The sequence below is a fragment of the Mchenga conophoros genome, linkage group LG19, assembly GCF_057382185.1.
Source record: "Mchenga conophoros isolate Kocher_MC1m ecotype Shallow Benthic linkage group LG19, M_conophoros_male_GT1.1, whole genome shotgun sequence".
NCBI classification, from domain to species: domain Eukaryota; kingdom Metazoa; phylum Chordata; class Actinopteri; order Cichliformes; family Cichlidae; genus Mchenga; species Mchenga conophoros.
The window spans coordinates 25,238,978-25,293,258 of NC_140544.1; the positions used below are offsets into that span (position 1 = coordinate 25,238,978).

A 54,281-nucleotide genomic window follows, 5' to 3' on the forward strand; every position below is an offset into this window, starting at 1 on the left:
TATATATTATATTAATTCTTTAATACAGCAGCATATCATTGTCAGGTAGAAAAACTGAGATGATTGTTGAAATCACTTTTTTTTTTCTTTTGCTAACATATATTCTTATGCAGGGATTAAATGTGTAGTCACACTTCTTTACATTGACAGAAATGGGAATTTCATTCATCTGAAGTGGGCTGTATGTATCCTGTGATGTAAAAGGAGTTTGATATCCCTGGTCTATGGTACATTATATGAGACATCTTTAGTTCAGTCCTGCACCTGAAAGCCTGGCAGCTCGACTGAACGTGTTGAGGCTTGTACTCTGGAGGTGCAAAAAACTGGCACTATGCAGCTCAAGCTGGAAAAGGAATAGGAATTACAACTCCTCTAGGATTCAGCCAGTGTTACCCATGATTTCCAAAATAACTGAGACTCGGTCTTTTTATGGTAATCATCATAAAAAGAGTGACTTACTGAGTAAGACGGGGCTATTTCAAAGCAACCTACAGCTGCAGGAAAAGAAATGCTGGCTTTCACAAAGCAAGGCGTAGCTGTTTAAGAGAAAGATGTGTGTGCTGACTTTGCATTCCACAGCAGCCTGCGGTTTCCCTCCCCTTTGTACCTGACCAATTTTGCCTCATTTGTCTCCCTGCTCATTTTGCATACCATCAGGTGCGGTTCTCTCCACTCCGTTTAAACCAGGATTCTCTCTTGCACACGCACACACACACACACACAAGCGCACCACGCACGCACAAAATGGGTGTACCGCTATGAAATCAAAACTTGCTGAGCTTGTTGGACAAAGAACATAAAACGAGATTAACATACACGTTTGCATTTTTACACAGGTTCCAACACGGAGACGCTTTACAAACAGGTCGGTTTTTATTTTTATTGGAATACATATGGTCTGCTGTACAGCTTCAAGAGACCTACATGCAGAGTGCGCCAGCCACAGAAAGGTTAAAACATGCACAATGTATTAAGTTTAAATTGAAAAGAAAAAAAAAAAGCCTCCCCACACAGTACGCCTGGCATTGCTGACACAGAGAAGCAGTAATCAATCATAAAACAATTTTGATCTGATTTTAATTACATATACGTCTGTGTTTGACACCTCTGTCTGTCAGTCTCCTTGTTCTGCACACACATTTATATACACTCATCTATTAATAAAACCCAAATAAACAAACAAATAAACGCCTCATTTGTACAGTTCAGAAATTCTTAGATGTGGATGAATCAGCGTTAAGAGAGAGAGAACATCCAGTTAAACAAAAATGTATTATTTTAATTTGTTATCCGATTGTTCCTGTTAAGATTGTGTGTTTTCAATATATACACATGTCTGGGGACCTGCACCCTTCTTTCTTTGGCAGCACTTTCAAACATACAGCACAGAAGATGTACAAACCCTGAATTTATGAGCGAGAGGCTGGAGCAGTGAATGGTCCCCGATTTAAAAAGAAAACACGAAACCAAAAAAGAGAAAAGGGGTCGACACGTGTTGAACCGCTCAACATCGGAGACCTGCTCAGCTCTGATAAAACGCACGTGACTCTCACTCTTCAAAGACCATCGCTCGACGCTGGCTTCTCTCTTTCTCTTTTTCCTCATCCACGGTGCGTCATCATGTCTCCAAGTTGTGAGAAACGTCTTGCATTAAAACTACCAAGCACAAAATACATGAAGAAGAACTCTCCAGGAGTGTGACAAAGAAAAAGGAGATACATTACCTCGAAAAACAAAAAAGTCTTTAAGTCAAGATGGACAAATACTTTATATATTTCAGTAATAAGGCCCACTTTACAAAATTAGTTTTTCCTTAAATAAAATCTATCCAATATAGATTCCAAAATAAGACATCTTTTGTTTAACAAAGAGAAAAAAAATACATAAGAAGAGAGATGACAGAGAAAAGACAAACCTCACTTATATTTCCCCTTTATTTCAGAACCTTAAGAGACACCGTGTCCTCCTGGGGAAACTTTTGCACCATCTCTGTAAACTGTAAATACTGTGGAATGATTTTGGCACATTGTTAAAAGGCTGAGACGCAAACATGATTTTTCACTGAGTGCATGCCAATTTCCTTTACCTGCTGAGATGATTCTTGAAAAGAAACAGATAATAAACCCTACATAACCAGCTGTGGTACATTCAGCAAACAGCTACGGACAATTTTGGGGGCACAGAAGAGAAAACGTTTTAACAATGGGGGACTTGAAGGGGGCATTAGTTGTTTAAGTGCTGGTTAAGTGCAGATTACAGCCTGTGACACCCCAATGACACCATAACCCTGGCTTCACAATGGAGGCATTTGAGGACAAGGGCCTGCTAACATTCCTCCAATCTCCACTAAGTACATTCTAGTCTACTTTTATAAAAGGAAAAACAAAATAACGGATGTTTATAGATATACCAACACATCTTCAGACGATTTCTCTTAACTCTTTAGCTGGTATCCTAGCAGGAAAGCAGAAGCAGCCTCTTTTTGTTTTTAAACAGCAGCTATTACACCATTGCTGTAATTCAGTCCACATTCAACCATCAATCACAAATCAGAGGAGACATCAGGAAAAGAAAACAGCCCCGGAATCCTTAAAACCTGTGAAATTATCACTGCAGCTCCCCCAAAAACCAATTAGTACATTCCACCATATTAACACTGCACCAACTTTCACCGAAGCATTGAGTAAGACCTGTCGCCTGTGAGCAGTTGCATTTTGCACAATCACATAAGCGCACACAGATGCCACGGGTGGTCTTCATGCTGGGACAGTCCAGCTGAGTCTCACTGGATGGAGTGGATGTTCGATCAGGTTTAGCAGTAGCGTTTGGGAACATTGGGGCCTTAGAAGGAAGAAAGGTGGATCGCATAGTTTCAACTTTGGCCTTTACCCAGCCCGGCTTGCTTTGAACCCGACCTTGAGGAGGAGAAACCTGCCACGCATCGTAAAACCTACAGTTTCTGACAGCTGGAACACCCCCACCCCGAACTCAAACACTCTTTAGGGAAAGAAAGGACGAGAAAGATTCAAAAGAAACAACTCACAGATGGAGAAATGCTTCACAGTGGTGCTGCTTAGGGATCGGTGGTGGAGCATCACGTTGGATTGGAGGGAAACAGTAACAAGAACTTTATGGCCCACGAGGCAGGATAATGGGCTGTGGCTCAGGTGCTTGCATCACCATCCTGACCCACAAACGCCCTCCAGCCAACTCAGGGCTCTGCAGACGCCACTTGAGCTTTAAATGAGAACCCTCGCTGACATATCAACAACAGCAACAAACGCACTAAGAGAAGAGCACGTGTATATGTGGGAGAAACTGAAACTCGATACCCCCCCCTGGATGTTTTAATTATCATCATGTGCACGTCACTGCCAAGCTGGCCATTTTTGACGCTCCTGTATTTAGAAGCCCTGAAATCAAGATGTAGAGACAGGATTAGACCCAGACCTGACCTTTCACCTTTCAGCTACTCAGGGAACTGCCCATCATTTTCTGGTGACAGGCCTATGGCCTTCAATAAAACGAGCCTCTGCACCAGTAGCACACATCACTGCTGTTTAGGGAAAAGGTTTTCCTTTTAGGAAGTGAGAATCTAAGGAAAATACAGAGAAACAGAGGGAGGAGGAAGGGACACTTGATTTTTAGCAAAATCCTAAAAGGAAAGTTAAAATTGGTCGAAAAGATGAGAGACTGGGGACGAGAGGGCATTCTCTCTTGGTAAATGAGAAGTAGAAGAATAACAGAGGGAGCACAGGAGGACTACATGATCATCATGTCTTGGCTTGTGCACTGAGAGCTCTAAACAGTGCGTCTGGTCCGTTTTTGCGCCATCATAAAGCCGGCGGAGGCGGCTAGTCACAAAGCAAGCCTTTCAGAGGCGGAGCTGCACCCTGTGACTCTGACAGTCAAATCCACACAGCGGCGTGACTCGTGTCCTTTAACAGTTTCAGGGAGGATTTCCCCTAAAAATAATTTTACAATGTCAACCAAAACTATTCTCAAATAAAAGAAAAATGCAATTAAATGCAAACGGAACAAATCAAAACCTTACATGTTTGTATTGCATGTTATTTATGTTTACTGCAAGTGTAAGGAAATTGTGCGATGGTCTGAATTTGTTGGGACAGTTTACCTCTTATACCGCACCTCAAGGCACAGACGAACATGCTGTAGATATTACTGCAAGAAGGTAAACATAATGGAAAGACAGACTGGTGAAAATGTGCACTCCTAAAGGTAAACTTTTAGTTTTAACCTAGCAAACTTCTCACTTACACAGTCATCACCTCTTTTTGTACACGATGACGGCTGAAATGGTTACAGATATTGCAGTGGGGGTGGGGGGGACAGTTTAATTGCATATAATCTCCTGCTTGCATAAACTGTAAAGTGACAAAGTGGCAACAGACAGAGGTCCTGCCATTAGGCAGATCTTTTCACAATAAAAGAACCTGCACATATGTGGAGACTAATAAATATTACAGCTTGATGGTGGCTGGTAGAATACAGGAGACCAAAAAAAAAAAAAACAAACAAACAAAAAAAATAAGTGAACCAGATCATCCCCAGCAGGGTCCGACAACACAGCATTAAAATCCACAACAGCAGAGGAGCCAGATGGAGAGCAGGCTTTTAAAAAGTCCCAAGTTCTTTCACAGATCCAGAACTTGGTCCAGAGTTGTCACAGTTATGGTTCTGTTTTTCTCTCTTTCCCCCCCCTCGTCTACAGTTTAACAGATGCGAGAGACAAAGAATGCAGTCGTGTTGGATCGGAGCATTAAGCCATCGAGCAATTGGTCATTCTCAGCTGCATTCCTCCTGAGCAACATTCATAAATTTTGTTCTAGGATTAAAAGTTTACATAGCCTGTCATTCTGCAGTCAATCTTCTGCAACGGTCTCAAGATCCTGCCGGTGCCTGTTGATAGACTTTATGGAGAAACTTGAATACGTCAGCAGGGTTTCTGATGACCTCAGCAAAAAACCAAACAAAAAAAAAACACCTCATTTTATTACTGGCCGGTGGCTAAATTGAATTCTACTGCACAGTCTCCGCCGTAGTGGCCCCTGGCAATGAGTGATTGCTCCAACATACCAACCCACCAGGTGTTGTTTATCGTCGTAACAAAATAATACACCTCTATAGAAATAAGAAAGAGAGACACTAGCACGATTCGCACGGCGAACCAAGTCACGTACAAGCAGGACTGTCACTTCCTGGTTAGAAGTCCAACGCCCTTGGGTCGTTCCTATGACTGGTGTGTACACATTACTTATGGCATCACTAAAAAATGTCCCACCCTGCCAGGCCATGGTTGCTGGTAATCGAAAGTCCAAAGTTCAGTTCAAACAGAAACTCCATTTTTGCTATGGCTCTTTCAAAACACATGGATGAGGACAGTTGCAACAGCTGTAAAATACTGAACCATGGAAACTGTGTCATGGTTTGAGGTTATAAACAATGCCACCCCCCATCCTCTTGTTTTTTATTTATTTATTTTTTCTTCTTGCATGTGCATTCCATTTCATTGCGTGCAGTCCACTTTCTTTTTTCAAATGACACGGTTGAGAAGAAAGCGAAAGGATGATGCAGAACAGGAAGCGAATTACAAAAGAATCAAAATAACAGAAAAACATAAACAAGGTCCTGGCCTGTGAAGACAAAAGAAAAAAGAAAAATGTGTCTGTGTGTACGTCTGTATTTGTATTTGTGTGTGTGTGTGTGCGTGCACCTAAAAATCCAGCCAACCGGCAACCCTTTAAGCATGCTGAGTCACAATCTTTCAAGTGTTCTTCATTTATTACTTAGAAACATGCAAATCTTCATTCAGCATCTAAGACCTCAAATTAAATCCAGTTTGAGGTTACCGCGTGCTGGAAAGTCGGGATATGGGCTGAAATTAAACCGAACGTTAAAAATGTGGATGTGTTTGCTTCTTGTTTTGTGGATACGTTTGCATGGCTTGTGTTTGGTGAAGGGGGGACGGGATGGGATTGGATGAAGGTTTTCAGAAGGAAAAACGAGTCTGAAACAAAACCGAGGGGAATTCGCTTCCTGTTTTTGGTCACATTTAAAGTAGCGATCGTTTGGTTTTATAGAGAATCCTACGGGAAAATCCAGCCCTGTGAGAGAGAAAGATGCGCTGCTGTTGACTGAGGATCGGGTTCGTCTTTTCAGTGATGAAGAAAAGTTGAAGTTCTGAAGCACAAGTGACATTTCCAGCTACTCTGAGGTTACTGTAACAAACTCTCTTGAGTCTATTTTCCTCCAACTCTGGCGCACAGGAAAATCTCCAGCCCTGCGCAGCGTGCCAGCCTCTCCCTTGTCAAGTTTCAGGATTACACTATAATACATCCAACAGAAGAAGCAGAAGATAATACACTGGCCGGTGAGGAAACCTCCAAAAACACTGTACAGGCGCTGACCTTCCATGCACGGCTTTTTCTGGAACAGTTTTGAATAGGAAGAAGCGTCCATGTCTCAGCGTACACTCATCATCAGGTCGGTGGTTTGTTGTTCAGTGTGGCTGCAAAACTGTTGTCTGCTGGAGGTGGTGGTGATCTATGTAGCCGTCATTTGATGGGAAACTAGCGCTTGGCCCTTATTTTGCAGTTGAGAGCTTAATGGAGTGCTGTTATGGGAGGGGAAAAAATGAATAGAAAAGAGACACATTTAATCCTTCATTTTTAAAAAAATGTTATCGTAACTATTCATCTTTGTTAGAAACATGACTGGTCTGTAATTTCCTTATAATTTCGTGGAAAGTTTGCCAGAAAGAACAAGATAATTTGCAAGCAATTATTGGGGAAAAATATTGAGACCGAGCTCATTGGTACACTTCCAATTTAAATCACAATTTTTAATTTCCAGTCTTTTAGTCTTTTACGGCAAATCAGCTGTACATGTAAAATGTGAATATCATTAGTATGATGGAGGAATGAGGTCTCCAATCCTAAATGAAGTTACTGTATGCTTATCCGGGTTCAAAGTGAGCTTTTCTCTCAATTTTCCATAATTTATCCCTAATTATGCTGGTCTTTCCAGAGGAAGTCACCAAAAAAAGCATATTTAAACTTGAGAATTTTGCTGCAGCACAGTTTGTAAACTGCCTTGTGCAAAGATTTCATCACTGTCGCTATGACGATAATATATAAATAGAAGGAGAAAGCCCCTTTATAGATGAGACGCTGTTCCAAAAGGGGTAATTAATAATTGTATATTTTAATTAACTATCAGGAGTTAAAAGAAAAGAAAATCCAGCCACCTCCTACCTGCCCCACTTGCTTCAATCCTGCTCCTCACTTGGTCTAATGTTGCTCTGACTGACGCTGGCTCCACGGTCTGCCTCCTGCTCCGCTCCTCCCCTCAGCTCTGGCTCCTAAGCCTTGCCCCCGACTGGACCAGGGCTCCCCTCCTCTAGAGGCTCCAGGTGTCCTGCTTATCCGATCGTAAGAGGTCCCCAGATCACTACTGGGTATCTGTCGTCTCCAAGAGGCTGGGCTGTGACTCGGGTTTGGACTGGGGTCCAAGTTATCAGAAGCCTGGAAGAAAGAAATTACATTTAAAAACTGGCTGTTGTATTAACTGGCATCCGAAATAAGCGCTTTTCCAAGTTTAAGAGGAATAATTTGGATTTCTTTGCTGAAATTTAATGCCAAACTCTGGAGTTTGTCTATAGGAGCTCTGGGCATTTTGTGGGGCCTTGCTCGGACCTTTGTCTTATGCGGGCATTGACTACATGCCGTTAATGTTAACTGGTGTGCGACAAGTAAAGTCTGCCATGTGGATTTCTGCCAGGGGAAAAATCCCCAACCAAAAACCCCAAACATACCCCAAGCTGAGAGATTTATAATTTGGCGGGCTCACTAGAAAACAAACCCCAAGTTTCTAGTTTGTGGTGGATACAATGGCACGTCCTCTCTCATAACCTCAGTAACCCTTCTCTAAGAAAGCGAGAGTTGGATGACGATGCAGTTCTTAAAGCACACAGAAACAGCACCCCACTCCTGTAATTTCAGTTTTTAAAAAAGCACCATAATTAGTGACATTTGGTGGGCTGGAGTTGGCTTCTGGTGCAGTTTTAGAAAGCATTCTTGCTAATTGGCTTTAATGGAGCCCTGCTGGTCTGCCTTTCACAGTCTCCTGGGGGAGACAGGAAATCAGTCACCAGTGAAGGCTGCCAAAGTGGGTGTGCTCAGTGTGGTCACTTCCTGCTTCAGTCACTGTGGGAGGAAACCGTCAAGTGGCATATTCTCCTTCTATGGTAAGTTAATGCTCCAAGACTGGGAGTTTTCACGAACTTTCCTCGAAATGGATGTAGAGTTCCTCCTACACCCAACGGGAGGTTTGTACCGTACAACACATGGCAGTGGAATTAAAATAATGCTTGGTTAAATAAAACCTGCAACAAAACCCCCCAAATACACACACATTGCACAAAAGTGCTGCTCTTTGACCAGCTTTTATATGTCAAATGAACAAGCCACATACTCTAAGATATTAAGAAAATTAGTTTGACTTTTGAGAAATAGTCTAAAGTTTCACATATCTATGAAAAATATGAAGCCAGACTAACAAAAAAAAAAAAAAAAAAAGGTTGAAACAGGTTTTTCTGGAGTCTTTGTCCACATCAAATTACACTTTTTGTACAGACTAAACCAGGAAATGTTGCAGTATTTTTGTGAGTTTTACGTTTTCAGGATTATTTATTTATTTCACCTTTTTCCACCCAGTAAATCCCTCGAGATTTAATCAAATTTTCAAGGGAGAACTGGCCAGGAATGTCCTTTTAACAAAGCCAGCATAGCTGTTTAACCTGCTTCAGCTTTTATCTGGGGCACTGACATGAGAATGGCTTCTCTCCGCGCTTCCAACTGAAGGAGCATCTTGGCCAAAATACTGAAATATGACTAAGTGTGTCTGAGGATGAATTTTGCTCTTTGATGAACTTATGGCCAACAGATTTGTGAAATAAATACAATAGTGCATTCGAGTTCTTCCAGATCAGCTTTTTCTGTTTGTGGTTTCTTGTTTGCTGATGACTTGTTTCACAAGAGGTGGAACTTCCGACAATCTCACTGGTAATGATTTTAAAAATCAGGAGGACAGTTAACAGTGGATCAACTCTTGACTCCACACTTTACTGCCAGTATAATATGTTCTGGTGCCTCGCTCCTTGGCCAAACGTAAATTCACAGCTCATTCGAGTGCAGGCTGAAGTTTCCTACTGCTACAATGGGATGGAAGTACTACAAAGACATTCTGCTCTTGCAGTCTAAGGTGTGGAGTGACTGCCACAGAAAACAAGCAACCCCTATTTAAATGCCGGCCTGTTAGGCAATTCAAATCAAGTGTGCTTGGAATGCAATGCAAGCGGCTGTGTATGTGTGAACGTGTGTTGTGGAGCTGTGGCACACACACAGCTTTCCTTGCTTTTTTTTTTTTTTTTTTTCTTCTCTTAATATTGGATGTTGTTGTGCAGCATGCAGGACCGACTGTCAAATGTGGAACACCACATAGATGAGAAACCATGAACAAAACTTTATTTTTCAAAAAACATCAAGACATACATCATTACTAAATTACTAAAATTCTAAGAACTAAGGTGTTCCCTCTATGCCCGAACTAAACTTAAAACAAGAACTTGTGTCCTAATTAGCAATTGACAAAGCTTAAATCTTCATAGAAACTTCTTTCTTATGAGCAAAGAGGGAGACGCAGACTGCGGAAAATGCACCGGCAGTCTCGGCACAAGTTCGCGGGCGGAGGGTGGACGAAGAGGGAGTACAAGGTTTTGAAGTGGTGGCTGATGACTTTTACGCTGAAAATTATTACAGCATCAGAAAAAGACTCCTCACCCCTCGTTTCATTCCATCCATTCAACGGCTGCTGATTGCTCGCCACATCAAAATGGACGACGTCAAAGTCTGCACGGTGGTGGAAACTCTCTTGCACTAACTAAAATTGGTAAAGAACTTTTTCTTTTTCTTTTTCTTTTTTTTTGCCTGTCCCGTTTGGCTCTTTTGCCATCAGAATTGTTGTCTAAAGGCAAAGAAAGATGCCCAACAGATTTACTTTACCAAATTGACCATCCCAGCCTTGCCGTAATGGTCCATTTGATTCACCTTTTATTGTTTATTTTATTTTCACTTACTGAATACGGGACAGACTTGACTCAGCTTTCCTTGCTAGCATGCTTATTGTTAGCAGCAATGCTAACCATCAAGCCATCTGCTCATACTTGTAGTACAAAGGGTAACTGATGCCACTGCACAAATTTGAACATCGTAGAAGCTCTAAAAGGATAAAAGATTGAATGAGTCTCGATAAATGCCATCACTACAAGCCAAAGCAGTTGATAGTTTAGTCACGCTGCTAAAGTGTTGGTTCAGATAAACTAGATATGACCATGACCTTTCACTGGAGGAAAAGATGTCTGTCTGTCTCTATTATAAATAACCTCTAGATAATTTATACATGAGGTTCAAAAGTGAAAGCTAATCAATAAGCTATCAATCTGCCCAGGGTGCTGAGGGTACTTATAGGAATTGGGAGTGTTTTCTCCTCCTTAATGCCTATCGACCAATATGTCCTCACTGGTCCACAGAAAGCTGATTTTCAGTCTGCTCTCCTTCCATCACCAGGGCATGAAAGATAGTCACAACAATCTGATGTTTAAATCTCTAGAAGAAAAACTAGATTTATTTTAAATGTTCTTCATTCATCATTTTAAGGTTCAAAGACAATTTTACAAGGAGCAAACATGTCAAACAAAAACAAACGTTGATGAATCAAGAGGAACACAGATGCCCACCCAGCTGAATAACAACTGATGGGGTGTCAGTTAATGATGTTGAGAGCGGCTCCGTCTGCAACCTTGTAATAACACAACCCTCTTTTATCAACCCCTGACACTGCAAACACAGACTAATCCCAACCTTCCACTGTCCTAAGTACAGCTGTATTTATCCAAGCCTCTTGGGAACGGACGCAGTTCAGACCGCTGAAATATTCTACAAATCCAAACCAAAGATGATCGGCTTTGCTCCAAGACACGCATCAAAGCCCAGTTTTGTTTTTGAAGAAACTTATTTTTTATTGCACTGGGGTAATTTCTGCACATAATTGCTATCCAAATCGAGTGACCAGTTCATGCATGAAATGTCATGATGAACAAGGTTCTACCGCACAGTGGATTTGGGAAATTCCTACAATAAAATTAAAAAGTGCACGAGTGACAAAAAAATGAACAGGGGGACGGTGGTTTAACAGTTCACAGCCGATCTTAAACAACGAAGACAGGACTTGTTCGATGGTTCCGGGTTCCCGGACCACAAAGCATCAGTGATGTGGGACAGGAGGCTTATCTTAAGTAGTTGTGGTTGTGAAATTGCAGAGCTAAGGTCGAGGCCGAGTGGCACTGAGTGGGCACTGCATAATGGGAGCATTAAAAAAAAAAAACAAAACTCAAGGTTATTTTGTTAATGCCAGGGTTTTATGATAAAGAAAAAGAGCAAGGCCCTTCACACTTTTTCTACCAGTCTGCTAAATATCAGTGATGAAAGGGGGCATTTGGGGGTTGGGGCTCAGTGTTGGGTAGATTTCATTAAGCCCATTGATGATAATGACTAGGGAGGAGTCCTGCAGGCAATTATAGCTCCAAGGCCATGTTAGCTGTACTGAAAGACCCAAAACCCCAGATTTCCCCTGACACGTTACTGAACATGCATGACAGCGATCCATGACGATGTATTTATAAATCGCAGCATCACTACATACAAAATACATGTGAAATATTCACACTCCATTTTTTATGATCTCACATACATGATATCACAATATAATCACAATGGCCCACATAGCCTCACATATTACATTGTGCTAACAGTGGAAAAGTCTGCCACACCTAAATTGAAATTTTTTAAATTAAGCTCTTATAAACAGTGACAACATACTATGTACAAAACAAAGTCATAAAATAAAGTCGCAGACCTTAACAGACACCTTTGCTTATTACATGGTGTCTTCCAGAATAGCAAACTGAGTCTCTCACTGATGTGGTAGAACATTCACATAGGAGAAAGCTATTTTCTTCTCCTTGAGGTTTTTCTAACCTACTTTTCCCCCTGTTGAGGTCTTTTTCATTTCCATCCTTACTACTTTCTGTCCCACCCTTTTCTCTTTGTGCTTACTGGGGCAGCAGGAGTGGGGCCTGCAGAACTGCTGTGCTAAGCTTGAAGTCACGGAGCCTGGCGTCAGGGAAAAATACCAGCTGAGCTCTAATGCAAAGTGGACACACCAGGAGCTAAGGCCTGCAGCTGCACTTTGTGTGGAGTCTTTATCTTCATGCTAAAACTATTTGCAGAGAACAATACTCTAAGCGCAATACCAACTTTATTGAGTATCACCAATTCATTTTTTTAAATTTACAAATGCTTGAGAAATGTACCAAGAAAACAGACTCAAGGAACATTAAGCATATTTCAAAGCAGAACAAAAATGAAAATAAAGTTGCATCCAATAGCCACGTGTTTTATATCATATCTGATAAAAACAAAAGCCTATAAAACTGAATCTACTACAGGAAAGTGTTAACAACCTGAAGTCAGTTTTCCTTACCGGTGGCTGCTGTGAATATGATCGGCTCCAGGACTGAGAGGTAACGGGTGCATGGGGTATGGCCCTTCCCAACCCTCCTGTTTCCATAGGGGGAGACTGAGAGATCTTACGCATGTACACCTGGGACAAAGAGAAAATTCCCTCTATTATTTTTTTCCTTTGTGTGTGAAATTACTTTGATATACACTTATTAACTTTCCCCACCTCAGCAGGGGACGGCTTGGCTCCCTTCTGTGCTGCAGCATTTCCGCCGCCTCCGTTTCCACTGTTTACAGAGTCCTCTGTGTCAAAGGTGGTTGCCCTGTAAGCCCTCCACGTTGTTGCAGTTTCGGTTTCATCTTCAGACCCGCCATCTGTCATTGCTCTCGTACTCCTTCCTCGACTTCCCTCGTCCACAGACATGGCGCTTTTGTTCCTCCAGGGGCTTCTCACGGTCACATTCTTCATATCTGGCAAACTGTCTTCGTGTGACGGTTGGCTTTGCCGTTGGCTTCTCCAGCTGGTGACGGTGGTCGTGCTGCTGCTGCTCTCAAATCCTGATTCTGTGTCGTTGAAGTCTGAAGAAGTGACGTCCGGGGACTGGAGGCTAAAGTTGCTGCGCTGGCAGCACAGGTGGCTGGTGGTGGTCTCCACCCTGGAAGAGTTGTGGAGTTTAGACCTTGATGATGAATCACTGTGGCTGTGTGGCCCACAGTCCTGGTCCTGGCATGGCCGCAAAGTGATCTCACTCTTGGGTATGGAGATCTCATATGGGACGGAAATACTGCCATGATGATCAGTGTTTGGGCCTGGCAATATATATAAAATGATACATTTATACAGATGCAACAAGTTGACAGTAAGTTGACATGTGCTTTAAAATATCAGTTTTTGGGGGGTGCAAAATTAATCTCGGTCCAACAGTTTGGCTCAGGACAAAAACAAATAACATCCTATCAGCTTAAGTTTGTGCTTAATGCTTGTTAGCAAATATTACCATGTCACTAGGCTCTCTTTTCTTTCCCCTCATCTGTAACCAGTCAAGGCAGGTGGCTGCCTATCCCTGAGCCACAAGGCTCAGGGGGTGGGGGGGATTGTTGGGATTTTCTGAGTTGAACTGAATAAAGATGATCATCTCAGGGAACACAATTTCATTCTGCAGAGAGACAGATGGTTCTGCCGCCAACATGACTAGGGGTTAATTACATTAAAACACCCAATCCTATAGAAGACAAAAGCACATTTACAGACTGCTACAAAAAAACCTTTACTGAGGTTTAATGTTGGGGAAGCAGATGCTGATGACTGATAGGTGTTCACCATGCACCACTTTCTGGACATATAATAATGGGGCTTGTAGCAGGTTTAATTACCCTAACAGCCTGTCCAAAAGGTGTGCTACAGTTTTGTGAGTGCTGCAAGTTGTGAGCACTAATTAGAAGGTTTCACGTGACAACAAATAAAAATGTTGTCTTTACTGTACTATTTAGAATTAGTATCTAGATCCTGTCCTGAAAAATGCAGTATAAGTTTAACTAGATCATTCTAAATTGTTGACACGTACCTATAACGATGTTACTGGTAGATGTGTGGCGTCCTTTAATAGGTGCAGGTTCACTGGACACACTGCTGCTGCGACTGCTGGTTCTGGAAGAGCTTGGATCATTTGGGTAGATGGTTATACTACTGGTGATTTTATTAGTAGTAGTCACTATTGGTTTGGTCGAGATCTTGGGTTTCCCATTTGTAGGCAAGGGTTCTGAAATCATTACTTCCTTTCTGTCAATTTCCACAATAGCAGGCTTGATCACAGCTCTTGACCTCAGTGCCTCTCTAGGACTGCATACTCGTTGGATTTCAATCCCTGCTGGAGTATGCATGGATCCCTGGTGACCTCCCTCAGCTCCCTGTGACCGGCTGTGCAGCTCCTCATCAAAAGAGCTCCTGGAGGAGGAACCCTCTGAATGAGAGTCCTGGACTTGAGGGTATCTAGAATACCTGGAGGTTACAGTCCTACTGCTTACAGCTGTGCTAGTTGCCTCAGCTGCTTCAGCTGTAGGGTCCAGCTCAGATGGCCTTGATCCAGTAGATTCTGTTTCTGAGGCAGAAGAATGACCCTCTGACCCGTGGTCATTGGGCAGCAAGGGATTGATGTGAGATTTGCAGGCTGTGTATGAGCCATTGGCTTTGGATATAGTAGAAATAGAAGAAGATACAGATTCCTGAATCTGGTCTGTTGATTCCTGCTCGGACACAGGCACCGTTTCCTTCTCTAGAGCAGAGATGCTGTTCATGGTACTGGAGGTACTGTCAGGCACGACATCAGAGCTGTTAGATTCACTGTCACTACCTACGTACAGTTTTGAGAACTTTTCTCTGCTCTTCTTGATGTCATCCGTATGCTTGTGAGCTGTCCTTAGTGGCTTCTGGTCATTAGCTGCTGGAGGGTATCGACTAAGGACGGACACCTTCTTGGTATCACTAGAAGTTGTATTCACAGAGCTGTATGTGGCTCCTCTTGGCTTTTCCTCAGCTCCTCGCACTGTATCTCGTATTCCATTATCAGATGAATTTGTGGTAGTTGTAGTTCTGGGTGTCCTTCTCTTTTGGGCAGGACTCAGGGCTCTTCTCACTGACTTGGGAGAACCCTTCTCAGAGTTGCTGAAATCTTTGTTCCAAGATTTATGCTGAGGAGATAAATCTCTGTTCCTATGTTTTGGGGAACTTGGCTCTGGGACAGTTGCTGCACTTCTATATTTAGGCTTTTCTTGTCTAAACCCTTCCTTCAGGATAGTCTCTTCATTTTCAACTTTGCCATTTTCAATGACCTTAGCAGTGCTGCTTCCATTGCCGTGTTTATCCAAGTTACCAATTCCATTTCCTCTGATTCCGCCTTTTCCACACAGTTGCATCCTGAGGTGTTCCACCTGCTCATTTAACTTTCGAACTCGGTCCCTTTCTATCTGGAACTTTTCGTGAAGCTCACCATTTTTTGACTCAGAGTTCTTCAAATCCTCTTCCACAATCTCCAACTGCTTAAGGCGGTTCTTCAGTCGTTCTACCTCCTGTGTCAACTCCTTTACTTTGTTGTCCTCCTGCGAGCCTTCAAGACCGCTGTTTTTCTCATTCTCAGACAGCTTTGAGTAGTCATGGCTCTTCTTCTGTCCAGCCAGCTTACTTGTTAAGAGTGCTGTGGATGTTAGCTCATCTTCAATTCTTGAGCTCATGAAATCTGCTCTGCCAGAATCCGTTGACATGCCAAAGCGATTCTTCTGGTGCGCCAGCTTTTCTTCCAATTTCAGAATGGTCTTCTCATCCTCTCTTTGTTTCTCTAGCAGCCTCTTACGCTCATTCACAAAGGTTTGGGTGAATCCCTTGAGCTTTTCAAGCTCCATAGCCAAGGCCTGCTCCGTTCTCTCCAGCTTTGTCTCAGACCCCTCCACCTCTTTCAAACGGGCTTTTAGTGTCTCCAACTCAGATGAGAGCTTCTTGGTTAAGTTCTTCTCCTCATTGAGGCTAAGGCAAAGCTGGCTGCAGTCAGACTTGCTTTTCCCAAAAGCTTCTTCCAGTTTCTCGAGTTCAGCCATCCGTCGCTGAAGACGTTCTATTTCTGCCTTTAGCTCTTTCGTAAGGTTTTCCTCCTCTTCCAGTTTCTCTCTTACTGTGCGGCAAAGATCCTCAGCTTTACGTACCTCCTCATCTTTCCCCTGGATCTTCAAGAGACGTTTTCTCAGGGCTTCCACATCACCAAGCAGGGACGAGTTACTTCCCTCTGCCTGGATAATCTTGTCCTGCAGAGGAGAGAGTACAACAGTTCTTTTCATGTACTGCGTTTCTTTTTCACTTCAGTCATTCTTTTGAGATGCACAAACACACACAACCCTCCACACACTGTCACAACAACTTACCTGTAGGTCAAGAAGCTCATCCTCAGACTTCTGTAGCTTGTTTGTTGCTTCTTCCAGTTCATCAAGTCTTCGGCCAAGACTCTGCAGCTTGTGCTTCAGGTGGCGATGGGTCATGTCTTTATGATCTGACATGGTTCCAGATTTCTTTCTATTGTATCGACCAAGTTTCTATGTTGTCCAGATTATCTGATGAAAATCTCTTGGGGAGTCCACATCTGTGCCGTTGTGCTACCAAGTTCTTTAGGCTGTCAAGGAAAAGCTCCTTTTTCTTGTTAGGCTGTTCTGATTCGTTTTGCCACCGTCTCTTTAAGACTTCAAAATTCCCTCAGTGGTTTTCAGCAGACAAATCTCATCTGTAGGAGGCACAGAGAGAACACTTAGTCATCTCTAATTTCACAATGACAACCATTTGTATTCTCAAAAGTAACACAGTAAGTACAGGAAGTAAGTCAGAGAACATAGAAATTAGCTCACTGAACCCTGTGCCACACGCACATGGAGACCATATAAGGACAGGCCACACACAAGTCATGTATTACACACTTACACACACACACACACACACACACACACACACACACACACACACACACACACACTTACAGGTCGATATAACAACTGTGCAACATAATGAGAAATTGTTTTTTTCTGAATAACCATAAAGTCAGCTGATCTTTTCATATTTGAAAAATTGTGTCAAAAATACACTTCCTTACTTTGATAATCAAACATAATCCATAACTATGCCTCCCTTCCCTTTTGCCACTAAACTACCATACAGTTCATCTTGCCCATAATTTAAAGGATGTGAGTGGATGACAAGGTTTTTAGTACATCTCCACATGCTCCCACACCCACACAAACAATGCTGAGTCCCTGCTCTTGATCCTACCGTATATCGATTCTTGCCTGCTTGCTTTTGCTGACAGTGGCATATCTCAATAACACCAGCGTCCTCCACTACATTACCGGTCTGTCTCAACACTACACCATTCATAGTCCATTCAGACAGTAACGATTAAAAAGAGAACACTATGACAAGGAGGTTTTGATTATCTCCAACATAAGTGCAGATTAGACAATTAAAAAATAATGTAATTCTTGCCAATAGGGATATTTACATCACTTTGCCTTTCTGTTGTTAGTACAAAGATGTAAAAATAGAGTGGGAGTCCTAACTGCAAGCTCAGCATGGCTCAGTGCGATGAGAACACAGAATATTAGCACATTACAGTCTGACTGTAGGCAGAGTCTTGGTTAATCTAACTGTCAACACACTTAAGTCAATCATGACTCAAGCAGTGAGTTCTCCTGCTTGTGCTTCTAGACCCTATTACGTCCCTTCCCCCCAATGATTCTGACCAGGGCAAAAAGAAAAAAGAAAATCGACCTAAGGGCAGGGCACAACATCATCATTTATTAATCCCCTGACAATCAGCAGTCTCTCTTCCTTACCCCACATTCAGCTCAGGCAGCCCGTCTGAAGCTACACACCACTACATAAAAAGACTACTGCAGTTTGCTTTTGAAGCAGATAACTTTTACTGCTGCAAAACATCAACCGGTGCAGTAAATTCACCAAACATATTTCACCTCTTTGAACCACGTATGTGGATGGTATACAGTATGGTAAAACATGTCGTAGTGGTTTGCGCCAAGACAGAATAATATATTTTCTATAGTTTCAGATGGTGTAAAAAACCCAAACCGCTCAGCCCGCAGTTCATAAAATGTCTTGTTGAACATAAACTAAAGCAGTAAGCTTTGAAAGTCAGTATAGCAAAAATTACTTAATGACAAAGCACAATGTGGACTCAAAGGCTTTGGCTGTAGGGTTTTAATTATTTTTCACTTTCATGAGGTCTAGTGGTTTGGTAATCTTCTCTCTGGAGTGTAAGACACTGAGGAAATAAAGAACATGGGCTTAGTATGAAGGAAGACAAATGGAAGAATTTGGAGCGAAAACTGCTTGCCTAGCTGTCTATTTGAATGCCAAAACACCTTACTCTATAAGTCACTTTTGATGCACTGACATTACTCAGCTGTGGCTTGTTAAGTGAGCTGTAGACCAATTTATCTCTCTTGTCTAGAGCTAGTCGCTCTATTCCAAAGCTGTCCCGACTGATCCCCTTCCAGCAGAGTAAAATTACAGAGAAATTCCCATCGATCTATTAAAAACAGAGCAGACACTCTGACAAAAATATTTAGGTTCAAGACAACTCTGTAGACTTCAGCACAAAGCAGGAAAGATAAACCTAGCTAAAAACAAGAAGTCCAGTAAATGACACTCTGCGCCTCAGGCTCTAGACAGCAAAACTAGGTAGATATGACCAGTTTGGTGATCCTATGATCATGACCAACAATCCAACACATTTATTTTTTTTTTTTAAAAAATAATTTTATCTTTAACTTTATCTTTAACATAATCCCAAATCCTGACTTAGTGTCCAAATCTGGTCCCGAAAAGCAGCTCCTGTCCTGCTTAATAAATGTGTTTTGTTAGATCCAGACACTCCTGTCTTGGCAGGCTGCCTAGCTCTCCTCTCATTCACTCTTTATTTCGTTGCCAGTTCTCTACCTCCCTCTCTCCCTCATGTCTCCCCTTCATCTCTCTCTAACACGCACACCAGCACGGCCAACAGAACGCTTTCAAGGGGTGGCAGTGCGTGCAAAGTGACTCTGGCAAGGGCCTGCTTCTGCCAAACCAATCAACATACATGATTCACTTATGGCAGGCCTGGGGCCTCATTATCCATGTTCAGGACAAGACAAGAGGGAAAGAAAAGGCTAGTGGGTGAAAGGCGGAGAGCAGAAACAAGATGAGGAAGAGAGGGGAAGCCAAAAATGAGCACTAAAGAAATTACTGTATGAATGAATGAAAAAGAAGAATCCAAGCAGTATTTAGTTAAAGACCATGCATTCCTTCTTTTGCAATCCAAGATCCAGATCAGATAAGCACTTTTAAAACTCCATTTATGTCTCTATATTCCTTTGTTTTTCCACAACTGGCTACTCATAAGTCAGTAGGATATTCTGTACAGCCAAGAACATGAAAACATGCTAAAGGGAGGATAAAGAGGGAAGGAAGTAGGGCAGGAGTGGGGCTGCTGAGGTATTCTGAACTCAGCTCCAAGTTTCATTCCCCTGTTCTGTGCTTTGTTTGACAATTATGGAAAACCTAGATGGGGGCAGGAGCTTTGAGGCAGTGAAACTGACCCATTTTATGTAGACACATTCCTAATGATGGACTAACCAGGGCACTGGCAGTCCCTCATGCTACCTTGTCTGCTCCTATCCGGGACACTGACAAGCTGTCCTTGGCCATTTCTTTCTTTTCGCAGAAGTGTATTCCTAAGTTGAACACTGTTTATAAATTACGGCCCAGCCACAGAGAGTATATTTAAAAGCCCGTCTGCTCAGATGATCAGGTCAATCGGAACAATTGGTAACCAGATATTTCAGTCATTGGTTTCTGAACACATTCCTCCCATTCATTTTCTTCTGCAATGGTTGCATTGTTCTGACTACATGATAAACCTGGGTAACTCCTGCAACTATCTGACCCAATTCTGATATAGGACTGTATATGAGGAGAGCGCTCAACCAGTCGCTATATGATGCCGGCCTCTTCCACTTCCCTGAAACGTGGACAGGATGTCCACTACTTGACCTTCATGCTCTATTTTGCTGTTGTTACAAAAATGAGGGCACGGAAACTGTTGATTGCAACACGAGTTCAGCGAGTACCGTAAACGCCATCTGAATAAGTCACTGAGGTTCTTTAGAAATAAAGGGAAGTCAGAGAGTTAGCGTTAAAACGGACAAGAATGAATGGAAGGTGGTTCCGGTGAAATGGGGATAGCTGTTGGGAAAGCAAGGAATAATAAACCAGGAACATGTGAAGGTAAAAACCCAAGGTCACAGTGTTACTGATACCAAGGCATGACTGAATTACCAATCAATTCAAGCAGGCAGTTACCTTCAGCCCTCAGGGTATATGGGATTCAAGTGAAACACCGTAAACATAGACCTACAAGCTGATCAATTCCCTTTCTTAATGCCAGCATGTTTTCTGACAGCTCTGAAGCTACACAGGACATTTTTTCCCCATTCTGAAAACTGGTCAGGTTTTAACAAAGTAAACTGACAAAGAATTTGACCAGGAAGTGAAATGGTCAAGGCATTGTTATCAATACACATGAATTAACAACACACAATGCACGCACAACTGTAGCAGAGACCATTCTTTTTTAAAGCCAATACAGGCTTTAAACCTGTGCCTTCAATGGGCAAGAAACGTCATAACTGTAAGTTGCAGAATTAAATGTGCCAATTTCTGCAATCAAATGGCAAGAAGTTGAACAGCTTCTTCTATCTTAACAATTCAGCCACCTGCAGGGAATACAGCTAAAAAAAAAAAAAAAGCATAATTTTTATATTACACAAGGGGAACAAAGGGAAAAATTTGTCAATAGTAAAAATTATAGTAACTATTTATTTCCTCGCCTAGGTTCGCACCAGCGTATTAGTAACCCAGCAGCCCAGCAGGCCTAAGCTGCATCTGCATCTGATGATGATCAATTTCTGAGCAACAAGGAAGAGAAAATAAGAATCAGTCCAGTTCAACAGACGAATGAAGATGCAATGGGAGGGCCGAACAGTGACGTACGAGAGAAGAGGGTGAGAAAAAGAAGAGGTGAAAGCAGAGGGGCCTCCCAGGACTACTGTTGTTCTGAGGAGTCACAGAACAGCAGAAGGATACAGAAGTAAAGCTTTGTAGAGGAGGTCCACACACTCTGCCTGTGCTCACACACACACACACACACGCACATGCACACACACACGCACGCACACACTCCAAGGTTACAATCATACACCATATCATTAAGGCTTTAGCCACTCTCTTCCTGCCTGCCTGCTGCCTTCAGTACATTCTGTTCTCTCCATGAAAAAGAGAAGGAAGGAAAGAAAGAAAAAAAAAAATCACCTCTCTGTTGCACTTGACATTGGGTTGGAACTTATGGGCCTGAAGCTTCTCTGCCTCATACACGGTAGTTAAAGAAGGGCTCCAGTCCAATCAAAATGCCTCAACCACATCTTCATGTAGGGGGGTTGTTGCCAGTTTGAATATTTAAATGTGTGACATGTATCGTGTATTTTGTGTGTCCAGTGAGTGAGTGAAAGGACAACTGCAGTGGAAGGATGCTGGCGCAGGAGTGGAAGCCACAAGATGGTGGAGAGACCTGATGCTTGGCCTGCATTTTTCAGTTTTTCCAAGAAAGAGAAAACCGGCATCCCATAATGTTTGGTTTCCTGTGCTGTCATGTTGCTTTTTCTCCATTTCTTTCACCCTTTCAGTGTTGCACCACTTCTGGAAAAATGGTAAAGAAGTGAAAGGCAGTGTTGCTCTTCAGCAGAAAAACGGATAAGGAGCTAAGGTCGGTGTAGCTTGTTCAATAGGAAAAGCTGAAGTGGGATGGGAATAGCAAGTTGGATTTTTCCTTAAGCGCCAGAGTGAAATGGCAATTTACAGTATAAGTACTGAAATGTGGTGAAATAGTGGGTAAAGAGAACGTCGTCTCTAGTAGAAAAATAGATATGTTTATGTAAGGGGACATGGCAGTTAACCACAACCATAAAGACAAAGCAGATGCTGTCTGTATGTCAGGAGAACATCACTCAATGTTAAAACACATCTTAGTGATGATTTTGTATCCCCTTAAAACAAGGTAAGGTGATACGTCAGGTTTTTCTTTTTAATTCTTCCAAAGATTGGTAGGTGATGGAATTACTCAGCAACTGTATAAATGTATTTTTTCTTAAGATGTAAAATTAACTTCAACTTCAAGTTGCACAGACTTTGGATAGTGTGAAAAACCAACATTTGTTAGTTAGATGGAGAGCAACAAAAAAGGAAAGGACAGAAGAAGTCTAAAAATGCATAATCTGCCATCTGTCACACTATAAAAAGGTTATAGCGATATCGCCAGAACAGATACTTATGTTACCTTTTGATACCAAAATTCATAAAATGGGATGGTATTACTTTTGTCCCCCAGTAGTGCAGGTACTATAGATTGCATGTGTACAGAGTAGGATAATTAGAAAAATTAATAGTCTGTTACTAATTAATAATAATAAAAAATGCTATCACACTAGAAGCATCTTTAAGACTCACACCCTGGCATTTATAAGGCCTTTCGAGAGGTCAGTAAAGCTCCCATTTCAACAAGACTGAAGTATTAAACCGTTGTCATAACTCTTAATGTGGCCAGCAAACAGATTAATGCTAGCCATGCAACGATTAGCAGTTACCCACAATAAATCTATTAGGTCATCATCAGCGGCTTTGGCTAGTAATAAAACAATAATGTTAATATTGAAGCTAAACAGAAAATCCTATCAGTCACAACAGACTGTTATTTTAACAGAATAACACAATCATTTGTTTGCAAAAAGTGTTATGTTTCAGTTAAAGCGCCAGATTGAAGCTGAGAAAAGTTTACTGGCAACTAGACAGAACCAGAAAATAAACAACACTGTAGCAACTATAACATCTGTATGGACAATTGTTGTTCAAATCTTTGTTTAATCAACCCCCATTACTTAATTTTATCCCCCTTGGTATCAAAAATTGCATCGAGTATTTTTCTGAGTATCAGTATCAGGTCTGTCCAGCTGAAAGGTGGTCAAAAGTTATGCTTAAGATAAGTAAAAGTTCTGCTTGTGACCAGTCTATGGTTGTGACCCACATTTCTCAGTCCGTCAGTTTTAGCTTGAAAGCTTTGGTGAAAAGTAACCATCCTCTTCCCTGTGAGCCTAGTAACCCATACCCATTTCTAGGTCTCTTATCCCCTCCCCTCCCCTGTCTACATCAAGGGCCTTGTTGCTGGGGCTTAAACCACCACTACACTTGTGAGGATGGGCATGATAAGAAGATGAGAGGGAGGGGAAAGAGGGAGGATGTGGATGAGAAAGCCCACAAGAGGTGGAAGAGAGGGTAAGACAGATGTGGCAGGGTGAGTGAAAAAAAGCAAGAGGAGTTGTCAGACTCGTTGGAAGAGTATTGCTGTTCCAAACATGTACTACATTTTTGGCTTCTCTGGTTATGACCTGATTGAAGCTGTGCCTTTGAATTCAACTCAAAGCTCCCAGAGCTTTTTTCTTTCGGCTCTGCTCCTAATCTTTATGGCCAAACAGTTAATTGTAGCATGTTTTCCAACAGAAATCAGGATTACATCCACAAGTCACTGTTGCTGCAACACAGAAGGAGAGAGGCAGGGGAAGTATATTTGATGCTCTATTTAAATCTCAGCACCCGAAAATACTAGCCAGTCAGTAGCTAACTTGTCCTCGGGCAGATCTGCAGCCAAGGAGATCTGGAGCAACTTAAATCTAGTTAGTTCAACAGAAACACAAAATATCTCAAAAATGCATGGATTCTTTGATCCCCAAGAGCACACGGATATTAAAAACAGAGCTGTCTCTTTACTTGCTATAAATCAGTGTCAGTGCTGACAAATTAGAAGAACCAGGCCTACTCCGATCAGGCAGCTTCTAATAAAAAAAGGCCACAATGATACATCTGCCAACTGGCTGACTGGCTTCTCCAAAACTACTGGTCAGTTTATACTTCAATTCTGGGATGTGGTTTCAGTTCATACCTCGGTTTTTCTTTAGAGGGGAAGAATAAAAACAGGGGGGAAAAAAAAGATCTCTTTACCGCAGACCTGATAAATTGATCATAATCAGATCAAAACAAAAAATATATTTTCCGTTCACTCGTTACGTGAATGATCTTCAGGAGGCACTTTTTGTAAATTATTGTGTTTATTAAAAAAAAAAAAAGTCTGTAACCTTCTTAACTCAAGCTAACGGCAGAAGAAACCACTCGTATGACTTTATGTCCACTGTGTAATGTGCTGTAGGGATATCAACTGAAGCTGAACTGGGTGGTACTTTCATTTCAATACCACACTATGCCACAAGACAATCAATGTAACCTTTATTTAACCGGAGAAGCCATTATTTTCGATGGTGACCTGCTAAAAAGGCAGAGGTCGGTGGGGAAATTGAGGTACAGTTATAAAAAGTAGTATCAAAAGTTACATTTCAAAACGCCCATTGGCAAAACGCTACCCCCAACTGATGAATGTTGTCATTATAATCTAAAGGAGGTAACTGCGATAGATAGCTTTGAACATTACAGCTTTTACCATGCTAACCTGCTTTAGCCAGGCACATGCAGGTCCACATGGGTGATCCATGATCCATGATCCAGAAAAGCTAAACTGAGGATGTTTCGATCCCATTTCTGTCTCAGCTTCAGAACAGATTCAGTATGTTGAAGAATTGCTCAAAGTATTTAGTCCTTCACAAAAAGAATTCAGAAAATGAGCATTAAAGTTAACTGCTTTGTGTGCATCAACTCATATCCATAGCCTGCCTATTCGTCAATGAGCCTAATATCCTTAAGATCCTTATCAACTCTATAAACTTTGCTCACGTGGTACATTCTTATTATGAAGAAAAAGTGTGGCATACTTGTTCCCAGTCCAACTTTTTGATTTGTAAAGTCCTTTGATACGAAAGACCTTTGATACTAAAGACTAACTTTCAGACACTCTGATAGACATCTGTATAACCCAACATATTTCTTTGTCTTGCTCAATCATCCAGGTAAGTAAATCCCAAAAAGTTGATTCTGTTCATCTGGACGTAGCATTTTCAGCAGGAGATACGTTAGCTGAAACTAGCCCACTGAACGAACAATGGGCTGTGAGGTCAGTTCCTTGATCATTAATATGCAAATTATCATGACCATTGATCAAGACCATTGATCAATAGCCACGAGCACTATTAAACACACACCCAGCTGAAGAGAACATATACTTAATTTTTTCCAAAGTTAGAAAGTGCCTTAAATCACTGACATATGTAAATAGCTGTGTGTATGGACACTTGTATTTCAGACAAAGGCGAGCTTAGAAAAACCTTCATTTTGATGTTCTGGTCAAAATTTATGTCCAATTTGAGTTGCCACATAGTTCCAGAGAAATATTTTCCTACTTCTAAGGAATCATGCCCTTAGCATGTTATCCTCCATGCTTGGGTTCAGAGGTCACCAACCCTTCCAAATAGCACTCCTATGTGATCCAGTGTCTTTTATGGAGTAGGCATTGTTATGAAGAGAGTGGATTCTGCTGCTGCTGATTTGTCTGTGATATTAGCCATTAAACACGACATAAATAAAAATAAGTAAAGAAGAGATGACAGAAACACCCTTCAGCCATGTTATGAGCATTGACGTTACATAGTTTGTCCACCAGAGGGCATTTGACAATGTCACTGTTGGAAACACAAACATCTAGAACACCACAAACACAACTACTAGTTGATGTGAGCAGCGTTGGGGAGAATGTAAATAAATAACACATAACAAATCTTAAGAAATGCATTTACATCTCGTGTGTCTTAAAGAAACAAATCAGCCGATAAATCTGTTTTCAAAATAATGATAATAATAATAAAAACAACTGCTGACAATATCTGTCCCACAAATCCTATATAGGCCGGACTCCAAACTAAACTAGCGACAACGTAGAAACATGGAAACGGAGCTGTGCACACCTGAGTCATAAACTGTGTTTAAATCCAGTTATAATACACCTTTCATTTAATTCAGTGCTATTAAACCACTATAATGTAGTTTAAATGGTGAATATCAAATACTCGCCAAACTGCTGCACTGAAAACAACATATCCATTCTCTCTCACACAAAGGCCACCAGTCTGAAACGTTAGCATGCTGTCGACTTTTTCCTGAAGTTTTGTGTAACACATTTAACAGCTTTTAATTAAGATAATAACAGCATGTTTTAATTCTGAAATCCATTATAGGAATCCACATGCTCAGAAATGAATTAGGGAATAGATTTTATGGGTCAGTCGGTATTGGTGTGTGGGTGTGCCGCTCGTAGGAAAATGAAACCTTAGAAAGTCCCACTTGTAAAGTGACGGGAAGACTTTGGCCACTGTGAAACCATACTATGAAATTAGTATAAGCTGTGATTAGATGATTAGAGAACAGAAAGAGACAGAGAAAGAAAGAGGAGCTTTCTCAATAAGCTTGCATAGCACGAATAAACATCTAATAGGCAAACCTATTCTCGTGCTTTTTTCAATCTCTTTTTTGAAATCAGTTCCGGTTCTCAAGTCACTTTAGTTTCACAACTTTCTCTCGGTGTTTGTTCAGTATTTAAATTGCAACGGGTCATCCACACAGTTGGTTGATAGCATACATGACCTGAGAGCAAGGGGGCTAAAGGTCATAGCAGCATTAAAGCATCAGCCTCGATTATAATGAGCTGAACTGCAGTTTTGTGGTAGAATAACAGATGTTCAAACAATTTCAGCACGCACAGGTAAAATCCTCATGCTGCAATGAGCGTGTGCGAATACGCAAAGATGTGTGTGACGATGAACTGCTGCTAAAGGAATGCGTTTGTGTCAGCGTTTAACACTGATAAGAGAACGTGAAAACATCACAACATGATGACACTTGTTAAGAGACAACACTATGTGAACAAGTGTGAGCAATGCAGAAAAGGAATGAGTGGAGGCAGAAGTTAGGCGAGAGCTAGAGTCATGAATACCATTTCTTCTTTCCATATTTAGACTTTAAGTTTTAAGTATTTTCTCCCTCGTCTGCTGATACAGAACTGAATCCATCTGCTTACTGAACATTTGGAGAATCGAGCAGTGTTATTTGGTGTATGCTCTGTATTACTCTGTTTTCGTCTGCTTCATATATGATCCATTATATATGCAGACCAGCAATGAGCATATATATCGATCAGGCTCTATTTCACATAGAGAAGAAGAAGAAGGATACAATCTCAACTAACTCATGACTTAAAAGATCAACATCAAGATTGGAATTAAGGTTGAGTAACTTTAACTGAACATGTTACAAAATCTAAAATACTATCCTTGTGTGGTGTTATTCTGAAATACACATTACCACTGTGTTTGGAGACAGCTGGGCTGACTTCTTGAGTATCAGCTGACAGGTTTCCCTAACCTTAAAAACAGAACAATTGCATAATGACTGAAACTAGCACCATTTCCTAACAATGACCCACAAGCTCAGTTTCAACATCATTGAGATGCAAATTGTCATCAGTATTTACCAATGGCCATCAGTACTTTTCACAGAAAAATGGGGAATGACTGGAATCACAGCATTGTAAATAGGTAAAGATGTACTCTTAGGCTTCGCTCCTGGGTTCAAGTGGTCGTTCCATTTCTCACATACATTGGCTATGAACTGCAAACCTGCAATCCTTCATGCCCAGCATGTACAAATCCTCATCAGTTGAAAGAGTGGCCACTGGCCTGTAGGTGTAAATAGACTGAGGCGTCCAGTCTGACAATGTAGCTCATCCGTTTAGCCAGTGATTGTTTAATTTCCCAGATGTATAATTCCCTGCAATCCTATTGGTAGAGCTGGGCGATAGAACGATAACGATATGTATCGCGATATAACTTTTACTCGATAGAGAAATTAAGCTATCGCGATAGACCTCGCCGCTCTTGTCCTCTTTAAAAAAAAAAAAAAAAAAAAAAAAGGTCAGCCAATCCAAATTAAGTAGCGCAGAGCCGAACCAATCACAGCCGCAGCGTCACGTCGCGTGACTTGTTACGTACAGCACAAGTGCCAAGCCGCACGTGTGTTTGTTTGGGAAGCAGCCAGCGGGTAATGGAGCCAGCGCGTAATGGAGGAAATGAGTGTGCCTACTAGAAAAATCAACCGAGCGTGACCGAAGAGAAAACAGATGATGGTTCCAATGCCGGAGAGATTTTCGAACGGAAGAGCCATAGAAGTTCCGTAGTGTGAAGGTATTTCGGCTATTTCAAGTCTGACAAAAAACAGAGTAGCGTGCACTGTAAATTGTGCCGAAAACAAGTCTGGAAATACAATAAACTGGTGCATGCGTCACACTGTGCGCCACGTTATTGTTTCGGTGAAATGAATTTCTACAATACTGTTACTGTTAATTCTACTCTCTGCAGTGTTTAAATGCTTACATATACACACAGTTACTGTCCGTCCACACATACGACTCGGTTCTGCTTCTATGCCCCAGCTTTGTTTACTTTTTCCCACCGAGGCTTCTAGACTTCTGATTGGCCAACATTTCTGCACGGTTAGGAATCTAGCGCCACCTGCTGCTTTGGCATGTTCATAGCAGCGTTTTCCTTCATTTCTGCCTTTATGTGTGGACGGGATTATTTTTTAAAACGAAAACGGAAAATCTCCGTTTTCAAAAACTGAGATTTTCCACACGTGTACGTGTACGTGTGGACATAGCCTCAGTCTCTGAATGGAAGCACTAATTCGTCATTCGGCTTTTGTCAGACTAAAGTAACTGTTAAAACTGTTTGAAAAGCTCAGCTATACAACAAGGAGAGATTGAGAATTTCCTTTTAGTTCTCAGTTTATTTGATATTGACAAAAGTTAGTCAGTTTTGTCTGTTCTTCTGTAAAACAAACTAAGATTTATTTTTAGAATTAATATTTTGTTTCTAAGTGGATTTGACCATTTAGTCTGTTTCATTTGTTCTATTTTGAAACTTAAACGCTTTAGCGGCTGCCTTTTGTGTAGTTTGCAATATTTGCCTTTATTTATCTGAAAAAGTCTCATGTTCCTTAAGTACATCTACCCTGTTGAACTTATTATGAGAAATAAATATTTAAATCAAAACAAGCTGCTGATTATTTCACATTTTACTTGTGAGCAACGGCACATTTAAATCTTACAAATATAGTTATTTGGCTTATATCGTGATAGATATCTTTATCGCCTGAAATGAAAAAAACATATCGTGATATGAAAAAATCTCATATCGCCCAGCTCTACCTATTGGCACTTAAATTCATTTACTGTTGCTCTGTTAGTACCAAGGGACCCATTCCTTGGGGTTGGTAAGCCACTGAGATGCATGTCTTGGTTGTTCTGCCCCTCCGGACACAAAGGATCAGCACACTTTTCACTATCGGACCATCGCGTGATTGCAGCCTCTCCCCAATTCTCTGAAAACAGCACTCATGGCCGCTGATTAAGGGTCAAAACAATTTGCTTATCAATGATTATGAAACTGATCTCGTGGCTCAGTGTTATGCAGTGCTGCTGGTTTTGATTGTTATGCAGCTGTACTGTTCATAAGGCTGAGGAAACCTGAAGTCTGCTGTGACTGAAGGAATCAGAATGGTGATGAAACGTTTCTCCCACTGAAAACGTTGCGTCCAGATGAACAGAAATCAACCTTACTAATTCATTTCTGAGGATGTCTCAACACAGTCTGTGTCCTATCAGCAAAACACATTGTTAACATTTTAAATACCAGTAATTGATGTTTATGCTGAAGTACAAGAGATAATTAGTCAACCATATTAACTCTTACTGGTTTCGGCACAGACTGGTCTCGTGCCCTCCCTTGCTCACACACTTAAATATTTACATAGCACTTAATGCTCTGCAGTGTCACTGGGAGGAAAGTGTCTTTAGACAAACTGAGCAACGTGTAACTCTGCACCACGTGTTACAGGGAGGGCCACAAAAATGCATTTCCATTTAAGATTTGTGGTGTAAACACTCACATAAAGGAATTACACAATAAAGAAATCATGAATTGATCTCAAAGTGATTGACAATTACTAATGAAACTAATGAAGAAATTATATGAATAGAACTAATCTACAGAGGCAGCAATTGTCCTTTCTCCAAAAAGGCCAAGGACATCAATAATAATTGATTACTATACATCATTTTCTTTCATCACCCCAGCTATTGTTCTCCTTTGTCATCAGTCTCTGCTACCATCATCTGCTTTCATGTGACCTCTAAATGTCCCACCCCAGTCGCCCATTTCTGTCACTGCTTTCCTTCAATTTCCTTCCCGTCACCTTCACTGTATTACCCCTGCTTTCCTGCTGCACTTCTGTGTCCTTCCCCTTGCACTGACAAGAGGGGGAAATGACAGCTGATCCTCAAAGTCTCCTGCGATTATGAATTGGAAATTTTCTGAGCGTAAGCCTCGCGGTAGCTAATAGACAATCACGGTCAATTCATTCAGACACATCAATAGCTCTTAACATACAGCCGTTCCACCTTCTGCTCCGCATCCTGTTCATTCACCGTTTTCCCATCCTAACACAGGGCGCGCACACACAGAGTTTGCTTGGCAGAGCTTGGCAGTGCTTCATCAGCCTGAGCCTTGGCATTAGAAGCCCGCTGCGGCTGAATGGAGACCTCAGTGGCTCTGTGATGAGAAGGGGGAGAAAGAAGAAAAAGAAAGACACAGGGAGAAGAGACACAGCAGAGGAGCTCAGACGAAATAAATGTGCAGAGTGAAACGTGTGCAATAATGGAAGAGAAGCAATGACAGAGAGCGACAGAGAAAAAGCAGATTAAGATGAGAGAGAGGGAGAGAAACAAGGGGAATGACTGTATAGAATGCAGAGCAGGTAGATGACAGAGTGGATTACTGCAGCAGGAATGCAGCAGTGGCTGCAGGAAGAGGGGAGAGAAAGAGGGAGAAGAGGAGATGTAGCAGAAGGTAAAATGATGATGTGTTTCAGAGGAGATGTGCGTCCCCGTGGGATGATGCGGTACTTACAGATCGTCTCGCTCTAACTAAGAGCAGCGTGTGACTGCAGATTGCAAAAGTACATCAAGGAAAAAAACAAAAACAAATGATAAACTAAACTGAGTGCAAAGCATAAATCATTCATAAATTAAAAGAATCATGCTCCTGTAAGTGAGAGATGTTAATAGGATGGGGAAGTGCCTTCAGAGTTTCCTGTTTTAATGTTGGTTTTAATGGTCAGTTTTAGGATTTCCATTCAGAATAATAAACATGTTTAATGGCAGCTCGGTTTAGACACACAGAACACGCCCTGGCCACATATTGACCTTATACACTTGTGGGAGCAGACAGCAGAGGAGATGTGATAAGACAGTGATACACACTGTCTGCTGACTAATCTGACGTAAGAACGCAGACACCCACACACACCCACTGAGCACTGAATGAAGTTTGAAGATAAAGTTTGCGAATCCTTTTGGCTGTCTGCTATGACTCATAATAAAATGTGACCTGATCTTCATTGAAGATATCATTTCTTGGATTGAGTTACTCACACAGCCTCCTTTATATATTTTCTGCAGCTTCTTATGAGAATTGCACAACAGCGAGGAGGAACTCTGGAACATCCTTGTGATGGCATCAGCCACACAGGGGTAAATTAGTCCATTTTTCACTTTATTATTTTGCTTTGCAGTTTTCTTCATTAATCATTTGGTTAAACCTAACACTGGTATTATGAGGCGCGCACATAGTAACATTGTGTGGTTTTTCTAAAATGTTTTGTTATATTAATTATGTTTCTCTTTCTTTGAGTTACCTGGGTTTGGGCGGTGGCTGTTTCCTGTCTGGGCAAAAGGCGTGGCTGAGGACTCTGGGGACAAAATGCCTGCTCAGCAGGACCAACCATGGGCTTACCAGGAGCAGGGGTGTTTTAGGTTTAGTTAGGTTATTCTGTGCTTAGTTAATATTAGTGTGTGTTTTGTTTTCCCCCTATTGTGTTCAAATGGTTTGGCCAAATCATTATAAAAGCTACCCTCATGTGTCTTTGTAATTAGGTCAGTTTGTGAGTTAAGTTGTGTCTCATTTTGTTGTTTAAGTTTTTGGAAATTACTTTTTGTAGAGTTATATTTAGTTGACCTGTTTTATGGGCCTGCTAAGTATGGTTTTGAATTTTGTTAATTTTGGACTTTTTGAGGGTTAAAATAAAGAAAACCCTTTTTGAAGATATTTTTGCTTGTGTCCTCTTTGCTTTGGCTGCTTGGTCCCTCACAATCCTTCCTTACGAGGCCGTTTCAGTTCAGCAGGATTTCTGGGATGCCTTGAGGTCACAACATCTCAGTTGGGTTAATATCAGTAATCTGATTTTGCCATTGCAAAACGTACATTTCAAACTAAACCGTGGACAGACCTCTCAACCACTTCAGGAAAAGGGACTGCTGCCTTGAAGTTGTCCCCTTCAGCATTCTTCATCTTTTTTTCTTCATGTTTTGGTGCTCATACAGGTCCCGCTTCCTGTGAGCATTGCATTGTGCACTGTGTTTGATCTTTTTAATTTCAAACCTGACTCACAGTAGCTTTTGAAGATTTAGAGGTTCACTTACGTTGAGTGATCCCTCTATGTGCTTGTGTGTTATTAGTCACACCATTTGTCCTTTCCGCTGCCCTCAGTGAATATCAAACCGTATTTTACTGGAAATTGCATTTTTTTTTGCAACTGTACATGTATGTACCACTCCTGTGTTACTTTAGGCTATAGGGAAGGAAATGCGGCGCCGGCATTTGTGCCCAACAGGAAACAGACTCACAAAAGAGTAGAGGAGGGGTTGAGGAGGCGAGGAGGCAAGGAGGAGGGGGAAAGGAAGGGAAGAAAAGTAGGCAAGACTGGAGGATGAGGAGAAGAAGTGAAGGGAAAGATGTGAGAGTTTAACCAGACTAGCCTGAAACTGAGAAGCTGTCTAACACGGTTAGTGACCTAATGCATTTAAATACCAACTGCAATACTCTGGTAGGTTTTGACTCAACTTCAAACTTAACTAATAAACTAAACTTCACTACTTCTGTCCCTGGAGCTGCTGAGAACGCGAGAAAACAGCAAGCCTGACAATCTCAGAAGAGGTTGATTTGGCACAACTCAATGTTGCACTCAACTAATGGTGCTATCCATCCACTATAATGTCAGTTGGTAATTATGTGTCAAAGAAGAAGTGCTGCTGTATGAGCTGTAAACTGGAAAGGGCTGAAGAGAAACACCAAATAGTTTATTTTCTACTTTAGACATGAAAAGGAATGAACTAGAGGACGAGAAGGAGAGCACGAAATTGCAGTTGACTTTATTCACACAAGTGGAGACGTATCAGCCTTACAGATAAAACTGTATTGGGTCATAACATCTGCCTGGTCACTCAATGCTTATTTGTGTAAAATAGTTAACAAGAACAGTGGGTTAAGAGGCTATATTAGACAACTTCCTGATTACAGATTATGTCTTTAAAAAAAAAAAAAAAAAAAAAATCGGCTTAGATTGGCAGGAGTGTAAGTGCAGGCCTGCTGGGCTGCAGGGCTTTTACACACTGGCAGAAATCCTAAAAATCACAAAGAACTTCCCACAACTTACTTAATTTAAGATGCATCCTTTCCTCTAAAGCAAATCAAGCTCCACAAACTCTCCATCCTGTGGTTAAAACACACAGAGAGGGCGTGAGGTTAGTAAAAATGGAAGCACTGGTCATCATTATATCAACACACACACTCATGCAATCTTTCGCCATTGTTATCTTTGGCACTTGACAAAGCCCGGGGCCGGCGGCCGGGCTGACAAAGCAGTCGCTGTAAGGGAGAACGTTCACAGTCAAGCTAAGAGGCTAAGAATGAGCTAACTGCTCAGATATGGGGCACATTCTGAGGCTTTGCAATAGACTCATGCATGAGCAGACAAGCAATGTTTGGCCACGACAACAGAAGGCCCTATTCAGTTCTCTGGGGAGGCACTGGTAAACACACACACACGCACCATTATCATAATCATCATCATCCTAGAAGCTCTCATCTGCTTCAAAACATGTGTACACACACACACACACACACACACACACACACACACACACACACACACACACACGAAGCATTCCACTACAGTAGCATTCCATATGTTTGGTTAAGCGCAGAGAATCCAGATTTAAGACCTGAGTCTGGACTGAATTTAAAGGATGAGAGGGAAAGGCTGAGAAATGAAGTAGAGGACTGGGCCGAAAGAGAAAGGGAACACTGCTGGAAACTGTAAGCAGCAGCAGGACGCTCACTTTTGTAACTGTACATCAGAGAGGGAACATTATTTACGACATAACAAGCTTGAGTTTCGAGACATGGAAAATGAAGAACAATGTAAAGTCTGAGAATCTAATTCACAAATGCCATCCTGATGAAGACAGAGCAGGCTCATAAACAAGAAAGCAAGCTCTGATTTGTAACTGTTTTGCCCACAAAAAGGGAAATGGAAAATACTTGTGTAGTTGACACTAGTTTTTATGAATGATTAAAAAGAACAACACAAATCCTCTAAAATCTGTGGTTCTCAGACTTTGTTAAGCATGAACCACCCCAGAAGCACAAAAAGAAGTTTACACCCGCTCAATATTTCTTTTCATTTCCTGGATGCCTGTTCTAGCAAGAAAATGATTCCACGCTTCAAAAAACAAAAAACCTATTGTGTTTACCCTCTGTCTAGGTCTAATGGATCAAAGAAAATGAGCTACAACATGCTGATGTGGGAGCTTCAAGGCCATGGCTGAGCGAGGTTCATTTTTTTTAATATATATATTTTAGCAACTGGTGTATCTGCGATATCATCAGTATCCTTACATGACAAAGGTTTTCAAAAGCATCACAATATCAATGATACAGACACAATACTTTTATGCTTGTTAGCGTGTACAACAACAACAACAACAACAACAACAACAACAACAACAAGGCCAGGCATGTCTGAGGCCGAGAGCCACGTGTCAGCTTCTGCTCATGCTGATGAGCACCTAAAAAAGAGCTACTTCAACAACCAGCAGAGTAGTTGGCAAAATATGCAAAAAAACTGTTTCTGGAATGGTGGAAACAAACTTGTTTCACCACTTTAAGGGGAAAACACACCAATGTGTGCAACAGGGGTAAGAAGGTATGTAAAGAGGAGATACGAGCAGCTGCCGACACGCGACCCAAATGTAAACAAGTGACTCAGAGCACTCCGTATGACAGGAAGAGCAAACGGTGGATGGAAATTACTGATGCAGGTACATGGCAGAAAGGCAGCTGGTTAAGATAAAGTAAGATAAACTATCCAAGGTAGGAAAAAGTTTTCGGTTTTGATTTAACTATCAAAGTGCGACAGGTGCCATCACTGGAAAAAAACAAAAACAAAAAAAAAAAAGACTACTTCTCCTACCACTTTATATAAGAGACTGTAAAGCAGTTTCCCTTTATTTAACCTAGGCTGAACTAAGGAAGGGTGGCAAGTGATGTACTCAAATACTGTTTGATCATGTAAGTACCTTCTGACAGACACAGAGCACTTGCCTTTTACTTGATCCTGCCACTCTCAACCCCTTTCCATGAGTCTATTTGTTCTTTCACATCTTTACTCCGGAGGAAGGAGATAATCCAGCAGCTCTGCGCTCAGCCATGTCATGTTCGACTGAGGAAAGCAGCCGTATAACACGGGTTTTGCTGAATCATCTGACATTCTCACGATTCATGACATTACAGCACTGCCGTAAACCAAATGTGTAATTCTGCTGAGCATAACAAAACGAGAGTGTGTGATTAATGAAATTGATTATAATTGAAACGTATGACTTCACTGATCAGATTTGACACATTTTTTATGGTCCCAAAGAAATTATAAACCCATGTTTGTCTGCTTTTGTGTGTGCTGTTGAGTTGCGTATTTGTGTGCGTGTGTGTGAAGGAAGTTCAGATGGTTAGCCAGCCCATAACCAAGGAAAACTAAAAACAGCTGTCTCCTGCTCATCCATCACACCCACTTGCTTCCCTTTATACACACAGGTTGTGGAGAATTCATCATTCTACTCAGCAGAATTAAGTGAAACAGTGTGAGGTGGAACTTCCTTCAGAATGCGTGTTGGTGACTTACCTATCAGACACCTGAGGGCTCTACTACAAAGAAGTTTTAGGGGGTTAGCAAGGTAACACCGTTTTTAGTGTCAGTTCACCCTAAAATAGTGAATTCATTCCTTCGATGGCCCATGGACCTCACTGTGCATGTAGTAATAGGGTCTAGATGTCTTTTTTGGCTTTCGCTGAGGAGCATTAATAAAGAAATACATTTTTAGGAGCCATCTCTGTGATTTTTTTCTTCCCTCCATTTGCAGCAAGTAATCGTAAAACAAGTGCCTATATTGTTCTATAAGCAGTAATATAGTGTTATCATCTGTAAACTGTTATCCAGATAAGTAAAGCCAGATAAGGAAAAGATAGCCTTGGGATACTAAACTTGGTTCCTAATACAAACCCCAGTTCAGTTGTTTTTCTTTCCCTTAAATCAAGTTTAATTTGCATGAAAAGAAACACATTTTTAGGAGCATCTTTACTCCTTGATTTTTGAATTGTTTGCTGCAAATAATGTTAAAACAACTTCTTATATTGTTCTTTAAGCTGTAATATATTGTTATGATCTTAAACAGTGGGATTATCAACGTATCTGGAGTAAAGCCCGATAGGGAAAAGATATTCTTTGTGTACTGAACTTGCTTCCTAATACAGTTTTCCCCCTTCCTTACATCATGTGTCATTTACACAAGTTTAAACTGACTTTTTACTTTTTAATGGATCAGGAAAATGTCTTATAAATGTCTGACTTGTATTAAAAAAAAAAAAAAAAAAAAAGTACACCTAGCTCTACTGCAATGCAGTAAATGCAGTCTACTGCAAAAATCCCTGCAATAAACTCAGCTTTCGTGCAGCCACTGAAATTTATGGCATTATGGAAACTTGCTTTTATGGGATGGACAAAATATTAGAAAAATCTCTCAGTTAAACAAGACACAATTCAGCAGCACCGTAAGCACGAGCCTCTAAAATGACTAATGTTGAGCACACAGAAACGCCACTAAAGTGGAAAGTGAGGATACATTTGTATTAAATTAGTTTTAATGTTACCTTATCTGCTTTTTCAGACCAAGATTATTTATTTTCCCTCATACTATAATAGTAAAAGCATGTATTTAGTTTTCATTACATGCACAGTGTGTTAACACAGCATTAACTATGTGAAACAGGGCAGAAATCCCTGTTAAGGGGTTTTCCTCCAATAAATTCCTCATAAACACACAATGTGTCATTTACTGTGCCTTTATCATCCTTTTATGATTTATGCAGTATCTCTTGATATTTTTTTTCAGAACTTCGGCTTTCACTTTCACATGCAGTATGCCAAAGTTCGAGGTGTGAGTTTATTTTTCAACACCCGAACTTTACAACATGTTGTTGTTGTTTCACTCCAATGTAAACGTCATGGACGACATGACCAACACACAGATAAACTGATTAAAATAAATGAAACAAGGCAGAACCAAAGAAGTACAAAGAGAACTCAGGTTCTGTTTCTTCCACGAGAGAACATTTCAAGTCCTCAAACGCCATCCTGGGTTCCAGCGGCCAGGCGCTCCTTGTTTGCACGGGAGCCCATTTCCTGTGTGTGATTAGAAAAAGGGTGTGTGTGTGTGTGTGTGTGTGTGTGTGTGTGTGTGTGTGTGTGTGTGTGTGTGTGTACGTCTATGTATATGTGTGTGCACATTGGGGCTTGCAGTTCAGTTAGGTCCGAGGTTGTTTTGTCTGCTAAGGGGGAAAGGAATGCCCAAATCAAACATGGTGAATAAGATGCCTAGAAAGAGACACAAAGAGAAAAAAAGAATCAGGAGTGAGGAGAAAGATGGAGAACGGTAGGGAAACAGCAAAGCAGCAGACAGAAGGAGCGAGCAAGAGAAAGGAAGAGGGAACAGCAGTGAAAAGAAGAAAAAGAGGCTGTTTTTCAATTTGCTGCCAACAGCGTTCCTGCTGCTATTTGCGTTCCAGTGGAGCAGGAAGGTGGAGTAAGAATTTTGTTAACAGGCTGATGAGCTGTCATATGGAAAATCATCCACCTCTAACTTCGCCATGAACCTGCAGAACCTGCCCTAATATCTAATGACTTACAGCCTTGCAGCCCTCCCTGCTCCACAAATAACAGCTGAGGCATTCACAGCTACTTCTCACTAGAAGGGCAGATTATCTTGTGCCATTAATCATTATCCAACAACAGTAATATGACAGCTAGCAATGTCACAGAACGACTTTACTGGCTTCACGCCACCACTCAAGAGGACAGGAACTTCCTGACATGATAACTTGGCAAAATATGGGGGGGGGGGGGGTCACATTGACTGGTTAGAATAAGCTCCTGCTATAGGAATCAGAAAAATTATACTGCAGGGAATTAATTTTATGAACCGATTCAGTGTACTCGTCCTTTTAATTACTTTAAACCATCACACTTTTAAACAACAGCCATTTAAACCTCAAAATTTATTTACCAAATGTTAGTCGGAACAAAGGAATCTCTGACATCCTTGTTTTTACGGTTACTTTCATTCTCAGCTCAGTAATACATGACAAATTATAGCTTGTATCAGTGCAAAATATTAATAATAAAATAAATTATTAAACTTAACAATTTCTCCCAAACTGCAGTGAAAATATAGTGTAATGCTGATAAAAAAGGACTAATAATTAGGTGTACATACATTCTTATATATATTAAAATACATCAATATAATAATATATTATATCATAGGTATTAAAAAACAAATTTAATGAACTTATATCATTTACTGTACTGTTTATAATCATATAACAGGACATCAGACCTTTTCTCTTTTTCACTTGTCTCAAGAATTTTCCATGTAGCTGCTTGGATCCTTTGATTGCTCATACCGAGGCTCTTAACGAAATAAAATATCTATGCTCGGGTAGGTGAAGGTGATTTTTAGCACAGATTTTAATATGAAGATGCAAACCGAAATTTTATCTAAACATTATCTGTTCAGGCACACAAGCACTGTCACTTTCATTTAAAATCTAGATTTTGCTTTTTAAAATAGCAAACTCATTTCGGACCACCTCAAAATCCTGGTATTAGAAGTTTCCCATTTGCAGTCTGGGTAACGCTGAGCGGTTGTTTTTGAGCAGGTTTGCAGGTATGCAGGTAAACAGTGTGCATGAAGAGTAAAGGAGAAATGTGCTTGCTGAAATGTGATTGTCTGGTAATGACGTAGCATTCAATTGCATTTTACTGCATTCATGGGCTGTAAGCAATGAACAGAACAGGAAGCCTGCATCAGGATATGTGCTGGAAGCCCCGAAACACTGACTGCTGCCCCGAGAGATTACAACACAAACAACAAAGCAAACAAACTAAAAAATAAAAAATAAAAAAAATAAAATAAAATAAAAATTGTGACATGATATCAGTAAGCATTTTGGATTCACCATAACAGGTTGTGAACAAAGGTAAGCCTGCTACAAAAACATTACTAGCTACGTGGGTGGAGTTAGTCATAGTAAACAAATTCTGTAGTCCTAGTCAAACGTTATATTTTCAACAAGCACACACTGACAACGCTAAACAAGAAAGACTTATACACTCACTTCATAAACTAAAAGGAAAACTCTTTGCTGAGTGCACTGTGACTCTCCTACTTCCCAGTTCCAAAGTTCAGTTTCCAAACACTTCCTTGTGTTGCGCACACGAGGTGGACTCTGCCTTTGCACGAATGAGCCACTGCTTGACTGGCAGAGCAGAATTGATAGGCTGCTATTGTTTCCTTTTAAGGTCAATTGTGTCTCAAATGCTTGGCATGTCTGAGAGTACAGCTGGCTGGCAGGAGAGATAAAACACTAATTTTACTACATTCTTCTGCGCAGTCCACACCTAGGGAGAAAGGGGGAGGCAGAGACAGAGAGAGTATTTAAAAGAAGTAGGGATATGAAAGATTTGAGCTGGTTTGGAAAGAGAAAAGAAGAAAAAAAAAAAAGTATAGTTATGGTTAAAGAATGAAAACAAGGTGAAGACTACAGGTTTGGCCAAGTGGGTGAGCACTTTGACAGGGGCATCAAGCTTTGCTGTGCCCTTATTTGACTGGGCAGTCAAAACACGTCACCACAGTGGGTAAACACGCACATATATACATGGATGCCTACCCACACAGAACTAAACATCTCCCAGGATGAGAGACCAAATCGCATTTCATTGCCTCAAATTTGTATGTTTGACTCCTTAGCTTAAAATGCTAAATATTCTGCTCCAGAGTGATGGAGACTGTGAGGTGGGGTGGGGGTGGGGACAGCCAAACCAGCTTAGTATTGCAAATAAACCAGACGCTGTGAGAAAGCGTGGCAGCCGGCTGAAGGTTGGATCATAAATTATGCCTGGTATTTCACAATGTTCCACAGTGCACAAATGATCCACTCAGGGACTCGGGAATGATATTATGGGATTCCTGTGTGGCTTCAGTGTCTGAATGTGTCCACATGTACACACACACACACACATGGCACACACAAAAACCTCAGCCAAGGACGAGCCACATGCTCAAGTCTAAAAGTGTATCGTGCAACAATGAGCGTATGCTGACAAATAAAACAACCAAAATTAAATCAGAACAAACAGGTTACTTGTGTTTTTTGATAGTTCTGATAGTAATCCAAATGTTGACTTAGAAGGAAGGGACCACCGGAGAAGAGCATGCCCAGACTGGCTGTGCGTGTCTGCTTTAGTTAAGCAGATGGGCGAGTATGTGTGTAATGACCATATTATCTGAAACATGTTGAACTGGTCTGAGAATGTCCCACTGAACTCGACACAGCCGTAGTCCTTAAGTGATTTGTACATTAAGGCCTCAGTCACACAGACCAGTCAGCGACCCACTGGAAACCTCTGTTCATTAGGGAAAAACGCATATTCCCTGAATGCTTGGCAAGTGGTTGCTGGCTGTTGCTAAGTGACAATGGTCAATGAATGCTTGGATTGCTAACAGAATCCCACAGTCATCCGTAATGTGCATGGAGGACACCAACGTGTCTGCAAATACTTGCCATTTATTCTCCGAGCGCTAAATTGAAAAAGAGTGACTGTAAATGAAGAATGTAAAAGTTGTTCCTCTTAAAATGTGCTTGTTACAGTGAAAAGGCACATCTTTTACTTTGATGCAACTTTACTTTTCACAGTTTCACTGCCACTTGGCGAGTAGTTTTTGAGTCTCTGCAGACAAGTCAGCATCTTCGACGTAAACTGCTTATGACCGCGGCAACCTGGTAAGGAGGTTTTTGGTGCATCCTTCTTTGCAACTGCCGGGAAACTCCCATAATCACTTGCAAACAAGTCAGGGGAAACACTGGTGGTTACCAGGGAGTCAGTGAATGGTCTCTAGGCCCGTGTGAATCGATTGCACCAACTACTCATGACCACTTAGGGAATAAACATTTTTGCACCAGTGGTTGCTAGAAGGTCATTGACTGGCGCCCAATTAAATTATCAGAGAATTTTTTGACTGGTTTGTTGATTTGATGGCATCATCATCGGCTTTTATGTTGGCATTTTTCAACTAATCATCCATTTAATCATGTAAAATAACCTTTAAATGGGACCTATTATGCTTTCATTTCAAGTCTATGAATTTGTTAGAGTAGCTCTGCACAATTTACAGTTCAAATCCTTAATCTTACACTGGAGCCATGGTGCAACTCATCATTTCATCCATCGTCTGCAATACTGACAATGCCAATATACGATTCAAACAGCGGGTCGTTGGGGCTGTTGTGTGCCTGAGACAACCATGTTAGCAAATCTGCTCTCACTAACATCATAGAGAGCCAAATGCAGAAACGCTATCACTTTACATCATTTTTCAAGTATAATTCAATTAGATATAGCTAAAAGCAAGCAAATAAAGTCTGTTCTGGTTCTGGTTAAGAGACCATAAGGGTATATTGCTTACCGTTTTGATTTTGTACAATCCCTCAGACATGAAAGGAAATGGAGACAGTCATACATTACTGGTGTAACTCCAGAACACAAGCTGGTGTTTAAGTGACAGTGGTGCAAGCACTAACCTTGGAAATGTTCACATCCTTCAAAACAAATATCCAAATTACTTCCAACAGTCTCCCAGCCTGACTTGGTTGCATGTCACACACTCCTCTTGTTTCCTGTCTAGATCGACTGTTCTACTGGGGGAATAAACACCCCAAAATAAGTTTTAGTTGTAGCTCTACTTGGCCAAAATTCTTCTTTTTCCTACTCCCACTTACTACATAAAACTGACATAAAAGCATTTCATGGCTCTTGAAGTAAAAGCTGCACTTTAGCAAGTCTATTTTTATGGCTTCACCATAGCAGCATTGTGCTGCTTCACTTCCCCTGGTCAGGGCAGCTAGCATGAGAAGGAGCTCCAAAGGCAACGTTGGCATGGAGGAGAAAACCAGCAAACCCGGCCCTCAGCGGCCCTTAACAAAAGGCAGCAGTGTAGAGATCCCCTCAAAAGTAAAAGCCAACCAGAGAAGAAGAGGGGAAAGGGCAGAAAGGAGGGGGAAAAGGCTGAAAATAGTCCAGCAGTCTGAGTCTGCATACATCAATGCCACAATGACGAAAGCTCCAAAAAGAAGCAGACTTGTTAATAGATGGATGGCTGGAAGAATATGAGGAGGGATGCCTTGAGGGGAAGAAACGCATATTAGCAGTTTTAAATATTGTGGGTGAAAGCAAAAGAACAAACTCAGGAGGAACGTCATGTGACACCAAGCAAGGGAAGCAAAGGTCATACACATCAAATTGTGACAACTTAATTACCTTTTCCATTCAGCAACTTATTTCAGAACTTTCTAAAAAGGCACAAAAAAGTATCTAAACATCTAAAAACAAGACAAAATAGCAAAGGATAGGAGAGGGTAGGAGACACAGAAGAGGGGATAAGTATGTAACAACCCGCCTGTCTGTCTGAACATTCCTCTCTCGGAGAACATGTATATTTTCTGATCACAAGAAAAATAATCCGCAAGAGGAATTTTATTTTGAGAGCCGCCCCGTAGATCCAAGGCCTACAGCAGGCCAGGGAGTAGTGTGTGAAAGCGAGTGTGATGGCGAGACTGTACATGTTCCTCTCACACGCTCAGTCACGATTTAAGTGTTAAATAGTGAAAACACCGCATGTATCACCGGGCAGATCGCTTGCAAAGGAAGAACATTTGAGGATCCACACTGCTCAAGTCACACATGATCACATGAACAAAACTTCACAACCTCCCCCGACACACATACACATAAGATATATGAGGTTACACTTCAGCCAAAATTGATTTTGGAGTTCTTCTTTTGAAGACGTTGATACCGCTATCACTCATCCAAAGTCCATTTGTTTTAACCGCAGTCATCTCATGTGCGACTGTAAGGAATCTGACACTAAAATATAGTTGGCAAGCAAAAGCAGGCAGCTACATATTTTAAACTAGACTGCGAAGCATTTAAGTAGTTTTACATTTTAATAAGTAAGCAATTTTGCACTTTAGCTAAAATAAGTAGATCGATACCAATCTAATGTATCTTTAAGCCTACAGCTGCTAGCCAATCAGAGCTGGGGAAGCACAAAGGCTGGAAACAGGAGGAAACAGCTGACCTGGCTCTGCCCAAATGTGACAAAATTACTAATTAACAAGTGATATCTTGTTTGTTCAATCTGTAGTGAAACAAAAAGGTAGAGAGCGAGACACAGGGAGTGGTTCCATTTCAAACTGTTAGGTCCAAATTAGAGAAAAAGGGATATCGTAAGCAGCAAAGTGCAGTATTATAGGCAATCATCTGTGAATATCCCAGAGTAAAGTAAAAGTAAAAGCATAACTGATGAAGTCTGATTATGATGCAGAGCAACCAATGAACCTTGGTACAGATTCTTCAGCTTGCTGGGACTCTAAAGCTGGAAGGATGTTAACACCTTTCCTCTGAAGAACATTTTCCCCACATTTGTGTTAGCACACATTCGACTGGGTTCATATCTAACAATAAAAAAAACAAATTTTGCATTTTTCACACTGAAAACGAACACTTTGTTCTGAACGTTTATTCGTGTTTTTCCTTCATCACATTTCTGCCGTGGAGGTTCCCAATTCCAGATTTAACGACTGAGATCAAAACAAAAGACACCCGGCACATCAAAGAAAAACGACAAGACGGCACACGCATTCGTTAGTGTCTCTCGGGGCCTCGCCCTAATGTGGCGGCACCTGTATGAGGACAAATAATTACTGGATATTACAAGTTATTCACTCTCTTGTGAGTTTAATCCACAGTCCTTAGCTTGTGTGAAGAGGAGTTATTATGAACTGAGAAAAAGATTTAATCACCTAAAAGTATTACCAAGTGGACATTTTGGCAACCGCAAATTAAAGTCAATAAAAGCTGCAGGTTAAGAATAAAGCTGTACACTCTTGACTCGTGACCTCACTGTGAACTGGACCGGTATCGCCATAGCAAAAGCCTACCAACCACCGTCACGTCAGTCAGCGGCCATTGACTGCAAATACCAGACTAAAATATTATGATTTCTGTAACTATAAGGCCACAGACAAGAGGTTGAAAGAGACATATTGCAGCTTTAAGCACATAAACACTTATTAAATTGTAGAGATGGTACCCAAAGCATACAAACCATACTGCTGGGTGAAGGACTTTGGTTCAACATTTAGCCTTTTATGGACATGATTGAGGTTACAGCGATGCTGGTTACTTAGACATCTGTGTTTGGTGTGTAGGTGGCATGAGGTGGTGTTTGCCCATCTTTTTTTACCACCTGCGTTGGTGGCTTTTAACCTTTAACTTGATCATTGCAAGGCAGTGCGCACCATCTTCCACCAGAAGCATCACGAGACTTAAACAGAGCATGATGTTCACCTTTCTTCTGTCCAGAGCTCTAGGAAGAAGAACATGTCTCGAATCCAGACTGCAATGGCTCCTGAAATATGCCAAATATGCCCCTGAACACCCCCCCCCCCCCTTTTCCTGAGGACGTAAGCCTGTTTCATAGTCCACCCTCCTTCCCTGCTCGGCCCCCAACCCACAGCATTCCTGCGTTTTACAGAGCTCCGAACGCACACATTCTTATAATCACAGATGACCCACTCGCATAAAAAATGTTAAGGACATTAATAACACAAGTTTCCACCCAGCTGACCCAGACATGCCTTTTAAGGGTAAGCGGTTCAGATTTCTCTTTTCATTAACTTCCAAAAATACTCCTGGACCAGGCAGGGCAAGAAGGGGTGGGGTGGGGGTGGGGGGGTGAGAGGGGAGAAAAAAAAAAAAAAAAAAAAAAAAGGTAAGTAGGGGGTTCTCTCCCCTCTTCAGGAAAAGGAGAAGGAGAGAGTGAGTGAGACAAGATAACAATCGGAAGGAAAGTCAAAATATTGGCCAGTTAACGAGGAGAACAACTGGAAAAAAAAATAAAAGTGCGTCTGAGGAATTTACTAGTTATGTCTTAACTTTAGCTCTCCCCTGTTAAAACGCCTCAGTCCCTTCCTCCAACTCCCTCCCACCCTCCCTCCCTCCGCTTTGCTGTGCTTCCTACACGCTTTTGAAGTCGGTTTCCTTTGCACTTCCTCCCTCTTTTCTTCCAGCATCGACAGGATAGCCATTTTTTTGAGGAGCCTGTACAGTGCAGGAACAGAACAGGCTCACAGGGGACTTTCTGTAAAAGAGCTTGTTGGAGGCTGAAACTGGAACGTAATCCCACGCAGGAACCAGTAGGAAAAAGTAAAAATTACCCAGAGGCAAACCATTTCCCTGTCAGGTCAACCTGAAAGCATGTAAAAGGCAAAAACAGCAGCAGCACCACCACCACAGTGACCCACATTATCAGTGAATGTGGTCCAAACTCCAAGCCATGTGGGGCAGCCGGCTGATTAAACATTAGAGGACTTATCAAAAGGAAGATATCAAGATACATGAAAGGCCACAGCTCCTCTTCATGAACTAAAATGCCCTCATCTATGCATCTGCTAAACTTTCTCTGTCCTTTGGATGGTTGCAGGGGTGGAGTCTAGTCCTAATATGCAGATATAGAACCACCCTTGCTCGCACACACCTACACCCATTTACCTAAAGATGCCTTCGGATGCTGGAGTAAGCCGGAGTATGCAGAGATAACTCGTGCAGACACAGCACAGAGTGAAAACATGCCCGATCCATAGCTGGAGCAACACGCCAGGTCCCAAAATCTTCTTGCTGTGAGGCAACTGTGCTCACCAATACGTCAAAAAAAATAGCCATTATGACACAACTTATCTTCAGTGTACCTGTGATAAGCAGCAACAAGATTTATTGGTATTGTTTGCAAAAGATAGACAAGGAGCGAGATAGGAGACTTTAAAAAGCTGGCTTGCATTAGAAACCCGGCTCTGTTAAATCTGAAGACTAAACAAACTGCAGACTACCAAACGACTGTGGCCCTGGGAACAAAGGCCAAATGTAAAAATTTGTGAATCAGCATGAAGTTAACCACAAATAGATTACATTCCAGTTTGCAGTTATGGACTGGATGCTACATGCATCTTCTCATTTGGCAGACGGTTGAGAATCTTAAATGAGGACCAGATGAGGATTTGTGTTTCCCTTCCGTGGCTGCATGTGAAGAATGCTCACATGGTCAACATCAGGGCCGCTACTTGGTTTTGGGGATGAGCGTGAATGAATTAGGACACCTGAAATATGGCAGTGCGATTTAAAACTTGCGGATAATTCTTAAGAAAAAGTCTTTGAGTCTGTGAGAATAATGCATTTGTTATTGAGATTATACTGATCACAACCACGCCTTTTTGGTTGGTTAATATCTCAGCATAGCATGTTTTACTAAGGTGACTCTAGAAACTAGGTCAAAAAGGCAAGCATTATGGTGCAGCTCTCCAATAAGAGTGGAAAACAAGGAAATAGAAACGTGCCCTGCAAACTCAGACTTCGGGTTCAGCAAATGTTTGAAAAACTCCCCTTTTCCCCTCAAACTCGACGAATCACAGTTCTCTGGCAGCACTCACTGATGCATATATTTTATCTGGTTTAGCATTAAACCTGCTCAATCTGGCACATTTTTCCTTTCTTAACCCCCTGTTGCTGGAAAAACTTTCATAACCACCCAGTAACGCAACACAATCTTTTACAGGTCACTAAATACTTGATACGCTCCTTTGACCAATGGGTTAAATGAGTGGCAGGGCTAGATGATATTTGCTACAATGGATGGGAATCCCATAGCAGCTCCAAATTTTCCAGCTCTTTGGAACTGTATGTCTCAAAGCTTATCACTTCTATCTATAAATGCTTGCATGCTTCTTTGACATTTGCACGACCATACAGCTTCTGCACACCCAATTCACATCCAAGCCTTTGTCTACCGTTTCTACACTGTGGTCCGACGCAGTGATAAAAAAAATGTTTGTGCTGAGTCTGAATACCTGTACGGGCCTACTACTCATAATTCTGTTAAATAAAACGAGTTATGAGTAAAGAAATGGCCAAAAGTTGTTGATTTCAGTTGTGATCAGACAAAGGATGGATAAATCCAAAGCATGAAAATAAAAGTAAAGCAGTTTTATTTTGAAATTAAAAAATTCCGAACCAATTTCGACATTCCACAAACAAATTCGTGCAGGATTGGTGGAGATTTTAATGTACCGGTAAATCATGACAAAATACAATCAAGATTTTAACCTTTAAATCGTGCATTAGCATGAAATTGTACTGCAGATGCTCCACAGTCACGTACACCTACAGCTGCAAACAAATGAGATAAGTGCAATATTGAAACCTCCGTAAGTGGCCATTCAACTACATGATAAAAAAGCCCTCGAGAGGAGTTGCGAGGCTGTTTGGCACACTATGAAAGACTAACAATGGAGATTCGTTTACACTTACACACACACTAGAAGGGGTATCAGCAGAATCCATTCTTGTCTTGACATTCTTACAGAGTGAGAGCATGTATTAGTGTGTCAGCGTATGAGTTATTATCAAGTTGTGTGAACACTCAGGGCTAAAATGTACCTCTGGCTACTGCTCGCTGAGTGACTGACACTCTCAGCCTCTAGGATCTGATGACAGCACTAAGCAAAAGTACCTTCAAATGCAGAAATACCTGCGTAGGCTCACATAAAGTGAGCCCATGAATAAACAGAGAGTTCAAAAAGTTTGAACTCCAGCTGGAATCACAGAGCTCTGCCCTGTTTCAGGCCCGTCACTGCTGATCAAAATCAACTGAAAATCAAAAAAAGCAAACCAAGATCAAAATAATTCAGCACCTGGAAAAAGACAAGTTATGTTCTGTTTATAACTTCTGCTTTTAGTTCATTGTTTTCATTTTTCCCCCTATTCATTCACTGTTCAAACAGTTAAAGACAGAACTGCACACAGAAACATGTGTAAACATCTGCGGTATCCGCAGCTTGTTTTTTATTTTTATAATTAAATAATAATTTAAGACTGAAACCTTTCAGTTAATGAATTCTTAATGTGCACTCTGATGTTTATGATCATAAAAGGGGAATAAACAACGCAGGTTTTCCACAAAGGAAATCCTGGAAGCTGAGCGTGTTTTATCATTTATGCTTTAAAAATAAACAGTGTTGGGGAGTAACGGAATACATGTACCGCCGTTACGTATTTAAAATACAAAATATGAGTAACTGTATTCCGTTACAGTTACCGTTTAAAAAGGTGGTATTCAGAATACAGTTACTTTGTTGAAATAAATGGATTACACTGCGGTACTTTCCTGTTTCATTTTGTCGCGGGCCAGGACTGTTTGGGTTTTGTTTGACAGCTACGTGCTGTTGTTCCAGGCGGCAGCGCTACGGTTGCCATGGTTACAGGGCGACGCTCTCTCTCTCTCTCTGCGACTGTGTGTTTCCTAGGTGAGAGAGCGCCTTTTCGTTGTTGTTGTTGTTGTTGTTGTTGTGCTAAGCTAACAGGCAGAATGCTACAAGCATAGCTCTAAAGAATGTAGCATCATGGGCAGTGTAGTCCGTGTTGCAGAGAGAATGGACTGCCATACACGTTATGGGTCTGTGAGCGCGAGGAGGGAGATAGAAAAAGGGGAGTGGAAAGGTTGGAGTTGTCATCGAGGAAAAACGGGAGCTGGAAGCATGTAAATATAATAATAACCACTTCAGCCAAGCTATTAAGACTCGACTGTACACCGTGTTCGTGTTTTCCTCCGAAAACAATAAGTTCCCTTGGAGCAGTCTTTCAACGCCTCTCTCTGTCTCTCGCAAGAAAAGTTGACCCACACAACAAAGTAAAGCTAGTTTTCGGCTACGAGCCGACAGGGACCCCGCCGTATTAGTCAGAGGTCCCTTTACTACAGTTCGGAGTCGCGGACCTTCAGTAATAGTAATAAATCACATGGCAATAGTACATTCACGTTGTTGTAAAAAGCATGATAATATATTAAGTAATCCAAAGTATTCAGAATACGTTACTGTCATTGAGTAACGTAACGGAATACGTTACAGAATACATTTTGGGGCATGTATTCTGTATTCTGTAATGGAATACATCTCAAAAGTAACCTTCCCAACACTGAAAATAAATGACACCGTCAACTGTCAGATTAGCTGCATGTTGATCTTCTCAGATGACTAACTGATTGATTCACTACTCCTTTCAGCTCTTTCTACTTTAAACACATACACACACACACACGACATGTACAATGTCCAGTCAAAGCCTCACGCTGCCGTCATCGTGGCACTAAGCCATCTTCCTACAAGTCTGCTTATACACAGACAGCAGCTCCAGCTGGCCTGCATATTATCAGCAGCAGCCCTTGTCCCGGATACGGAGTCATTTATTGCATTATCACAAAACACACACGTTCATAAAATGTTATGTGCTCACAGGATGAGTGTGGGCTTCAACAGAAGGCGCTCAGAGATCATGATTCATTTCCACTACTTCAAGTAGGCCCCTGGTAGGTTCGTAACAACATCACTTTGCATCCTGCGCTGCTCTATTCCTGGGTGAGAGGGTTACTGAGGGTGAAAGAGAGAGTCTACCTCTAAGAATAACCAACACCATCCGGTCCCAATTCTAGACGAGCTATCTATTACAGCATATTAGGATGTATAGGTTATGCTGCTCGTGTGGGTGCTGACTCTCCCATTTATACCTTTGAGGACTCCTAGAAATGCACCGCTTTCCATTAATCTGATCATATCACGTTCACACAACTTTGCAAAGCTTCAGACCGCAATCTGACCAGGTCAGACTAACGTAGCTGCACGTGTCCGACCTGCAAGTAATCTGTGGCTCTCTCTGTGTCTGAATGAAGCCACGAGGAACACGAGGAGCGACCTACTCAATTAATACAGTGCTATAATCTGCTATAATTCTAATTGTGACACACAGAGATGGGCGAGAGTCTGGGTGATGAGAGAGAGACCACAGAGCAGAGAAGGGTCTAACCTACGATAATATGCAGTTACTGAATAGAAATCATGATTCTATAGGTTTTAGAGTTGTTTCTTATGTGCATAACAGGGAATAACAACAAGAGGCTTAGCTGTTTCACATTTACTATAAATGTAATTATCTGGGGGGGCGGGCGCAATAAAGTGCATATATATGATTTTCCAGATGTTAGAAATCAGGAAAAATAATAAGCTGATCTCCAATGAAAACAATGTTCATTTAATAAACTGTTGAACTTTGCTACTTTGTGTTTTTGTCCCCTCCATTTTTTGATATCATAGGAAAAGGACTGACAGCTATAGTACGGTAGTTCCTTCAATCAATCACAGCAATGACAATATGCGTTCTTATTTCTTTGCACTTGCAACGCATGACGTCAGTGCCAATGTCGTGTAATTCCACACTGATGTGTGATCGCGCAACACTCACAGGAGGGAGTGTGCATAAACCCTGATGTCCGGAGTGGCAGTAATATTACCGTCGACAGGCTTGGGTTTGACATTCCCGGTGGTTTGATTTTCCCAGGCAGAAAACCTCAATATTTTAATTTAATCCCCAGAGCATTTATTTAGCCACTCCGTAATCCACAGGTCCAGTGCTTAGTCTGATAATTACCCTTATTGGACACCCATAATGATTAGTTTTTGGTTTCACCCAAAGCAGTGCAGGCAGTTTCATAGGGCGGTCGCAGCGCTTTGCGGAGTGGAAAACCAATCATGCGTGCTATAGCTCAGGTCATAAAAGAGGAGAAAGAGGTATGATTATTACTGCGAATGGCAGGCGACAATCCCCGGAGGGGAAAAAAAAAAGTGCTGCAAACTCTTTGTGCAACTTTCACTTCTTGGCATTCATTGTAAAGATTGCAGAACAGGTGCTAGTAGTGCTGACACTTCTGCTGTGTCAACATTAACAACTATCATTGTGCTGAGCAGTGGTGTCAAAGAGGGCATCTGCTGTGAAATATCCCCCCCCTGCAAGAGCCAACTGAACCGAACCAAACCAAACTTTGAGCGCATTTTCCGGGGAATGGACGCGCCAGAGATCAGACATTAATCAGGGGAAATTTAGACATCTTACTCCTCACTTCGCTGTTACTCTCATTTGATTTTCCCCTTTACATTTCCACCCCAACATTTCCAAACTGACAGCATAAACTGCCAACATTCCCTCCACATGCGGTTTAATAATCCCACCCAGAAGTACCAAAATAAGCCCTTTTTGCGCATCTACCACTGTGACAAGCTTCCCTGCAAATGCCTGTCCGAGCTAGTAGCTCAGCTGGTATGTTCTACAGCTGGCTGGGAGTACGAGCCTTACTGGAAATTCATCAGGGATTTTTTTTTTTTTGTCTCCTTCATGTCTCAAACAGGTCAAGGCAGGTCCCCTCCATCTCCTCCCTTCCCCTCGGTGCTCTTTATGAGCCCCACCTGGCAGATTAGTATTCCACCACCACAAGTACCTTTTCTGCTGTTTACACATGCGCACACATTCATCTGTCACCGTTCTGGTGAAGGAATACAGGACACACACTGTTCAGACTACGCCCCTACCACCACCAGCACCACATTGTTTTCACACGTGTAGGCCGATACTCAAACAGAATAAGGATGTATTGTCATGTTAGTACCTTTAACAAAACATCCGAGGGCAGCAGGACATTGCAGTTGTTTTAGTTGTCCTTTAACGTGGCAATTTCAGTTATATTAGTTGATGGAAATGCCTGATTTTGCATTTGCATTCCAGTCTAAGAAAGGCCCAGACAATTGGGTAAAAACTGTTATCAGTCAGTATTGGTCTTCTTGAGTAACACTAGATAGTTTTGCCAAAAAACAGTCATGTATATATTCGTATTTTTATGTTTCCCTGAGACAAAAAGAGAAAAAACACTCAGATTGGACCAGAATTTCAAGAAAATGTCTATAATTTAAATAGGTTATATGTTTCTTATAGGCTAGATTGTCCACTGTTTAAACAGCTGTGAAATGGATCAATTAACTCTATTCTAACAAGGGAGTTTAAACTTTCCTTACCAACTTGAAAATAAGCTCATTCAGTAGGTGGTCTGTGTGCACCATAGGCTGGTCTATATGTGGCCCAAGGATGGCTTTGAGCCCAGTTTGTGGTTTTTTAGTATGTAGCTTACAACTGAGCGTAGGCAATATATATAAGGCAATATATATATTGTTTGCATGGCACTCAACAATCACATATCATCATATTGTTCAGTATAAAAACCTTCCGATATGGCAGCAGAGTCCAGACCATCGTACATTCACAGCACTGTGCCGCAGAGTACTCACAGCTGAGCAGACAGCCATGCAAAGTTAAGACATGTTTTCGGCTATGTATTTCACAACTAGTTTGTGTAATGCATTGCTTCAAAGATAATAAACAATGACCACATCACATCCCCTTGTCAACACAACTCCAACATGGGGCAGTGTTTATATCACAATTATTTACTCCCTACACTCTGAAAAGTCTGAGTACATGCAACACACACACACACACACACACACACACACACCAAATGTCAAGAACACGTCCAAGCAGCCTCCACACTTCTACTCCATGTTCCTACAGCCCGGGCAGTCAGTCTGAAAGGACTGACGTTACTATGTGCGTAAAGCAGTAAAAAAAACGTATCGAGTGCAGAAGCAGATAAATGCAACCTCATAACAAAAATGCCAAGTGTTACCAAAAGAAGATATGAACGGTTTATGTGCGGCAACATTTTAACCACCTGAGGTTTTCCTGCAGAGCTGGATGCTTCAATTTGGCTTAAGAACGACGACGAGAAGGAGGAGGAGGAGGGCTGAAAAACTTGCCGCAGTTCAGACTTCTGCAGTCCGGACTCCTCGAGTCTCAACAAGCCGCTGTGTGAATCCCCAAATATACACTCCGCTTCTTCCTCAAACACAGAATAAAGACTCAAATTTACCTCAGCAGTTCCACCGCCGGGTCCGGAAAACGCAACGGTAAATCCACAACTTCACGCGGGCTGAGCTCGTGCGGACGGTAGGGCTCGCTGCAGCCGACACGGCCGGGACAAGTTCATCCGCATATTCTCATTCAAGACCAGAGAGTTGGAGGCGATAGGGGGGGAACCGCTTTCTGCTTTCCCCCTTTCCCTCAGTCGCTTTCGCTGGTCCTTTCCTCTCGGATATTCCCCTCCCTGGTCCTTTTGAGATCAAACCATCACATTCCACCGCGTCCTTAACAATGAAAAAAGGTGGGTTTTCCTTTTCTGTTGCCGGAGGACCCACCCCTCGGGATGACTCTGCCCGGTCTGACCGCAAAGAGAACGCCCTTCCCGGCGTCAAGGTCCCGCCTCTCTCTCTCTCTCCCACAGAACATACACAAGCCAGGCCGGTGAGGAGGAATGAATCCGAGCTGGATCCTGCATAGATGCAGGCTACTGCTTGTGTCTGAGCAAACGTATCATAAAAACCAGTTGTCTGTGAACGCTGCATGAACTATTGTTTTATGGCATTTATACCATTTGCAATAGAAGTGACAGAAAAGTCACGGGCTCAGCAGCACCTGTAGCATCCCACAACACTTTCAAAGAT

At 41.6% G+C, this 54,281-nt stretch overlaps 1 protein-coding gene across 1 annotated transcript; it reads right to left on the reverse strand.

The window, feature by feature from the left end:
• Nucleotides 1-854: 854 nt before the first annotated feature.
• Nucleotides 855-53,983, reverse strand: luzp1 (leucine zipper protein 1). The gene is made up of 7 exons (XM_085257078.1): nucleotides 53,651-53,983; nucleotides 16,509-16,861; nucleotides 14,165-16,391; nucleotides 12,826-13,409; nucleotides 12,622-12,741; nucleotides 7,275-7,544; nucleotides 855-6,634 (listed from the first exon to the last, which is right to left on the reverse strand). Exons 2-6 carry the CDS (start codon nucleotides 16,638-16,640, stop codon nucleotides 7,311-7,313), a joined length of 3,297 nt encoding a protein of 1,098 aa, XP_085113204.1. The 5' UTR covers nucleotides 16,641-16,861; nucleotides 53,651-53,983; the 3' UTR covers nucleotides 855-6,634; nucleotides 7,275-7,310.
• Nucleotides 53,984-54,281: the final 298 nt, after the last annotated feature.

Coding starts and splice junctions, on each gene's coding strand:
- luzp1 (XM_085257078.1), bottom strand. CDS start 16,640: ATGTCAGATCATAAAGACATGACCCATCGCCACCTGAAGCACAAGCTG. Junction 16,392..16,508: donor ATGAGCTTCTTGACCTACAG/GTAAGTTGTTGT, acceptor TCTCCTCTGCAG/GACAAGATTATCCAGGCAGA. Junction 7,545..12,621: donor CATATTCACAGCAGCCACCG/GTAAGGAAAACT, acceptor TCTTTCTTCCAG/GCTTCTGATAACTTGGACCC.